This window comes from Scomber japonicus, chromosome 9, assembly GCF_027409825.1.
Source record: "Scomber japonicus isolate fScoJap1 chromosome 9, fScoJap1.pri, whole genome shotgun sequence".
NCBI classification, from domain to species: Eukaryota; Metazoa; Chordata; class Actinopteri; order Scombriformes; family Scombridae; genus Scomber; species Scomber japonicus.
In genome coordinates, this window is record NC_070586.1 from 37961690 (window position 1) to 38022637 (window position 60948).

General features: G+C 40.6%; 1 protein-coding gene and 1 long non-coding RNA gene across 2 annotated transcripts; one reads left to right on the top strand and one right to left on the bottom strand.

Moving 5' to 3' along the window:
- The first annotated feature begins 26911 nt into the window (after nucleotides 1-26911).
- On the top strand, nucleotides 26912-60195 carry pdzd2 (PDZ domain containing 2). Its single transcript, XM_053325616.1, has 27 exons — nucleotides 26912-27031; nucleotides 27421-27899; nucleotides 29135-29237; nucleotides 29283-29654; nucleotides 33024-33169; nucleotides 34330-34462; nucleotides 37997-38149; nucleotides 38930-39029; nucleotides 39447-39595; nucleotides 40202-40321; nucleotides 42408-42522; nucleotides 43803-43876; nucleotides 44320-44539; nucleotides 45950-46067; nucleotides 46161-46293; nucleotides 46900-46987; nucleotides 47433-47536; nucleotides 49014-49176; nucleotides 49755-50650; nucleotides 50765-50909; nucleotides 53272-53901; nucleotides 54511-55897; nucleotides 56551-56668; nucleotides 56774-56875; nucleotides 58661-58928; nucleotides 59172-59309; nucleotides 59769-60195. Exons 1-27 carry the CDS (start codon nucleotides 26912-26914, stop codon nucleotides 59927-59929), a joined length of 6735 nt encoding a protein of 2244 aa, XP_053181591.1. The 3' UTR covers nucleotides 59930-60195.
- Nucleotides 36672-37233, bottom strand: LOC128365327 (uncharacterized). Its single transcript, XR_008321802.1, has 3 exons — nucleotides 37173-37233; nucleotides 36779-36872; nucleotides 36672-36687 (listed from the first exon to the last, which is right to left on the bottom strand). It is a non-coding gene; the product is annotated as an uncharacterized LOC128365327 (long non-coding RNA).
- Nucleotides 60196-60948: the final 753 nt, after the last annotated feature.

Here is a 60948-nt window from a genome sequence, read left to right on the forward strand (position 1 = left end):
TTCATACCACAAATTAGTAAGTAAGTAACTTAAAGTAAGTAAGAAAGTATAATCACAGTTCTTCAAATACACATTTATCTATGATCGCTGTAATAGCTGTTACAGTGGAGGTTTCTTTAGGTAATTGATAAGGGTATAAGTAATTGGTATTGTTTAAACCATGCTTTTCACTAAGATGTTCTTATTTAAGTTCTTAACACTAATTTTCTCACTTTCTTGCTCTGTGTGGTTTCAGGAGACACGGGGGGGGGGGGGGGGGGGGGTCAGGAATGTGTCTTTTAGTTTACGACCGTAGTCTGTGTGACTCTTATCTGGTGGAAGAAGTCTCTCTGATAAATTATGACGTCCGAAGGAGACACCAACGTCTGTCTTTCGTGAATCACAAGCTTCTCATGAGACCCGGAGGGAAGCCAGGGTCTGTCCCTGCTCTGGGTGAAAAGTTTGTTGGGGGTGTAAAAGGGTCATTTTTCACGCCTCGGGTTAAACCTTATGACTGGTAGAGGACAACTGGCCCATTCTTACAAAGTGAATTATTATTTAATTGCCTCCTTGCAATTAGATCAAAGCCTTCCATATGGACTGATTCTGTCCCATGGAATGATAAGGGATCTTTGTTTGTCCAAGAGAAGGACCCTGTTGGTCTCTATATCAAACCTGGTCCAATTTCCTCATCTGAGGATCAAAGGTGACTCTGACCAGAGGATGTTCTGAGCAGTACTGATGTCGTGTTCGCTACACTACTTTTTGAAACTTTATACTTTCACCCCAACTACAATTCAATTGGAAATATTGTACTTCTCATTCCATAATGTTTATTAGATAAGTCATTGTTACTAGTTACTTGGGATTAAGATTACAACCACTGGCATCTCAGCCATTGTATGAGGGTGGGACATGTCTCATTTAGTTTTTAAAATTAGTAGTTTTCAACCAACTAACTTACCTTTTAATCATCTCACAACCCCTCAGACTTATCTTGTAAGATCACCTGTAAAGCAGGAGGACACTGTAGACAATTAGTGTTTATAGATAAGATATGAAAGGATATATCAGGTATTTTACAGTTATGATGACTATCAGAAGGGCCCTTTGAGAATGCACTGCACTACATTACTGTATAATAGTTTTTTGTTTTTTTTTATTGAACGTTGACAGATTTACAGGCCATGACAGTTTCACATGAAGGTACAATGGTTCATCGTGTAATACAAATCAGGAATGTACACACATAAAGTTACACACCAAAGATCTATTCTCCCCAAGTCAACCCATGCAGCCCTCCAGTTATTGTACGCAGACAATCAGGCCCCAAGTAAGTTGTAAAAGGGCCCCAAACTTTATGAAACTGAAACGGTTCCTCTCTCAAATACAGGGGTGGGAATCGAGAACCGGTTCCAATTGGTTCAATCCATCCACATCATTTGCCTTTATGCTTAACGATTCTCTTATCGATGCCTTTCTTTCACGTGCCTTGCAAAATAATAACGTCACGCTCGCGCGAGAGTCAATCAGCAGCGTGAGCGACACCATAGCGGAGAGACAGAAGCGGTCCAAAGTGTGGCTTAATTTAACAAAGAAGGATGCTAACAGCTCTTCAGAGAGAAAGTGGAGGTCCTTCAGGTCACGTGCAGTCGTAGCGTAAAGTACCCCTCCCCCCGCGCACCTCCGGTTGCTGTTACAAGCAGGTAGCTCTGCAGGCTGTATGATGGCTGAAGGAGGCGAGCCCCATGCCCCCCCCCGTCTAAACGGACCAAGTCGGCTGTATGGGAATACTTCGGCTACCGTAAAAAGATAGACGCCCACGGCTTGGAGGAAGAAGGTTGTTTTTTTCCCACTAAAAATAATTTTATTATGTCATTGATTTCTTTAAGCACATCATCCCAAAATTTTTGAATATGGATGCAGTCTAATAGACGTTGAGCATATGAACCTTCCTCGATCTTACATTTGTTGCAGAACTTTGACAGTTCTGGGTTCATTTTGTTCCGCTTCAGTGGTGTGATATGTAGTCTGTGATTAATCCTAAATTGTAGGTCTTTCGCCTTATTAGTGGTGAGACACCCAGATGAATTAAGCCACATATTTTCCCACTCCTCACTTTTGATTTCAGCACCAAGGTCATTTTCCCAGTCTGATTTAATCTTAGTAGTGTTTTCTTTCATTGTCTTACAGAGTGCAGCATAGACTCGCGGAACTATTTTGGTAGGGTCAGTACTGTCAAGAAATATGTCTTCTAAAGGAGAAGTTGTGCATCCATAACGAGACTGTTTAAGGGCAGATGCAGTCTAGCTGCGCAACTGAAAGTACCTTAAAATTGTGTGGCTGGAATTTCATATCTACTTTTCAACTGATCAAAGCTTGACACCAACCCATTCACCACCATGTCTCCTAGAGTCCTAATGCCCCTGCCGCACCACACGCCAAAGTGATCCCGCTCAAGACCAGGAGGGAAGTCTGGATTCAGATATAACAGCGTTAGTGGGGATACAATGTCGTCCAGACCCTCCCACTCTCTTATTAGCCTCCAGACCTTAAGAGTGTTTTGTAAGAGAAAATCTACGGTGGCCCTGAAGGGCAAACGACAACAACAAAAAGGAAAACACAACGACATTAACAAAAACACAACGACAAAAACGAAAACACAACGACATTAACAAAAACACAACGACAAAAAGGAAAACACGACGACATTAACAAAAACACAACGACATTAACAAAAACACAACGACATTAACAAAAACACAACGACAAAAAGGAAAACACAACGACAAAAAGGAAAACACAACAACATTAACAAAAACACAACGACATTAACAAAAACACAACGACAAAAAGGAAAACACAACGACAAGAAGAAAAACACAACGACATTAACTCCTAACGGAAAGGGTTGGTACCTGCTATGACAAGGATAATTGCTGATTGGACAAAAGCACGTCCGTCTTTTTAACAGGTGGGAAAGGCTGCTTTACGCCATACCAGGTAGTTTAGTGAATGCACGTCCATATATATATATATATATATATATCTGATGATCTCCACCTGCTTAATCCAAGCATTCCTCATGTTGTGAAGTACAATTGTGGGATCCGAAATACTGGACACCATATTCTGTATACATGTTCAAATAAAAATAAATAAATAAAAAGTCACCCGACACGGGATTTGAACCAACTGCAAAAAATTCCCAGCCTTATGATTTACCATTAGGCCACGTAGCTATACAACAAGTATTTGTCATAAAGTGATATAATTACTGTTGAATTAAAAATCACGTTTGCATAGCCACGACTGTCAACACACCATGGCCAAATTAACTTGTGACCACTGTTATTGCAATGATAACACTCTAACACCTTACAGGTCCAGCTTGTTGCACCTCTGAAAAACATTTCACGATGATCAAAGATCACGTCTGGTAAAGATGGTCTAGGAAAATCACGCATTTGATGTTTTAGACACGTTTATGTCCATCAGTCCGTGTGTTGTAAATCATGTTGGAGCAACAGTGTGTAAAATAAAACAATTTGAAGTTGAGCGGAGTAACGCGTGGCATATAGGATATCCACACATATTGGCATACTCAGTTATAAAATCATTCATCACATCACTTGTTGATATGAAGAAGTTTAGACTGAATGGATAGTGGGTAGTGGAGCGAGGAAAGCAATATGACCAAATATGAAATTGATTACCTGGTATGGCGTAAAGCAGCCTTTCCCACCTGTTAAAAAGACGGACGTGCTTTTGTCCAATCAGCAATTGTCCTTGTCATAGCAGGTACCTACCCTTTCCGTTAGGAGTTAATGTCGTTGTGTTTTCCTTTTTGTCGTTGTGTTTTCCTTTTTGTCGTTGTGTTTTTCTTCTTGTCATTGTGTTTTCCTTTTTGTCGTTGTGTTTTTGTTAATGTCGTTGTGTTTTTCTTCTTGTCGTTGTGTTTTTCTTCTTGTCGTTGTGTTTTTGTTAATGTCGTTGTGTTTTTCTTCTTGTCGTTGTGTTTTTGTTAATGTCGTTGTGTTTTCCTTTTTGTCGTTGTGTTTTTCTTCTTGTCGTTGTGTTTTTGTTAATGTCGTTGTGTTTTTCTTCTTGTCGTTGTGTTTTTGTTAATGTCGTTGTGTTTTCCTTTTTGTCGTTGTGTTTTTCTTCTTGTCGTTGTGTTTTTGTTAATGTCGTTGTGTTTTTCTTTTTGTCGTTGTGTTTTTCTTCTTGTCGTTGTGTTTTTGTTAATGTCGTTGTGTTTTCCTTTTTGTCGTTGTGTTTTTGTTAATGTCATTGTGTTTTCCTTTTTGTCGTTGTGTTTTTGTTAATGTCGTTGTGTTTTCCTTTTTGTCGTTGTGTTTTTGTTAATGTCGTGTTTTTCTTTTTGTCGTTGTGTTTTTGTTAATGTCGTTGTGTTTTCCTTTTTGTCGTTGTGTTTTTGTTAATGTCGTTGTGTTTTTCTTTTTGTCGTTGTGTTTTTGTTAATGTCGTTGTGTTTTCCTTTTTGTCGTTGTGTTTTTGTTAATGTCGTTGTGTTTTCCTTTTTGTTGGTGTCGTTTGCCCTTCAGGGCCACCGTAAAAATCCCCTTTAACCGCTGAGCTGGCCCACTTCCTGGAAGCATACAACATATTTTTCAAAGGTATAGGGGATAAATGGTCTGATTTGATATCAGGCCAAGTGGACTCTGGATCCTCCTGGAACCAGTCTCGGATATATCTGCAGAGGCATGACAGTTGGTATAATTTAATGTTAGAAACAGCTAGACCTCCCTTCTCAAGTGGAAGTTGTAGGCGGGCTAGTTTCAGTCTTGATCCCCTGTTTCGCCACAAAAACGGCTATGAGAGTATTATTTAGCTCTGACAAGGATGGGTGTGTCAGTAATATAGGAACCATTTGGAAAGGATAAAGTAAGCGCGGTAGAATGTTCATCTTAAATAGGTGTACCCTGCCCAGAAATGACAGTGGGAGACTGGACCAACGGGCGGGATCCTGTTTAATACGGCAAATAAGCGGAGCAAAATTGGCCTTATAGAGACCAGGTAGAGAAGGGGTAATGTGGATGCCTAAATAAGTGAATCCTGAGGGGGACCATCTAAATGGAGATGCATCAGCAGGAACACAGGGATTCTGCCTGGAGAGAGACATTGCCTCATATTTCAGATAATTAATTTTGTAACCAGAGAATGCAGAGAACATGTCTATAAACTCAATAACATGGTGAACAGAAACCGCAGGGCTACTTAAGTACAATAATATATCGTCGGCATAAAGGGATATTTTATGTTGCTTTACCTGTGTTTGTATGCCCTTAATGCAAGAATCTACAATGAATGACCTCTGCTAACGGCTCTATTGCTAACGCAAAGAGAAGGGGTGATAATGGGCAGCCCAGTGGGAAGACAGCAGATCGTTTGCCATTTGTTAATACAGATGCTTTTGGCGCAGCATAGAGTACCTTTATCCATTTAAGGAAATTATCACCTAGCCCAAACTTGTCAAGTATATGGAATAAATATGGCCATTCTATCCAGTCGAAGGCTTTTTCAGTGTCAAGTGACACTACCAAAGCCTTCTCCTTAATCCTGGCATCATATTGTATTATATTTAATAGCCTTCTAACATTATTACATGAGTTGCGTCCCTGGATGAACCCTGTCTGGTCTGCAGATATCAGCTGGGGTGCCACAGCCTCAAGGCGCTTTGCTAATATTTTAACCAATATTTTACTGTCAAGATTTAATAAGGAAATTGGCCAAAAAGATGAGCACTCATCGGCTGGTCTACCCTTTTTGTGAATCAGACAAATACAAGCCTCAGTTGCAGAGCTGGGTAGAGTTCCATCCTCAAAGGACTGGACTAATACAGCAAGCAGTGGCTCCTTCAGGCAGTCCTTAAACTCTTTGAAAAATTCAGCTGTAAGGCCGTCAGGCCCAGGAGCCTCATTATTATTATTTTATTATTTTTATTATTATTATTATAAGTTCACTTATTGCTCTAAGTAACTCCTCCAGGGCAATGGGGCAATTGAGCTTATCCCTCCCCTCTGGAGATAAACAAGGCAACTCAATATTTGACATGAAGCTCAACATATTTTGCTCAGACTTATCATTCATCTCAGATTTGTACAAATCTTCATAAAATGCCTGAAAATGGCATTAATGTCATTATTATGGTGAAGTCTGTTACCAAGTCTGTCCTTAATTGTCAGAATAGCCTGTGATTGGTTTTTTTGACGTAATAGATTTGGTGTTTCAGTGTTTGAGTTTCCCTCTGATGTGTTGTGTATGAGATAATGACCCCTCGTATGAATGCTTTGGCTGTATCCCATAGCAGGTGAGATGTTACTTCAGGAGATTTATTTTCCGTAATAAAGTGTTGAAACTGTTCTCTAAAGTATGGCTTAAATGTTGGGTCTTTAAGCAAGTAATTTTTGAATCTCCATCCTCCATATTGTCTCTCAGCTGAGCAAGAAAGTTCCAGGAACACTGGTGCATGATCAGATATAAGAATGTTGCATTTGAATAAAAGGAGAAATCTTTCTCATTGGGGTGCAATAAATTGTTGTGGGACTTATCAAGACGGTGTAAACAACAGTTAAGGTCCCCACCTACTACTGAGGAGGGAAACAACCAGTTAGAAAAAGTAGCAAAAATAGTTGTTTGCAGTGCTGCTGTGTGATTTGGGGGAGCATAGATGTTCAGAAATTAAGTATATTCACCATATAGGAGGCCTTTGATTATAACATATTGGCCCAGTTTATCTGACTTAACCTCCACTTCAGTCAGTGGCAATGATTTGTGTACTAGGATAGCAACACCTCTGCTCCTGCTATTAAAGGAGGCATAATACACTTGGCCCACCCAATCTCGTTTCAGTTTCAGATGTTCCAAGTCAGTTAAATGCGTTTCCTGCTATAGAGCTATCTGAATACTCTCTTTTTTAAGATAACATAAAATCTTCTTACGCTTGATGGGATTGTGGTTGCCATGTACATTCCATGAACATACTTTAAGGGAGGCTATACTTAAAATCTTTACACATTAAATGATTAGAATTAACCAACTGTGATAACCTCTGTATCTTGTACCTCACAATCTGTCATTATAGTATATGTATGAAACAAAAGGACCTGTTTTCTGACTAAACAAAAATGAACAATGAACACATGAACAAAACCCCATAAAAGAACCCCCGTTCCACCCCCCTTGACACTCCTTCCCTTACCGTTGAAGTGCACATTGTTGTACATTGTGCACCGGAACCAGCGCTCCTTCTTACAAACAATTCAGCTGCAAACATAGCGCACATTAGCTGCTGAACGCAGAATACCAGTTAACTCGTGAACATATATCTTAGGCTACATAACGGCTCAAAATCTGCTGTGTCATACATTCAGGGCCGTTTCAAGGAATTTGGGGGCCCCAAGCAAAATGAACTTGGAGGCCCCCCCACCACCACCGCCCACCGATGCCGACACCCCCTGGACCACAACAAAAAAAACCTACGCCCCGCCCGCCCAAAGCCTACAGGAACCACAGCATAGACACACTGTTGAAATTCAACCACACATTATATCAATAAAATATTTCTTAACAGTGCAAATACTGCTTACAAATGTTGCATATAGGCTACTGCACACATAATATGTTTACTTATTTTATTTGAACATTTGCAATCAACATATAAACAAACTGCAAATTCGGTATTAAATATAAAATCCAACATAGATAAAAAGTACACACACACATATAAGATTAACCGTTAAAAAAAAATGGACCTCATATATGTCTTTATCAGCTTCAAAGTAGGGCTGGGGCGACGCGTCGACGTAATCGATTACGCTGACGCAAAAAATACGTCGACGCAAAAACTGTGCGTCGATGCGTCGTTTGAAAACAAAAAACGAGTAGCGGTAGAGGCAGCAGCAACGCAAGTGAGTCAGTTGACTCTGATCAATGTAAAAAACGAACTCGTAATTCTGTACCTGGCTGCCACATCAATGCTAACATTCCTCCACTCCAATGCATGACTACATCATGTCTTGGATTAAACACACACACTACACACACATAGACACACATTACACACCGTATTCTAGAGTGAAAAGGCAGAGTGTATGTTCCTATGAATGAAGAGCAGTTTATCCTCTTAACGCACGCTGTTCCTCTTACGGGACTGGACGGATGTTAGTAGGTAGCGACACGTTCTTCTGAATGTTTTAAACAGCAACCCTTAAACATATATATTCATGCCGTGCATTGTTAGAAAGCTTAGATTGTCCTGATTCATTCAAGACCACTCACACATTGTATGGTTGCTCACAGCCGTAATAGTATTAGCAATTAGCTCGGCTAGCCACTCAGCTAAAGTAAGAACAGCTATAATGCCTACATACCTTCAAAGTCTTCCCTTTATCCACAACGATTATCTAATGACTCAGGACTTTCTGTACAGCTCGCCAAATATCCATTCTTGTGAAATATGAAATCCGTTTCCATAAAACCGGAATACTTTCCTCAATATGTCAACATGTATTTAGTCCAACACGTAACGTAATAACACAAATAACAAACCATACACGGTCCGTTTATGTCATTTCCTGACCTGCACGTCCATCTCAGAGTACACGTGACTAGATGTTTACAACCGTGAGCCTCTTCTGCTTCTGACGACACCACTCACAAGCCAATCAGTGCTCAGGCAGTACATGCCTCCAAAGCCAATGAGGACATGTGACCGACGACAACGACAACTAGGCTTTGATTGACAGCTGTTCCAGCCTATGGAAATATTCGGTGAAATGAAGTTGATAACCTTTTAGCCAATAGTCTGAGGTTTCCATCGGTGTATGACGTCGTTTAGGCTAAAAACATAAAAAATAGGGGCGTGTATTAAGAGGTTATATTTTGTTGGTTTAAAAAGAACACTGCTGCTGTTTATATTTCAACTACGAACTAGAAACATAGGTCCCGGGGAACATAGGTACAGTGTGGGGGGCCCCCTTGAGGGGGATTCCGATAACAGTGTCGCTGCACTTTCCTGCATTGACCATCACAGCATTAAAGGGACGCGCACACAGTTTGTCGTTGCATTCAATTCAAAACCAGTCGTTGTCTGGGGGGCCCCCGGCCAGCTCGGGGCCCAAGGCAATTGCTTGGTTTGCCTGTCCTGTTGCGACGGGCCTGCATACATTTACAAATTTTACAGCAGGCAATAGTGACACACAGCAACAATAACCCAATCCACTCCATCAAAGAGGAATAGGCTATCAAAAGACACACACAAAAAAAAGTCATCATAACTAGATCCAAGGTTTGTTTTATGGTTAGACCATAGCGACATCCACTGTCCAGATATGAGGTTATTTTAATTTTTTTAAGTCCATTTGCTCACTTCGATGGTGAGTACAGTCATTTACCAATCGACATGTACAAGAGAAAGAAAAAGAGTTTGCCGCATATCAGTAGCATTAATCAATCTATACTGTCATTGCCATGTTCATCCCTCATTTCTGCATCATTTGTTGCGACTTTCAGCTGTGGAGCGATTTTTCGGGCAAAGAAAGTCTCTGCATCCTCAGGCTTATCAAAAACTTTTTGCTTACCTTGAAAAGTCACCTGTAGCTTTGCAGTGGGTAGCAGGCCATGCCGTACACCAAGGAGATCTCTCATCTTTGCTTTGACATCCTTGAAAGCAGCCCTCCGATGAGCAATGTCTGGCGGCCAATCCTGGAAGATGTGCACCCTGCGGTTGCGAAAATGCAGCTCGCCGTTCTCCTGCGACAGACGAAGTATTTTGCGTCTGACATGGTCGTGATGCACCCGCACGATGATTGGCCGAGGGGGTCGACTATGATCCATTGGTTTAGCTACATATTATATTGTAATGCTGCTGTGGGGGGGGGGGGGGCTCCCTGACCATTTATGCTTAGGGCTTTTAAATACAACTAAACACTAGAACGGCAGTAGTGAGAAGTACAAGAGCAAACTACTGGTAACGAATCTAAAATGTCAGTAAAATAATATTCCTGACATCAAGATAGATTGAAAAGAGTGGAATTTAGAGAGAATGAACAGACATCATTCAGTAACAGTCAGTCATCTGTTGCAGGTAGCGTTGGTAGGGGAGGATAGGCTGGTTCGTCTCAGTCAGCAGTTGAATTTACAAGAATGTGACAAAATTTTAAGAAAGGTGGGAAAGACAAAGATATGAACTATATACAGACAGTTTTCATTTTCGTTATTTTAGCTATTAGCTTAACAAGTATGCTGTGGTTGTGTAAAACATGCTGGAAAACTGTGTACAGAGCCAGTGGAAATAAAATGTATAGTAACGGGCGTAGTTGTTGTCAACTCCAGTAAGCTTCAAGTTATCTTCACTGCCACCACAGCCTCTGTGCTGCACTGTTCACTCCTTGTGTGTGTGTGTGTGTGTGTGTGTGTGTGTGTGTGTGTGTGTGTGTGTGTGTGTGTGTGTGTGTGTGTGTGTGTGTGTGTGTGTGTGTCACCGGCTATTTTTGGCGACAAATTTCAGACTAAAGACCAGTTAATTGGGGATGGCTTGTCCAAAGCTACGTCCCCAATTGGGGAAAAAGCAGATTTTTGAATCAGTGGTTAAAGCTCGGGTCAGGGTTAGGGTTAGGGTTAGAGTTAGGTCAAGCAAGTAGTGGTTATGGTTAGGGCATGTCTCCAGGAAACAAATGTAAGCCAATGTAATGTCCAAATATGTGTGTGTGTGTGTGTGTGTGTGTGTGTGTGTGTGTGTGTGTCAACACAAAGAGCAGAGGAGAGCAGACAGAGTAGTATACATACATGACAGCAAAATGCAGTCGGACTCATTTGGCGTAAGCAATGGGAAAAAACACTTAGACACTGTGCCTGAGTTTTATAATGGTCAGGAAAATCTGGATGAACTATTATTGGATAATAGCCACTGATAAGTAAATACAGGTTACAGCTGAAATACTAACACAATTCCTTTCTTGGGCATCAGTAAGATAAATCTGTCTTGCTAAGATAAAGATAAATTCAGGAGGTTTCAGACCTATTTTAGATAACTGGTTCCCCACCATTGACCTGAAAGACATGTATTTTCACACATAGGAAGTTCATGTGTTTCGCCTTTTAGGGGATGGCCTGTGAGTAAAACAGGCTACTGGCTTATGTCTCCTCCTGAAGCTGTTTCTTTGTTTTTTTTGTTTGCCGCTTACAGCGCATACCGAAAGTATTCACACCACTTCACTTTCCCCACATTTTATGTTACAGCCTTATTCCAAAATTGATTAAATTCCTTTTTTTTCCCTCATCAATCTAGACACAATACCCCATAATGACAAAGCCAAAAAGGTTTTTTAGACATTTTTGCAAATGTATTAAAAATAAAAAGCTGAAATATCGCATGTACATAAGTATTCACACCCTTTACTCAGTACTTAGTTGAGGCACTTTTGGCAGCGATTACAGCCTCAAGTCTTCTTGGGTATGAAGCTACAAGCTTGGCACACCTGTATTTGGGGTATTTCTCCCATTCTTCTCTGCAGATCCTCTTAAGCTCTGTCAGGTTAGATGGGGAGTGTCACTGCACAGATATTTTCAGGTCTTTCCAGGCATGTTCAATCAGGTTCAAGTCTGGGCTCTGGCTGGGCCACTCAAGGACACAGATTTGTCCCGTAGCCACTCCTTCATTGTCTTGGCTGTGTGCTTAGGGTCGTTGTGCTGTTGGAAGGTAAATCTTCACCCCTGTCTGAGGTCCTGAGCACTCTGGAGCAGGTTTTCATCAAGGAGCTCTGTACTTTGCTCCGTTCATCTTTCCCTCGATCCTGACCAGTCTCTCAGTTCCTGCCACTGAAAAACATCCCCACAGCATGATGCTGCCACCACCATGCTTCACTGTAGGGATGGTATTAGCTAGATGATGAGAGGTGCCTGGTTTCCCCCAGATGTAACGCTTGGCATTCAGGCCAAAGAGTTCAATCTTGGTTTCATCAGACCAGAGAATCTTGTTTCTCATGGTCTGAGAGTCCTTTAGGTACCTTCTGGCAAACTCCAAGTGGGCAGCCATGTGCCTTTTACTGAGTAGAGGCTTCCGTCTGGCCACTCTACCTGATTGGTGGAGTGCTGCAGAGATGGTTGTCCTTCTGGAAGGTTCTCCCATCTCCACAGAGATGGGATCTCCATGGGAGCTCTGTCAGAGTGACCATTGGGTTCTTGGTCACCTCCCTGACCAAGGTCCTTCTCCCCTGATTGCTCAGTTTGGCTGGGCAGCCAGCTCAAGGAAGAGTCCTGAGGCCTGTACTACGAAGCTGGATTAACCTATCCAGGATCTCTCTCCGTTACCTGGGTTGACTTAACCAGATCCTCGCAGTCCAGGATAAGCGGTACTACGAAGCTGGTTATCAACTCGGTAAATCAACCCAGGGTTTTCCAATCTGGATCACTGCGCGTTCACATAAAGGGGAGGTGTTTGCAGCGTCTGACCAATCACAAACATGCAGAAACCCTGCAGCGCAGCCTACTTTACCATGGAGGAGCAGACAATTATTCTTCAAAAATATGAAGAATTCAAACACATCATCCAGGCCAAAAGCAACACTGTTGCTGCAGCAAAAGCCAGGAAGGAATGCTGGCAGGAAATTGCCGACTCTGTTAATGTGTAAATTCATCAGATCATACAATATTAATTTATCAGACAATATAAACGGACAGCACTCTGATCACACAATGTCACTTTATTATGGTACAGACGTTTGGGGCAGAGCGCTTCCTCAGTGCCCTTCCTCTCATAAGAGACATTAAGTTAGTTTAATATTCAACATTCAAAATACAAACCTATTATGCGCTTCAACCATTTGAGTGAATGATTTCAAACCAACTGTATAACAGACTAATATCCCTCATGTGTCTCAAGGCTTATTTTACAAATATATATTTTCGTCAATTTTTTACAATTACAATAAATAAATACTGTTATTATGCTCCCTGACACTTTGATCTCAGGATGTCAAACCTACAGAATAATATCCCCCACGTGCCTCAATGATTATTTCTTAAATATATATTTTGGCGAATTAAAAAATTGCATCTATCCCTAAAAACTCTTTCTAAGCGCTCCTCTCACGATCCGCGCACCAATGTTGACAGCCAGGATCTTTTAAGAATGGGCAGGTCATTTTCTAAGAGAACTGATTGGTCAGGAGGTGGTGCTTTTGTACTCATTGATCTCTTATCCAGAACATAACCTGCTCCGGAGCAGGTTAGCCGTTCAGCATAAGTTACCATGGTGATTTACCCCGGTAAGAAGTGAACCAGCTTCGTAGTACGGAAAACCCAGGGTTAACCCTGAAGTTATCTCGATAAGAGAAAATCCAGCTTCGTAGTACAGGCCTCAGGTGGTTCCAACTTGGCTTGGTTTCTACTCTGACATGCACTGTCAACAGTGGGACCTTATATAGACAGGTGTGTGCCTTTCCAAATCATGATCAATCAATTGAATTTACTACAGGTGGACTCCAATCAAGTTGTAGAAACATCTCAAGGATGATCAGTGGAAACAATTTTGAGTGTCATAGGAAAGGGAGTGGATACTTATGTACATGCAATATTTCAGTTTTTTATTTTTAATACATTTGCAAGAGTTTCTAAAAAGCTTTTTTCGCTTTTTCATTATGGGGTATTGTGTGTAGATTGATGAGAAAAATGTAATCCATTTTGGAATAAGGCTGTAACATGACGTAGTGTGGGGGAAGTGAAGGGGTGTGAGTACTTTCCGGATGCACTGTATGTCACTGTGTTTTATACTTTATGTAACTGACTTGTCTTTATAATGTTTTAAATTTGTTTCTTGATTTTAAGCTGCCAATTTACACCTGGCCAGGGACAACAGATGAAAACTAGGCTTTGTCTGTGACAAATAAACTAATAAAAAAACATTTATTTAAAAAAATACTTAATATCCTGGCACAGCTAGAGGCATTTTGGCCTCCACTCCATGGGGACATCAGGGAGGCAATACATCTGCAATGCATCTATTGTGCCCATCTTATGTTGAACGCACAGCTCTCTTTCTGTGCACTGAAGGAGAACTAGAGGCTGGTAAAGCCTATGCAGGCAGATAAGGACCCCCTAACTGTGGTCCAAGCACATTCCACATGTGGTGTAGCATGGTGTAATTTTACTGCAACTGGAAGCTGTCCCACAATGTTTCTATGCTCAGCCACTCAAACACATACTCAACCAAAAGTTGTATGTAACTATGGTTCTATGAAACCTGGATGACTGCCAGAAGCGGTGCTTCAGCACAGAATGTCTACATCTCGCCCATGCGCAGGTCGTTGTTTACACCAACAAAGTCAACTGTCACCTCTAATGACACTGGCTGACCTATATCTTCCGGTGACATCAGAGGATCTGTTCCTGCAGAATTTTCTTGCGAAAACCACAAGGATTTTGAGTGATAGAACGCTCTGGCGGTCATCCAAGATTCATAGAACCATAGTTACATACGTAATTTTCGTTCTATTTCATCCTTACTGACCGTCACTGACTGCTTCAGCACTGGATGACCCATAACAATAAAGTCACGAGGAATGTCAATACATACCTCATTGAGAGGAAGCAGTAGAGGTGCGCAACATGCTTCGCTGAAGTGATGGCAAGGAGAAAAGCAGTCTTAGCAGACACCCACTTCAACTCTGCCTGTGCCAGGGCCTCAAAGGGAGGCAGACACAAAGCATCCAGCACCAGGGGCAGATCCCATGCTGGAGCTCTCTGTGCCTGTGTGGGTCGTAACCTCAAGGCTCCCTTTAGAAAAAGGGACACAAGTCTGTGGCACCCGTCCGTGTTATCAACTCGAGCATAATAATAATAACAATAATAATAATAATAATAATAATACATTTAATTTGTATTGCACTTTACATTTCAACAATTTCAAAGTGCTACAGAGCAGAAAATAACATGAAAATAAAAAAAGAAAAAGAAAAGGTTAAAAGAGAATAAAAGACACTTAGCAAAATGCTTTGGTAAAAAGATAAGTTTTTAGGTCTCTTTTAAACACATCTGCAGTCTGTGAGGCCCTCAGGTGGTCAGGGAGGCCCGATCACCCATGGTGCGGAGCTTGGTTCTGGGGGGCTTGGAGGTTGTTTATGTTTTCAGAGCAAAGGGTGCGTGAGGAGGTCTGGGGGGCGAGGAGTTCTTTAAGGTATAGGGGGGCATGTCCGTGAATGCACTGGTGGGTGAGGAGCGAGACCTTGTACTCAATTCTGAGTGGGACAGGGAGCCAGTGAAGGGATTTTAGGATGGGGGTGATATGATCATATTTGCGCACCCTCATCAGGATCCTGGCAGCACTGTTCTGGGTGTACTGCAGTCTCTGGATGCTCTTGCCAGACATACTGATGAGGAGTGCATTACAGTAGTCCAGTCTGGAGGAGACAAAGGCGTGGATGAGCTTCTCTGCATCTGCCATGGTGAGTGTTGGACGGAGTTTGGCCATGTTCCTGAGGTGGTAGAAAGATGTTTTACAGAGGTGTTTGATGTGGGTGTCAAAGGTGAGTTGAGGGTCCATTTTAACACCCACGTATACCCTCAGAGTAGCAAGGGACCGTCTGCCATCCACAGTGATGGGAATAACACTGTTTAAATAAACTGCGTTACTAATGGCGTTACTTTTTTCAGTAACGGGTAATGTAACTAATCACTATTTCCATTGTTACAACGCCGTTACGTTACTTAATTAAATGACGCACGTTACAAACTGAAGCTAATCTACTCAGTGAACCTGTTCTCATCCAACTTTGCTCTCAGCCACAAAAGCTGCAAAGCCGTTTTTTGGGGGGTTTTTTTGGAGAGGGGAACGGGAGAAGGGAGGGGCGGGACAACCGTGATGATGATTGGTTAAGGCAGAGTAAGATTTCATGGTAAGCCAATCAGAGGCAGTGTTTACACATGCACACACACATGCACACAGCAGCCTCACACAAACAAACTAGCAGAAGCTGCAGCAATGGTGAGTTTGGAGGAAAAGGTTGTGTTTTTAAACTGGAAGTACAGACACTACTTTAATCTCCTTGAGGTAAAAGGCAGGAACATACATGTGAAATGTACATTATGTATCAGAGCAAAGTATTTGTCCACGTCCGTTACAAGCAACTCTAACCTAATGAAGCATCTCTCAACAGCACACGCGACTACAAAACTCGTGGCCAAAAACACAGACATATTTATACTTTTTTTTTATTATTATTATTATTATTATTGAAAGTAATGCAATAGTTACTTTCCCTGGTAACTAGTTACTTTTATAATGGAGTAATTCAGTTACTAACTCAGTTACTTTTTGGGAGAAGTAACTGTAACTTTAACTAATTACTTTTTAAAAGTAACGTGCCCAACACTGGCCATCCAAGAGTGACTGTAGGAACTCCAGAAGTTTTGGAAATGTCCTGGGTTCCAGTGGCCATTGGCATTTTAAACAATGGATGATTCTTTGCCTTTTTAAGCCATTTTAAAGAGGCTAAGAAGAGTTGTGGTCACTTTAACTTTTTTTTCGTTTTTACTATTTGTTGTTATTCTCTATTGTACTTTGTTTATTTTTTAAATTGTAACTGTAATTGCTATTGTCATTTCTATTGTTTTGCTGCTGGCTGCACCACAAATTGAACTTGAACCATACAGTGCATGGGGTCCTCACCCCTGTAGGAACACCATACAGAAAACCATACAGATGCAGATACTGCATCCGGGTAGAAGGCGCCCTAGCATTCAGTACAGTATTGCAGTCAGTGTCTGAACACTCTGTCAACAGCGGGTCGGGCCCTGCAGGGCTGGGCCCCGTAACTGAGAGAGGAGATCCGTCCTGTCGGGGAGACGCCACGGTGAGCTGCGGCAGAGCCTGTGCAGCAGAAGAAACCATGTCCTCCCCATCCAGAAGGGGGCTACCAACAGCAGCCTGTGGACCTGCTGGAGGACCTTCTGCAGTATTGGAAGAATCAGAGGGATCGGTGGCCAAACGTGGACGAGAGCATCCTGGCCCAGAGGGCTGGTCTCCTCTGTCAAGGAGAACCAGAGAGGGCAAATGGGTCAACTCCTCTGTGGCAAAGACATAAACCTCTGCCCTGCTGAAGATGTCCCAGATGTTGAGCACCACCACCGGTGGAGGCTTGAAACTGGATAGGAAGTCTGCAGCCTGGCAGAAAGTAAGACGAATAGAACCCCCCGGGTGGTGACAGGGGGTCTGCTGGCTTGATGGCACCCTTGTCTAGGAGGGCGGACAACTCCTGGTTGAGGACATGGGCTTTTGCCGGGTTGCGTATGCTGGTCGCTTTGACCTGGCCAAAGGCTGGGGGCCAGCGTCAGAACTGAAATTTGTGCCCTTGGGTTAAGGTGGAAATCACCCAGGGTCCAGGGTGGAAGCAGCCCAGTAGCTGAGCTGCTGCTGGGAAAAACTGCTGTGTAGTTTTCCCCAGACATACGTTCCTCTTCCACATGAAAACAGCATTTCAATCAAATTATGTCAAATTTTGCGATATTCCACGTTAAAAATAAATTCTGTTTTAAATGGCCAATTCCACGATTCCGTGATCGCGGAAATCATAGGGCCCTAGTGAAGGCCAGAGAGCTGCTGTCGAGTCTGTCTGGCGTGCCTCTAGTGCAGCCGACCCACACATCTCACCAGGTTCCACTGGGACACTGTGGAGGGTTCTCCAGCATGTCAGTGAGATGGGACTGTGCCAGCCACACCTGACAGTGAGCCTGGACAAGAGTGGACATCAATTGCCCCAGTTCTCTGGACATCAAAGCAAAAGCCTGCACAGACGCATCACCAAAACTGTGGTCAGAAGCGCCCAGCATAGCCTCTTGCAGGGATGCTGAAAGAGCAAGCATCAGATGCGACAGAGAATTGCCTATGCGTCCCATGCTTGCCGTTGTGTCATAGGCCTTAGAGAGTAGATCATCTGTAACCCGACACTGAGGGCGAGGACACCTGGCATCTGGCCTTAGAGCCTCATCAGTCGAAACAATGAGAGCCGCTATAGTCGGCTCAACCGCTAGCATGCAGGCCAAGCCAAACTTGGCTGCATCCTGCATGGCTGCCATGGTCCGGCCATCGGATGTTGCGTGAGAGGGCTCTTGCAACTCCCTCTGGTATTCATCCGACGGAGGCACAGTAAAGGTGGCAGGCGCTGGACCACACCTGAAAAAATCACTGGCAGGAGCCTACTGAGCTTGCGGAACTGTCCAACTGCAAAGCTAGAAGATGAAAAAGAACAGATCATCTGATGTTACTGGAAGATATAGGTTAGCCGGTGTCATCAGGGGTCACAGGTGACTTTGTTAGTAAAAACACTCGACCTGCACATGCGCGAGATGGAGACCTTCAGTGCTAAAGCACCACCTCTGGCGGTCAGTAAGGATGAAGTAGAACACTAATGGTGCATTGGGAGAAATGTAGTGTTCACTATCTTGCCCAAGGACACTTTGACATGTGGACTGGAGGAGTCAGGGATTGAACTACCAATCCTCCGATTAATGAACAACCTGCTCAACCTCCTGGGCCACAGCTGCCTTAAGTAAAACATCACTAAGTAAGACATGACAAATTACTCAGTAAGTAAGTATTGTAAAAGGAAGCCTTGTTTGTTTGATGTGGGCATTTTCTATGAAAAAATGGTAGATGGACCAAAAGACTAAATCTGTAAAGGCCTTGATCTATTTAAGATGGTGACTATACATTTTTGTTTTAGTCTGAAGAAGAGCAAGTGGCTCAAAACGTCACTCTTGATATCACATAAACTTAAACTTATTCCTTTTTCCATGTAATAAATATAAACTTTTACCTTGTATGTTCTGTTACTAAGACATGACAATTTGACGTAAACTGAAACGGTACTATAAAAGAAAGCAACGTCTCTCTATACAGGTAGGATACATTGGTGTGTGATTATCTTTCCTTAGTTCATTTAATGGTTTAATTTGCATTGCAGTTGGCTCAGTCATGAGTCAAGCTTTGTATACATTCCGCCACCAGATGGTGCTGTAGAGTCGGTAAGGAACGAGTTGAAAGCATCAAGAGAAGAAAACTCTGTTCAGTGTTGTGGACAGCATGAGAATAGCAGCTAGTTTATTTAGCAGCTGAGGAATATTACTGGTGCACTATGTTTATTGACATAGTAAAGTAGTTTGTCATGGTGCACTTGCCGTATGTAGCTGTAGGCTGGTTGTCCACCGAAAGTCAACACAGGCATTCTGGGAAAATAGTTGGCAGAAGAAGCCAATCACCTTGCAGGTCCAACCCACTGTCTCTGATTGGCAGACAGAGGCTGTGTCCGAAATCACCCCCTAACCATTATATAGTGCACTATATAGTGACCACGCCATTTTGTAGTGGTGTCCGAATGTTTAGTGATTATTAATGTTCACTATATAGTGCACTGAATCTATCCCACAATCCACCGCGGAATGTAGTGAGCATCCGATGGTCACTAACCGGAGCAAGATATCCCATCATGCATTGCTAGACGCCGAGCAACGAGCGGAGTAGTGTCCGAGCGTGTCCGAGACGTTCCGCCGTTGAGTCCACTATATAGTCCACTATATTGAATTCACTATATAGTGAGTAGGGAGTAGTGAATGAGTGAGTGATTTCGGACACAACCCCAGTCATTCTGCTGAAAAACACCATTTTGAAATAAACTACAATGAAATAAACTATGTTATTGTAAAAATGATTAAATTATGATAAGGGCAGCAAAGTATCTTAAAGGTTAAACCTGTAGTTAATGTATTAGGCAATATTATATGACAGTACTGATTTGTTCACTTTATTTTACATTTTACATTTCATTTAAATGGAAGTGTAACTTTTCTTTAATTTCATTACTGTAAAGTATGTAAGGAAGTAGGATAAGGATACCCTGTTATTATCTAAAGTATTATAAGGATAAGAATGCTCCCGTTAGGGGTGGGGGAAATTTCCGGTTCTTAGATGCATTGTGATTCGAATGTGGACAAATCTGAATCGATTCACACACGTCCAAATTTCGATTATTTAAATCTGTTAAATAAAGTAATACAGACGGTTCTAAAATGCGGAACATCTCTGGGACACTTTGGAGAGCGCACCAAGAGCGGACACGTGGCACAGAGAAAACAAACAAGTCCGACCACAGCTACACACCCCATCGTGACATCGGACCAGCTCCTTCTAATTTAAAAGCAGAAGTGTGGAAACACTTCGGCTTCTAAAATGTTGACGGCGGAAGTGAACTGGACAAGAACCACGTTGCTGTGTCGCGCTAAAATAAAATACTGTAGCAACCCTGCAGTAATGTTTTTTTATAATGTTAGATGTTCTGAGTTAATTAAATGTTTGGGATTGAATGAGTAGGTAGCGGCTGGAGTGCGAGTCCTTGTTGAGTCCTAAGTCCTTGTTTTGGTGTGGTTACAGCCAACAGTAACCTGTACTCTTCAGTAATAAACGGTGGTTTGCCAAATAAGTGGTTTGTCCTTTCCACACGTCCTGGCTGGCGGACGCTACAATACTTTGGCAACACAACAAACAAGAGAATACCTGTTACCTTTGGTTCTGTACAACGAAGTTGTAACTTTCCAGTTTGCATGCATTCATCCATTAGTTTAATAAAATATATTGGAAATTAAGTCTTTTTTTCTTATTACAAATGCACGGTTTTTAAAAATTGCAAGTGATGAATGCTCATTCAGTGAGACAAAAATAAATCTGAAAAAGTGCATCAATATACATAAATTAAAGATGCATCAATAATTGTTTTATAATCGAATCATAGCCCCCGAATCGTAATCGAATCGTGAGGTGCCCAAAGTTTCCCACCCCTAGCTCCTGTACAACAGTTTAGAGAACCAACTGGATATAGGCAGTAAACTGCTACCAGACCCTAAAAACTCTCCTGAGTTGTTACAGGTATATAATCTCAGCAGTTATTTCATAATAAACTGAAGCAGTGGTTACATCAGTACAGTGTTAAATTGTATTGTCATGTTTATTTTATGATCCTTACATCACAAACATACTTTTTTTAGTACAATGTAACTGACATGTCAGTAATCACATCCAACTCATCCAGCAATAACAGAAAACAACAGGACAAATCTTTATTGTTTTATCCTCATGTAAATGCTACATTTCAACCACTGCTTTCATTTTGGAGTCTAATTTATCTACCTGATACCTCAGATATGGTGGCAAAGCTAACAGGACTGCACTACCTTCTACAGTAACTGGTACTTTTTGTAGAAACAGGGTCTAGGATACTGGAAATTCTGGACTCATAATAAGTCATGTCAAACTTAATGCAATATACATTTTGATTCATGAAGCTTATTACATGACCTCAAAGAAGCACCTCCTGACAGATTTTCTGAGTGAAATATTCTTTCAGTAACAGAAATGTTTATTTAGTAAATATAAAACGCTTTGTGCACTTAAAGTAGTAGTATCTAAGTCTATTGGCAAATAGCACAAAACAGTGCCATTAGAATTACATTCATCCTGCTGGAGTTGATATTATATATACCTGTGTACATGTTTGTTAAAAAATGTAAATGATGGATTTAAAATGGTTCAAAATATGTTTTGTGAATTACAGTGTCCTGACTACAGTGGGCCACATTAGTATTCTAGCAACATGCCATTTTGGATGTACTGAAAAAGACTTTTTTTAATCTTCAGCCATATGGCCCATAGGAGAACAGCAGGGTGGAGGGTGGAGGGGGAGGGGTGGGGTGGGATATGTAGGTCAGTCTGAAACATGGAACAAAGAGGGGTCAACTAATCCTTGTTGCCAAACTGAACTATCTCGGCAACAAAGCAGTTTGAGTGTGAACACCATGAGAAACACGGATGAGTGTCTGTGCATAATAGTGAATACAAAGAGTTCCATACAAAGTCAGCTCAAAGCTCTGGATGATGGTAATGCTGATGTAATCATCAAGGTAGCATCATATGCCTTCAGAAATGCTTGTTGGACATTTACTCTTTTGTTATTCAAATCTTTATTTTTATTGCTGAAAGCAATTGCACTTGATTTTTCTCACTTTTAATCAGGGCCCAAGCACTGAACAGTGCGAACAGTGTGTCCCCTAATGCCTTTTCCCATTTAGTAGGTACTGACAAATTCCAAAACTCACCAAATTGTGCACATTCATCAAGCATCATGAATATTGTCTTCTGATATAAGGCCACCTTTTAAAGTGGCAAAATGGCTCCACATCGCCCCCTGGAACAGTGAAAGTTGAAGCCCTGCCTCCTACATGCACCTACATGAAAGACATTTGGTATGCATATGTATCGTGACTGGACGCACAAAAAAGCCATTTGGACCCAAGTCCAACAGTTTCAATGTCATTGGGCGTGGGTGTGGCCAGGGGAGTCCATAGCACCCTTAAACACCAGGACCAAAAACTTTCTCTGATCTTCATGAAATTTGGAGTCTCATAGGTCTCATCGGTATACCCAGGAATTAATTTTGTCAAATTTTTCACCCAAACAGGAAGTTGGCCATCTTGCACTTTGTGAGTCCGTACTGACAAACTCACGTCAAATTGTGCACAGTCATCAAGAGTCACAAATATCAACTTCTGATATGGGTCTGGACCTTTTTAAATGATAAATGGTTCCACTGGGCCCCCTGAAAGATTTCAAGGTTGAAGCCCCACCTTCCACATTGATGTAGATAAATGAAATTGATAAGGCATATGTATCATATCTGGATGCACAAAAAAGTATCCAAAGACTCCAACAGGAAATCAGTAATCTTGGAAAAACTGCTCAATGTTGATGTTTTTTTGGCCATTTCCAGGCCTTATATTTGAACAAATTCATTTTCAAGACGACCGTCTCCAAATTCAGTCAGTGTCATCTTAAGACTTTTGTGATGATAAGTTATTCAAATCTAAAGTCTGCATCAAATGCCCTTACCAAACACACACCAAACTCTGATGATTTGCCATGAAGCAGGAAGCTCAGTTGTTGAGCTGCAATCATTATATTTCTGAGTGTGCGTACATGCAACAAGTTTGTTTGATTTACTAGATATCTGTATATCTGTATTAAAATATGTTATTAATAATAATAATTGGTGAGTGATAAAGAGTGTATAACATTAGGAATGTAGTGGAAGTTCTAACCTATAGAAATATTTGAAATATATTTGTGTTTCTAATTGTGACAATGTTTCTGTGTCATCTTTATGAATAGTTTGTCATAACATGTTAAAGTTTCAGAGGGTTGCATTAAGATATTGAGTCAAGTAGTGATCCAGATGCATTTGTGATTTTAGTGTGCCATCTAGTGGAGAAAACATGTATAGATTCAGGAAACCTGATAAGGGAAAGATGCCTCAGTTTTCTGTTTCTAGTTCAAGTTTGACTATATTTTTATTATGTTTTTAGACCACACTCCACCAATGACACATGGAGATTAAAGGTTGCAAATCAAACTAGTGTCTCCTTCATCCTTGATCGGATGGATTCTGCATTAAAGAACTTTGCTGGTGTGCGTTGTGCTCATCATACACATGTCTCATGATTAGTGGATGTGTGTGTTACTTACTGGCTGTTTTCTAGCTTCACATAGTGGACACAGGCAGTTAACCCCATCACACAATGTTCAAATAAAGGCCCAGGTGCCAAGACATCTACATGCACCCTGTGACCACCCTGCGACTTCGACATGCACGTATGGCACGTATCGCGGTCTGCCATTGTCATGTTGCGCTTGGTGTGTTTTACACATACAGTAATATACAGCAGTATGATGTATAATTATTGGGTGTTCTCTAGCACCACATAGTGGACACAGTAAGTGATATTGCACTCCTTGCAACATCCGATTAGAGCCTGGGCGTGAAAAGCATCTACATGCCGACATTAAAGCCCTGAAACTGCACCACACCCCGATGCACACAAAGATTCAAGGGCTCAATCAATGCTGTTAGAAGATTTCGTTCAGTTTATTTTTCTGGAAAAACCATATCAGACAAATTGTACGGTTTTTTATTAACCTAACTGTCTTAAATTAATAAATCCCACCGCACGGGGTGTGCTTGACCGGCGAAACAGTGTCACACTCAGCTCCAACACTCAATCTCTGTCTTTTCCACGTGTTTATTTCTCTTCATTAGCCACTCCACACATGCTTTTATTTTAGCACTTAAAACAGTGATCGTGCTGTCAGCAGCAGGTAATCAACTGAAAAACACAAAATATAAACATCACTATGTTAATGGTACGGACATAGCTATGATATTTAACACAAATTATAATTACTTTGTATACCAACTCACCAGCTCAGCTTCACCAGTCAAACCGAGTCACAGTAAAAATAACCAACGAAGAAGAAATACAAGGTATACTGCTGCTGCTAGAGGGCGCTATAAATGAAACAATATAAACAGCAGGAGGCAAAATAACATGTTTGAAAATAGGAAAACTTCACACACAAACATTATTGTTCTAAGCAGAGTACTTCTTATATGTCTTCCTGGTGGCCTTATGGTTACCGACCATTAAACGCATTGTATCTGATGAGCATCTGGCCAGGAACCTTTGTTTCATGTCATCTTTGCCCTCATCACATCTCTCATCCCTTCAGCTGTCAAATAAAGAAATTTATGGAGAAGAAGGGCCAAAATCTAATCTGACTGTTGGTCCCTAGTATAGGCCAAGCTATAAGAATACTGGATCCTAGATTTCCCATAGTGCATCTCATTAGCACCCCTGCCCAGACATGTATAAAGTACTAGCGATCCAGACTTGAGTAGAAGTAGAAGTACTCTATCAAAAAAGTGACTTGAGTAGAAGTAGAAGTGCTCTTTAAGCACCGTACTTAAGTGGAAGTACTAAAGTATTAAACATGTTTTGTACTTAAGTATTGCAAGTAGTTTATTTTTAAAATTACTACTCAAGTACTGAAAATAAAAGTAAATGTATTGTGTAATGTAGTTATTAAAGAAATCAGTCGAAAGTTTGAAAATCACATTGTTTATATTATTCCAAATGTTTGGCTGTAACAGCAGTACAACGGAATGTACAAGAGCACCTTAAAACATTGAGCGTAACTCTTTTGAACAAAATAATATGTATTGGCAAGTAAAGGGGCAAGTATGTCCCTTCCCCCTTTAAAGCATCTCCCATCACTTCAAACATTACACATTTTCTTTTCATCTTCAGCTCAGAAGTGATTAGAACACCTGAAAACACTGGGCTTAACTCTTTGTGAACAAACAGATTTGCACACATTACGTCATGTAGATCTTGTTCGCGCCACAGTAAAATTGGATGCAACGGTTGTTATAGCAACCATAAACTCTGAACGGGACGGTAGACTAACGAGTAACGATGCAGCACTTAAAAAATTTATCGGAGTAAAAGTACTAAACTCATCGAAAATATGTACTGAAGTAAAAGTGGAAGTAGGAGAAAAAAATAATACTCCAGTAGAGTACAGATACAGCATTTTAGTACTTAAGTAGAGTAGTGAAGTAGTTCTCCTTCGTTACTATACATCTCTGCCCCTGCCTGCTCAAGAAGTTATAACTGATAACAGCATCAGGTTTATTTTCTTAGACGTTACAAATCACCTTGAGTGCTACAGAAGATATACGACTGTTTTCACAGGCCAAGGAGTACTAACCATAGTGGGTAAAATGAGCACCTTGTGTAAAATTGGTGGTTAATGGTTACCCATCAAGAACTGTGCTTGTTTAGCTAAACAGAGAAAAGCTATGATTAATCTTTTGGACATGACTTTTAGTCACCTATTATGGGACTGTAACCACCTTTGTTGTCTCCTGATATCACCGTTTGAAAGCTTCATGCTCTTTAGATTCAACTATACCCTCTCCTATTCAGCTCAGGCCAGATCGGTGCAGGCCCTGATTGCCTTCAGTTGGAGTGTACAGGAATAGTAGAGACAGATGGTACCACAAAGCCCAACAGTTTATTTGAAGTCCAAGCTCTGCATAGTCATTAAAGTGTGGTCTCATGGTAGCCTGCATTTTTGTCTATATCTGCCACAGGTGTGGCTGCACTCAGCTCTCTGTCTGTAGTTAAGCATGTGGATGAATGAACAGCCCAGATTCCTCACTTTACATATGAGCCCTGTATTGTGAATGGAGCCCCAGAAGAACTGTACTGCTGGTGTCAGACCATAAAAAAACAAAACTCATTCTTGTGCAACATCAAACAGACAAAGCATCCATTTAAAACAATGACAAAGCAAAACACATAATCTGAAAACTTAGTTAAATGTACTAAAAGAGTAAAAACACACAAGGAATCTAAGTAAGTCTCACTAACTAAGTGTTGAAAAATGTTAAAAAATGTTAGTTGCATGCAAGGCCTAGTTACTGAATGTAACATGTGAAGCATCAAATGAGTGTTGTGGCATACAGTAAGCTATCTATGAACAGACATCATAACAATAGCATTCAATGAACAATCTTAAATCAAATGAACACATGTACATTGATATGAGTAAATAGTCCTGTGCTTTCGCCCTGTGCTGTTCTAAGCTATGCTCAGTATGTAAATGTACAAAACAAAAAAAACATCTTGTTATTAACCTTTATTATTTCTGTTTAGCTTTTTATCTACTAATACAGTGTGACCTACTATTGTGTTCTCTTTAGGCAATGGCCTGACACCGTAGATATCACAGCTGAGTGATCAGATATCTTCCACCACGGCTCATCTGGAAATCTCTGGTCCATTTCCCCTGAAGCAACCCACCACCACCACATACAAGCACAGCGATGGTGTTTGGTTTGGCTCTGCCACAGACTTTCAGTTCAGAGATGGATTTATCAGCAAACACTAGTACCTGTACTTGTACTGACTGTTAGCATCATTGGAGTGGCTGTTGGCGAGGGACTGCCAACACGCCCAGGATGCCAGGATGCCCATCACTCAGGACAACGCCCTGGGCATCCTCCCACTGCTCGAGGAGTGGCTTGTGGCTCAGACCAGGGGATCTCAGCAAGAGTACAACCTAAATCAGGACAATTCTTGCTTCAAGGTACTCCACCACTCCTGTTTTTTAAGACCATCATATCTGATGACCTAAATAAAAACGCATCTTTAGTGCATAATTCTAATTAAATATGGAATATCTAATGCAGTATATCAAATTTATAAAATGTTCACTTTGTAAGAACTCATATCAGTGCAAAATCAGTGAACAATCTACATAGAGAGGGTCTGTTTTCATTCCAGTTCAAGAATTAATTTTATTGGCCACCATATCAGTGAATTTTTCATTCTAGAATCAGTATCGGTTTCAACATTTCAGAATATTGAAAAAGTACATTTCAGTATTTGTTGTTGAATGCTTTTCATCAAATGTTATTTTCCAGCTTTGTTCATTGGTCACTCTTCTTCTTGTTGTTCTTCTTCTTCTTCCTCCAGCAGGTGGATCAGGACTCCTACCAAAATGGAGAAGGGGATAGTGTGTGCAGTAGCAGCGGTGTTAACAGTCTTAATATCAAGGACATGTCCCTGTGTCTGGCTGCCATTCAGAAACTGGTGGAATACATCAGTTTCAACTTCATGGAGGATGACACAGCTACATCAGCCAGCCCATCCTCCTGCAGGGAGGGGTTAGATGTTGAGGTACATGCTGTTTGCCTCAGTAAAGAGGAAGGGGATGCAGCTGAGTTTGGCCTCAGCTTTGGGAACATTCCTATTTTTGGGGACCCTGATAGAAGAAAGAAGGGAGGCCCGAGGAGGAGGAGGGACCAGAACCCCATTATGGATGTGGGCTGCATTTGGGTGACAGAAGTGAGAAAGAGGAGCCCAGCCTCCCTTTGTGGGAGGATCAAACTGAGAGACGAACTGCTATCACTGAATGGGCAGCTGATGGTCGGAGTAGATGTCAGTGGAGCCAGGTAAGACTACTTTAATGAAACCATGAATCAATCATGCGAAGTGAAAAAAATGATTGCAATGATGAAATGCAATGAAAATAAATAACTGAAACACCTTAAAAATCACTTTACATCATGACATTAAAGAAACAATCCTCTAAAACCAGCATTGAAGCTGCCTTGGCAAACCACAGTTACACAAGCACCCTGCTAGGACTTTTATAATGCAAACTGAGCTACAGAGCTGTCCTGGCTGGTGAATCAAAGTTTATTCCTATTCAGTATCTCATCTTACCACTTAGACTTAGAGAGCCACTACAAGTTCCTAGCTAAGAGTTTCCTCTTAACAGTTCTGTATGTAGAAATCAGAAATTCTTTCTCATTAGCGACACCTGTGGATGTTAAGCTTTTATGCTCATGCACATGCTTGTAGCCTGAGACTATTGCAGGTATCAGGTTCAATAAGCCTTTTTTGTGTGTTTGCAAGTTAATTCCTGGATGTCTATGTGTGCTGTGACAAGTTAACAGTAAATAAAAACTGTATGTTTTTCCAAGTAGTAGCAGTTAAAACCCTTGCTGAGCTGGCCTTAAGTCAGGGTTCAAGTTAAATTGCAGATAAATATTAGTTACTGATAATGTAACTTGGAAAGACTTAGATTCTGACAACACCCCTAAAGGGAGTCCCTTTATTTGGTCAACTCCTGAAATGATACAGAAATTTGTGTTATTTCATATCATTATCAATTGGTACATTCCCTGTCTATGAAGATTGTGTCATTTGTACATTTGTTTGGGGACTGCTAGAAGTGTTTCACCACTTGTTCATGTATCAGTGCTTGTAAACGATTTTTGCATCTTGTAAATTAGTTTTCTGAAATGTAAGTGTGTTTTGTCCTTGGTAAAAGTGTTTTGATCATGTCATTTTGTTGGATGATATGTAAAAATGTTTTCCAACATGTACATTTGTCTCAACCTTTTTAAAGTGTTTCACACTTTTGTAATGTTATTTTGCACTTCCAGGCCACCATGCTTTATTCTGAGAGCACTCAGCATTTCTAGAAACAGTTTAATTACACATTCCTGATTCCTGTGTATCACCCAAGTCCACTTTATACATGTTATTTTTACACATTTTAAAATGTTATTGAGTGTAAAACTTATGCATAATGCATGCATAGAGGAAATGTTGCCCTATGAATATTATGACATATATGTATGTAATGACAGCATTATCCCTCTTATACTTATTTGTACAGTTACCTGGCTGACCAGTGCTGGAATGGAGGCTATATCTACCTGATACTGCTACGGCGAGTCAAGCGAAAGGCTCCTCCCCCTCCCTGTGATGTCGATGGCAGAGTGAGTACCTCTGTTGGCAGTGACAGCTGTGAAAACCAGCAGCAGGACAGAGCTGCGTCTGAACCATCTGACAGCTCAGTGAACTGCAAACGCACACGCAAGTTTGGTGTCATATCACGATCCTTCTTCAACCGAGACAACAGAGACAGGGACAGCACTGACTCAGAAGTCCAGGGCTGTTACAATGGCCACAACTCTTCAATTTCCACTGATGCAGGAGTCAGTCCACCAGGAGATGATTCAGGTTGCATCCTATCCACTCATACACCCACAGAGGAAAGCCCAGACACTGTTTCTCACATGAGAACTTCTCAACAGCCACTCTACATACAAGGTGCTGCCACCCTGCCTGCAATGTGTCACAGTCAGCTGTTGGAATATAAAATGGATTCATTTAGCAGTGAACCTTCAAACCAGGTAAGCCACTCTGCTGACATACAGAGCGTTGATAGAACGGCACAAGTGAGGAGTCGCACTACTTTGCTCTCTCGATTACACCTTTGTACTGAAGAGGGTCAGGGTTAGGGTTAATATATCTCTATTAATACACCCGTGGTATAGAACAGTACATTTTACTTTTATTTAGTCATTAATTCAATGTAAATGTATGAACTACAGACTGGAGTTTCTGTTACAGTAGCAGTGACAACCAGACATTGTCTAACATGAATGGGTCTGACAGGGTTTGAACACATTAGTAGAGCTTGGGCCTGTTTCATAAAGCAGGTTTAGTGTAAACTCTGAGTTAGTTGACTCAGAATTGAAGGAAACTCTCAGCTTAGCTCTGAGTCAGTTACCCTGGCAACATACTCTGTGAACCTAACCTTCTCTCTCTCTCTCTCTCTCTCTCTCTCTCTCTCTCTCTCTCTCTCTCTCTCTCTCTCTCTCTGTCTGTCTGTCTCTCCCCCCCCCCCCCCTTTCCCGTTGGCTCTCTATTTTTGCTTAGACAAACTACTGAAATATATCACATGTTGAATGCAGCTAAACATCATCACACTTGCTTGTAATGAAATTATACCTGACTTGTTTGAGCTAGATTTTATATTTCATCTTCAGTTGCTGCCAAGTAAGCCTACGTTTAGTACCTGTTGGGGTCTGCATGAATATTAAATGCACTACACACACACACACACACACACACACACACACACACACACACACACACACACACACACACACACACACACACACACTTTTTCATTAATACTCACACATTGACTGTCAGTCAGAGTGTCATGTTCTTTTACTGCTGCTAAAAGTATTACTGTATTGCTTTTTTTCTTAAATATATATATTCATCATCTGGATGCACTCATTAATATTTCTAACTCCTTTGGGGAGAAGTAGGAGGACTGAGCCCTTTGTTTCTCCTGTTGTCATGGTGACTTATTTAATCTGTGTTCCATTGATGAGGCTTGGTATCTCCTCATGCAGAAGCTTCACTCAGAGTTACTTTGACTCAGAGTTGATTGAACTAACTGTTATCAGCTGTTCTGAAACCCAAAACTCTGAGTTTGACAGCTCGTCAAGCTCGACAGCTAGTCAACCCAGAGTTCATGTTTATGAGTTTATGAAACGTGCTTCTTGAAACAGTCCCCTTGTCGGGTACGTGACGGATGTAGGAAAAGGGGTATAGTTATGATTCAATACACCAATCCAGACCAGCTGATTAGGAACACTGTGTTAAGGAACTCAAAGCCTGTTTCAGTTCAGCTCTGGAAACCAAATCACTCTTAGTTTTCACCAATGTGCTTAGTGGACATACAGCCATCATACCAGTTTACTACATATTTAAGTTTCCTGGTGCAGGTCCAGCAGCCAGTTGTGCAGTGGTTGACAGATATGTGTATAGATGTCTGAGAGGATAAATAGGATCACCCCTTTGCAACAACTGGATAGTGGTTTGAGTTGTGGGTCAGAGGATTGAGACAGACAGCTGGTGTATCATCCCAGCACATCAGAGGGATTGTAAAGGACGATTAATGGCTGTAGTCAGCACGTTTGTGCTCTAGATGGTGGTGACCTCTATTACGTAAAGCCTTCCAGGTCTGCAAATGTCTGATAAAGCCACGAGCAGTGCAGAGGTTAAACAAGATGAAGTGCACAGCCATGCTAAGTACTCCATGAAGCTGTGTTTTACTCACAATGACAATGCTAACATGCTGATGTTTATCACATGATAATAACTAAATAACTAAATTTATCATTTTAGTTATTGTAGCATGCTTAGATATGTTTGCTAACCAAGTAACCAACAGAGTCCAGTGGCAGCATGCTTTACACCTACACCTCTCCATCCAATGCTTGGCATGGTGCTTGGTGATGTAAGACTTGTATGCAGCTGCTCTACCATGGAAACCCATTCCATGAAGCTCCCACCACACCGTTTTTGTACAGATGTTAATGCTAGAGGAAGATTGGAACGCTGTAGTTACTGAGTCAATGAGCGTTGGAGACTTTTACACACTATGTGCCTCAGCACTGGTTGATCCCACTCTGTGACCTTACGTGGTCTGACACTTTGTGGCTAGGTTGCTGTTATTTCTAATTGCTTCCAGTTTTCAGTAATACCACTTACAGTTGACTGTGGTATATCTAACAGGGAAGACATTTCACAAACTTATTACATGTGGCATCCTATGACAGTACCACACTGGAATTCCTTGAGCTCTTCAGAACTATCTATTCTTTCACTAATGTTTTTAAATGCACACTGCATGGCCAGGTGCTTCATTTTATACACCTGTGTCAAGTGTGAATTCTGAATTCAATGATTAAGAGTTTTGTCCCAATACTTCTTCATACTGTGTGTGTGTGTGTGTGTGTGTGTGTGTGTGTGTGTGTGTGTGTGTGTGTGTGTGTGTGTGTGTGTGTGTGTGTGTGTGTATGTGTGTATGTGTGTGTGTGTGTGCCAAATCTTGATGTGATGTTCAACTCCAGCCTCAATTTTGAAATACATATCAGCAAATGTTTTAAAGAAACTGATTTTAAAGATACAGACTCCATCATACATGCTTTTATTTCCTCACATTTAGATTACGACAGTGGACAATGACAGAAATCATTTCACAGACTATCAAAAACTCATAATAATAATGACAATAGGCTAGGCCTTGTTAAATATTTACTATTGATGACATCTGGGTTAGGGTTAAATAATTGATGTAGTTCTGTATAATATACACACAGAATAACAGGCTTATAGGGTTCATTAGTTTATTATAATCTGCTAAACTAGATGAGGTTGTTTTTCCCTCTAGAATGTGAAGATCCACAATGAAGATTTAATGTGTAAACAACATTAGCAGTGTTTAGCAGCTTGTGTAAAGGGACAATCTGAAGTGTTCTCACCAGAATAGTTGACAGTAAATAAGCAGACGTGCACATATCAAAACCATTAGAAGCCATTGAGAAAAACACTTTGAAAGATAAATCAAAATCCCTGACCTCATTTCAATTTATCTCCATGGAAACACTGGAGGTCTTAAGTCCATCTTAGCACATTTTATCCCCTTGTGGCCCAGCGCCCTTGCAGGCTTGACCTGATGAGGGTAAATATGTCACAGTAGTCCAGGAGGAGGGTGAACATTTGGATTCAGTCTCAGATGTGTGGGTCACAAAACTGCTGTGTAGATGAGCCTTTAAAATACTCACACCTGCATTTATTTAATACTAATTGTTCAAAATGTCTAACCATGTTCATTATTTATTTACTTTTTTCAGCTTTGTGATGTATATTCCCATGTGATATATGTTGGATTTGTGTTTGTTTGTGCTCTCTTTTAGCCTAGAGAAGGCAGTCACATCTGGAAGATGCACCTGGTGAAGGGTCAGGAGGGCCTGGGCATACAAATAACTGGGGGGCGTGGCTCCAAGCGCTCTCCTCATGGCATCATTATAGCTTATATAGAGGAAGGGGGAGCCATCCACAGGTACAGTTAGTCCTCATCAAATCAGAGAAAAGTGCATGTAGCTCATATTCCATTATCTCTATCTGCACTCTTCAGTCAATCTTTAACATACTGATAGATTTATAGTACATAAGAATTCACAGTTTTTAGAGTTTTAAAATTCAAGAAATATCAGCATATAACCATCTGTGCAATAATAATGTGTCTGTTTGAAATGTGAGAACACATATTGCTCAACATAAATGTATTGCTTTGTATTGACACATCTACAGCCTGAAAAACCAGCCCTAACCCCTAACCCTAATTTTTTATGAGGCATGCCAAGGCATTAAACTCTTTTAACAGTCAATTTGTGACACATTTTAAATGACAAAATCAGCTGTTTTCATTTATTTGCCTTACAGCAGTGGTGTCCAGCCCTGCTCCTGGAGGGTTTTCTTTTAGGTTTTTCTTCACTCTAACACACCTGATTCTAATAATGAACTTGTTATCAAGCCCTTTACAAGCTTCAGCTGCTTGATAATGAGTTAATAATTCGAAAAACCTAAAACATGCAGGGCAGTACAGTAGCTCTCCAGGAGCAGGGTTGGAGATCACTGCCTTACAGTATAGCAACTCTTTATTTATCTACATACTGTGTTGAGCCTATTATAAATACAAAAAATAAATCTCAATTCCTATTATTTTAATTTGAATATTCTTCTTCTCATCATTATCATTATTATTATTATTATCATTATCATTATGACGTCTGAAAAAATGTTACAGCTATTAGCTATAAGTGAAGCAGAATTTTTAGAAGGATTTCTGTATCCCATAATTGTCTCTCATTATGTCTTAATGCAAATCCAGATGCAGGTTAAAAGGCATCTTGAAAAAGTAAATAAGTAGTTCAGATTCAGATTCAGATTCAGATTCAGATTCAGCTTTATTTATCCCCGAGGGGCAATTTAGTTTCTACAAGCCCAACCTCACATAAACAAACAGTAATCAACAACATTCGTTCCTGCACAACAATACCAGAGGAGGCAATAAATGACCAGTGGGGAAATAAAATACAATACTACACAAAACTATACTAATACAGCTGAATAAGAAACGTGTGTGCGTGTGTGTGTGTGTGTGTGTGTGTGTGTGTGTGTGTGTGTGTGTGTGTGTGTGTGTGTGTGTGTGTGTTACAGGGATGGTCGTCTCCATGCTGGGGATGAGTTGCTGATGGTTAACGGTCAGTCTCTGGTGGGTCTCACTCATCAAGAGGCCGTTGCTATCCTACGCTCTACTACTGGTCTGGTCCAGCTGGTGGTAGCCAGCAGGGTAAGTGTTCTAACACAAATCACAAAGGAGACGTCATTTCAAAATAAATGTGGCTATTCCAAATATTATTTTATGCAAGCTTGAAACATGGCTGTCTTGCCACGAGAGCAAGGCTGCTATATTCAATGTTTCAAACTGATGGATGTGTGAACATGTTTGTGTGTGCCCTGTGAGGTGCCACTGATGGCCTGCCACACAGGAAAAAGTCATTAAGAATACTCTCCAGGATGGGCAGACATGTGTTCTTGGATTCTGCAGTTCACAAAAACATACAAAAAGAAAGTGGTGGAGCTCTGGGACAAAGCTCTATGATCTGATGAAACAAAATTCAACCTCTATCAGATGAAAGTGTGAGAAAAAAAGTAACAATTCATGTTTGAGTGTGAAACTGGCACACTTAATTGATAATTTCACTGCTGACAGAAGCCAGAGGATGAATGCAGAAATATACAGGAGCATTATGTGCTTTCAGACAAATGCAACAAAATGAATGGGACCATATTTGAAAAAAAGCAGGACAGCCATCCTAAACACGCAGCCAAAGCAACCAAAGAGGTGAATATTACCTGATCTCCATCCTATTGAGCTGCATGCTATCTGCTGCAGACCAGACAGAGAAAAGATGTGAAGGTGAAGGTGTCTGCAGTGAAGGCATGGTGCAAAGTGCCTGCTGATGTCAATGACTGGGGGACTTTCTTCAAAATATGAAATATAATTTTGTCTAACTTCTGGTGTATTAGTAAAAGTCCCAATGCAGGTATTTATTTGGATATCACCAGCCTAAAATAATACATTTTAACCCCATGAACTTTGGGCACTATATTAAAAGGACTATATCTCTCACACAGCGATTTCTATATTTATGTTAACCTCCTCAAATTGAGCTGAGATTTGGACTGTACTTATATAGCACTTTTCTAGTCTTTTTAACCGCTAAAAGCTCTTTTACACTATGTGTCACTGATGGCAGGGGCTACCACGTAGGATCCCAACCTGAACACATTCACACACCCTTCATTTGGGGGTGCGATTTGGGGTTAAGGCTGTGTCTCAATTTGGACCCAACTGCGAGGCTGCATCCTCGAAGGACGCGGCCTTTGCGGCCTTCGAAGGATGCAGCCTTGAGGAACCTCCGAAGGACGCATCAACCGTTGTGAAATGAGACGGTCTAGCCTTCGAGGCATTTCCTGGTTGCGTCACCAGCTGTTCCCGCCCATAAGACGAGAAAGACGCCACGACCGAAAAGACGGTGAAAAAGCTGACAAAATTATAAGAGAGAAGAAAGGAGAAGAATAAAGGAAAGGAGAAGAAAGAAGGAAAACACACAAGAAAGAAAGAAAGAAGGAAAACACACAAGAGAAAGAATAATAAAATAATAATAATCTGTAAATAGTTATTTCTGATGTAATTTTTGTAAATAGTGAAATGTTTCATCACTTGATAATAAAAGAAAATATTTAATCCCTTGTTCTTCCTGAACAGTAGCACTTTATGCAACCCTGTTATAAATTGTACTGAAGTTGTAAATACTAAATGGAATAGACGTGTAACAATGAACAATATTTGTTATTTAATAACAACATAAAACATCAAAATCTTCACAATCAAATAAAAAATAAAGAAAAATCATAAATAAACACAGTTCATAAATAAAATCAAATTAAACACATCTATATAGATGTATATTTATTTTTCTATTACTTTTTCCAGGAGAGAGAAGAGCCTCTCCATCCTGTCTTTCCCCTCCTGCTCCCTCCTCTCCTCTGCCTCATTTTGCCTTCTCATGTCCTCCTTTATGAGGTCAAGGAGGTCATCCTCCCTCCTCCTCTTCCTCCTGGGCCCTGGCTGGTCCTCCTCCTCCTCTTCACCCTCCTGCTCACCCACTGCGGCACTTGACCCTGGTGTGTCCTCACGGATGGAGGCAATGAGGACAGGGGGGGTAATAGATGGCCTCTGCCCCAGTACCTCATCCATGAGGACAAACCACGGCCAAGTGCCAGCAGTGGGCTTGCCACTGGCCCCCTCCCCTGTCCCTGGATATTTGCAATCCTAAGGCAGTGGAAATCAATCATGTCAGCAATTTTCAGCAAAAGTATTTAGTAACAGTAAAACTAATCCAAACCATAGGCTACCTACTTTATTTATTTTTTTTTAAATTGTCCCATTTTTTTTTGACCTGGTAGGGCTGGACCTTCCCCTCCAGCCCAATCTTTTCCAGTATTGCTCTAAACACAGAGGGAAGCAAGAGAAAAGGTAAACACAAGATCACATCAACACAGGGATGCAAAGATGTACAAAAATGGACATCAGCCTTACCTCCATCCCGCCGTGGCGGAGTTTTTGGCCCCCGTGAATAGATGGTCATTTTCCCCTCTTTGTTTAATCAGGAGCTCGGTTTGCTCCTTGCTCCCTAAAACAAAAATAAAACAAAATGTAATGTAAAACATGTTTTTTTTTACTATGTCAACAGACAAAAGGGTTCTAATATAGCAAAAAATTATCATAATAATGATAATAATGAAGTATAACATATAATAGTGATAATCCCAAACGTAGCTCTTCATTAAAATATAAATTTGTTCATCTTAGTCCATTTATATATATATATATAAGATATAAGTCAAGTAATAAAATATAAGTAATTAGTAAAAGTATAAAAGTATAAGTAGTAATAAGTAAAAATAATTAAATAAAACAAACCAATACTTACACTTGAATGAAAAGTCTTCACCTGTTGGTGTCGCCATTGTTGTGTTTTCGCGGCACTGAACAGCGCCGCGCAAAGGATCTTGGGATTTGGGAGGCCGCGAAGGATAGTAGCGATGCATCCTCGAAAAAGAGGGAAAAGAAGGCCGCATTTGAAGGAGTCTTCGAATTGGGACAGCCTTCGCGCGGCGTTGTGACGTAATCGGCCTCGAAATGCACACTTCGAGGATGCAGCCTCGCAATTAGGACCAAATTGGTACACAGCCTAAGTATCCTGCTCAAGAACACAACATGCAGATAGGAGGAGCCAGGAATCGAACAACCAATCTACCGATTGGTGGACGACCTCTCTACCTCCTGAGCCACAGCTACCCTGTCATTGCCATTTCTTTATTTCTATGTTAAAGCACAAAGACAAAAAACAAAAAATGTGTCACAGTCAATACTTTTAGCATCTGAAGAAGAGACAGTATGGCTCGAAACATTATGCTTTATTAAAATTATACCTGCATGGGAGCTCCTATGGTGTGTGGACTTTTCTCTTTTCTCTTACAGTTGTTTTTTGGTCCAGCACCCATCCCCAACTGGGGTAGCGGATGTGCATGTTGTTTTGTTTTTTATTATTTTTTTGTTTTTTACAGTTTAAATACTGGTCTGGAGGGGGGGGGGGGGGGTGACCTGCAGCAAAGGTTTCTTGCTGGAATCGAACCAGGGATGCTGACATTATGTGGCATGCATAGTAACCGCTCGGCTAGCAAGGCTCCCCAGAGCTATGTGTCTAACATACCATGCATCTCTACTTGCATTACTTTCCTACTGTCTCTGCAGGAGGAGTCAGATGTGGGTTTCCAGCACTTCCCATCCACCAGTCTGCCAGACCTGGTCAGCACCTGCAGCTCCTCATCCTCCCTGTCTCAGACTGCTCTGCCTCGCTCACCCCAGACCTCTAAGAGCAGCACCAGTCTGCACAGCCCCTACCTGGTACACACACATATTAAATGTTCATGTGTCGTTTTGTGTGTAGCACTTAAAGACTGTGTAAAGTAGGAATAAATATGTGTTCTGAGTTTGACCCTGCCAAATTTGAAGGCTTTAAAAAAAATCTATGAAAAAATATATGAAATTAGGCTTCAAAATTGTGTAAAACTTGCTGAAACCCCGCCCCCTACCAAGTGTCACCTGTCAATCAAAGTCACCACCTCTACCAGAAACATGGACACTACGTTTGAGAGCTTTCTGCTGCTAACTCAGCTGCTAGCTTGGCGGCTAACTCGGCGACTTGCTCGCGGCTAACTCTGCTAACTGGCTAACTGTAGACCGTAGTAGTAGTGTGTGCTGAATGTATTTATATCTCTACAGCAGCAGGGGCGGGTTTATGCTAATCAGATCCGCCCACTAAATCCTGAACACAGAAATCTTGAAACACAGTTTATGAAGCCTAGCTCCACAATTCAAATCTAAATGGTTGAAATGCTTTTTACACCTTTTTTAGAAATACATTCATGAACTATTTAATGTGTTTAGAAGAAAATCACTTTACACGGTCTTCAACTGAGTTTGATCCTATCTATAGTTGCTGCCTGTCTCACAAAACAGAATGAACCTGGGCCATGTGGAGGGTATTTGGACTAAAGTGGTGGTGGCAAGCAGGCTAAGGAAAGCCACCCAGGCATCTTTCTCTGACACTATTTCACTCAGCAGACTGTCCATAGCTGTACATGGAGAGATGTGCTGAAAATCTCTGTGTTGTTTTCCTTGCAGTTGACTAATCTGGAGAAACTAGAAGAACAAAGTCAGGGAGAGGCACCCAAAGCATCCTGCTCTAGCCCCACACCCATGAAACTCTGCAGTCGATCCCAGGGTTGGTAACTCACAGAAATAGGTTGTGCTTTAACAACAAAGATGTATTTTGTTATGAGTAGAAACAATGCATCTATTCCTGGCACTCAGTATAACCATTTTTAGTGTTTAATCAGTACACCTAAATAATTACATTGGTACATCTGTTCATGCTTAGAGATATATTATAGACAGACTCAATACATGACAAGTGATACAGGAACTTTCAGGGCTTGACTTCCATGTTGGAACTGTGTGCAGTACAGTTATTTTTCTGGCCTTTATCTGCTTTGCCTGCCTTTGCATTAACGCTCATATTATTCCGAGCCTAGCACAATGTGCAATCATTTTATTTGTTTTGAAATGATTTTTAAAATATACATAAAATAAAAAGCTACCTGTATGTAAAGGAGTGAAGTTGTTCCCTGTCATGGCTCAGGGGGCAGCAGTCGCCTGGAGTCAGTGGGTGAGGATGATGAGCTGTTTGTGGAGAATGGTGGGAGCAGCTGTGACGTAGTGGAGAAGCCTCCACCAGGCCGACGTAAACACTCCTTACCTCAACAACTGGATACTGCAGGTGTGAGACAGGTCAGTGAACGCCTCATCTTGTTCTTTATACAACTGAAGGTGTAAATTATACTGTATATCACATCATGATACTGTGCAGTATGGAAGAAAAATTAGTTGGGCCCTTATACTACTTTTGGGTGCTGCTAACAATTTTGGCTGTTAGTTGTTAGCAGTAGCTTCCATCTATTCATAAATGTATGTATTTGTTTTTATTTAGTCTGATTCTCTGCTGTCTCCTGTACTTTCTCTCAGCTTAATTAATTAATTTTAATTAAGTAGGAATTGCAAACTCTTTAAAGGTCTTCTGGCAGAGAATATAGAAGACTGAACTACATGTTTAGCCTACTTCTGTAGTAATTTCACACTAAGCCTTTCACACATAGTGGTCACTACAGTGGACAGTAGTGCATCATCCCATACACTACCACTTCATCTGCAGTAATTTATTTGGTTGTAAATCAGTTGATTTATGTTATTATAATGTAATGTAATGTAATTTGATGAAATTACATTCTCTGTGTGTCACTGTTAATAAACATGTTCTGTACTAATCATAAATAATGTCATTTTTACAGGATGAATTTGTCTCACACTCTCTGCTTTTTATATTAATCCCCTTCTTAGGAATATCAGATCATAAAGAAATCAGCTCGCTCCCTGAGTACCATTCAAGTGGAGTCACCATGGCGACTGGCACAGCCATCCATTATCTCCAGTATAGTGCTGATGAAAGGCCAGGGCAAGGTGAGTGCCCTGCTTTGACATTAAAGCTTGAATAAAGCTCAGAGAATGAATTCTGAGAATGTAAGCTCACAATAAGAAAAGCATGTGTGTGTTGTTTCAACCACAGCCTGGTTATAATGTTTCCTGACATGGTTTACTCTAGACACTTTCCAACAACCAATTTAATTTATTTTATTTATTGTAAAATTCTTTTTTCTGATTCTTATTTGTAGTAAACCCTTAAAAGCATGCCATATTACACTACACATATCATAGAGTGTATAAGAAATCTTTGAAAATGAAGATGATTTTAAACATTTTTAAATTGGTCATTTCACTTTTTGTGGAAAAAAAGACACAACTGATTGTTCCAAACAGAGTATTTTATATGCCTTAAAGGTCCAGTGTGTAGAATTTAGTGGCATCTAGTAGTCAGGGGGGGAAAAGCTGGTATTGCAAATGAAGATATCACCTAAAAGAAGTACATATGTGTTTACATGTGTTCAAGACAAATTATCATCTCAGAAAATTATTTTTGGATCATTGTATCACTGTGTCCTTGAAGCTGGTAAAATGGGACTGCCAAATTCTTTCAAAGGGCCAATGTGTAAGATTTAGTGGCATCTTGCAATTAGGTTGCAGCTGAACCAGCTGAATACCCCCCACTTTCCCCTTTCATCTGTTCAACACCTACCTATGTTGATCACAGAACTCAGAAAAAACTCTGAAGGCCCTCTCTACAGCCACTGTTTAGTTTGTCCGTTGTGGAGAAACTAAATATACTAAAGGACCTTGCAGATGCTGCAGAGTCTGGCAAACAAATGATCACTGTGATCACACATAAAGTTATCAATACCAGCAACCATACTCAAATGTATTTCTGGGACTAGAGCAGATAACACATAATCACATTTTGAAACTGCTAAGCATGTAGGAGAACCTAACGTATCTACTAAACAAAAAACACAAAAGGCCCTCTCCACAGCCAGTGTCTGCAATATGGCAGCCTCTGTGGAAGGGGACCCACTCCCTGTGTAGGTGTAAAGAGCTCTTTCTAGGGTAGCAAAAACATAACAGTTCTTATTTTCATGGAATTATACACTTAGTAAAACATGTTTATGAATATTCTACTCTATTTCTGCCAACTCTTTTCTGTTAAATGTCACTTAATTATACCACTGGACTTATAAAACATGCCTGGAGGGGATCTGTAAGTCATGTTGCAATACTGAGAATGATGCTCTGTGGGATCAAGTTAAACAAGTAATATCACATATTGCTAATTTGTAGTCGACATGCATTAGAAAGTCAGAACGCACCAAGAAGGAGAGGTTAGAAGGAGAGGTTAGAAGGATAGGTCAGAAGGAGAGGTTAGAAGGAGAGGTTAGAAGGAGAGGTTAGAAGGATAGGTCAGAAGGAGAGGTTAGAAGGAGAGGTCAGAAGGAGAGGTTAGAAGGAGAGGTTAGAAGGAGAGGTCAGAAGGATAGGTCAGAAGGAGAGGTTAGAAGGAGAGGTCAGAAGGAGAGGTTAGAAGGAGAGGTTAGAAGGAGAGGTTAGAAGGATAGGTCAGAAGGAGAGGTTAGAAGGAGAGGTCAGAAGGAGAGGTTAGAAGGAGAGGTTAGAAGGAGAGGTCAGAAGGAGAGGTTAGAAGGAGAGGTCAGAAGGAGAGGTCAGAAGGAGAGGTTAGAAGGAGAGGTCAGAAGGAGAGGTTAGAAGGAGAGGTTAGAAGGAGAGGTTAGAAGGAGAGGTTAGAAGGAGAGGTCAGAAGGAGAGGTTAGAAGGAGAGGTCAGAAGGAGAGGTTAGAAGGAGAGGTTAGAAGGAGAGGTTAGAAGGAGAGGTTAGAAGGAGAGGTTAGAAGGAGAGGTTAGAAGGAGAGGTCAGAAGGAGAGGTTAGAAGGAGAGGTCAGAAGGAGAGGTTAGAAGGAGAGGTTAGAAGGGGAACAACAGAAAGGGGATCAGCATGGAATGTGAGTTTATCGGCCATGACCTGTTATTTGTTATCCCTTCTCTCTTGTGTCACCACCATCAACAATCAAATAAAATACACACAACAACTGTGCACAGACTACTTTGTATCTGATATTCATAGAGATTGAACTTTTGCAGGGCCTAGGCTTCAGTATTGTCGGTGGGCAGGACTCAGCACGTGGTCAGATGGGGATTTTTGTCAAGACTATTTTCCCTCATGGAGCTGCAGCAGCTGATGGACGACTGAAAGAGGGTAACCATTCCTTTTCATTCCATGCTATTGAGTTGAGTAGATATATAATAGGGGTGTAATGTAAAGCTGCTGTCTGTATGTAATAATATTGTCATATCATTTGGATTAATACCAGGAGTGGAAGTGGTTTATACTGGAAATTGTTAGAAATTGCCTAGTCTGCTTCATTTTCTGCATTCAGTTGTTTTCTGTTGCTATTTATACATGATTTGTATTTGAACCCCACCTTTTAAAAACACAGTATAAACTGAGTTTAAATACAACCGGTGTAACTGTTAGTGGTTCAGCTGAAAATCAATAGTGAAATCATAATGAGAGGTTAGTGTATAGGTCCATATCACATAGTTTTCTTGAAAAACTGTGGGTTGTGTATATAATGGCAGGAGGCCCAAATTAGTGTAATGTTGGTCTGAAGTATTTCTTCTTTCAGATCACACACAGTGCAAGTTTCAATATTGCATCCTAATGTAAAACCTGTGGATTATTAGTCAAATCTTTTCCAGAACAGCACAATTAATATGGTGAAAACTGATGAAAAGTTATTGAGGGTGAGAATCTGCATTATGAAAAGTTATGCTATTTTAGCCAGTGGTGGAAAGTAACCAAACGTGCTTTACTCAAGTACTGCACTTAAGTACAATTTTAAGCTACTGTACTTGTACTTTACTTGAGTATTTCTATTTGATGCTTCCACCACATGTCAGAGGGAAATATTGTACTTTCTACTCCACTACATTTATTTAACAGCTTTAGTTACTTTTCAGATGAAGATTTGACACAATGGATAATATAACAAGCTTTTAAAATAAAAAACGGGCTCACATTTCAGATGTCTTTGAGTTGTTAACAGCTCCACCAAATAGTGATTTTTCCCTCTAAACTTCTCACATGCTTTCATTTCAATAAATGTTCAAATGATCCAATATTTCAGCAAAAATCAAAGATTAGAGAAAAAGTCCAAAAACTGAAAACATATTTGTGTATATCCTGTTTTTCTCTCCCATCAATTATCTCACAATCTCTGATTTAACAATCAGAGTAACTAAACAAGTATTTTTACCTCAATACTTAAACTTTATTTTGCTAATACTTATGTATGTTTACTTAGTAGGTTTTTTTCATGGACAACTGTTACTTGTAATGGAGTATCTTTACATTGCTGTACTGGTAATTTTACTTGAGTCAAGGATCTGAATGCTTGTTCCACCACTGGCTTTGCCTATACATTTATGTTTCTGTTGAACATCCATCTCAGTCTCACTGTGAGTTTGTGTGTGCAGGTGATGAGATTCTGGAAGTGAACGGCGAGTCTCTCCAAGGACTCACCCATCAACAGGCCATCCAGACCTTCAAGGTAGACTGCATGTTTCCTATGGATTCTGTCTATCAGAGTTGTTTAAAACCATTAGGACAGATATGAAAGCTAGAGAAATGTTATCCAGCAACACCTTTTCTATTTCCTGTAAAAGGCAGAAGAAAGTCCACACACTGTAACTCTCAATGCAGATATAGTTTAATGATATCAAGAGTGATGTTTTGAGCGCACTGCTTGATATCGCAACCTTCTGTATTTCTAAAAAGTGCTTTGTTTTTGTTTTTTAAATTTTTGTCAGACAAAATAATGTGTTTAATGAATTTATATAGATGTATTTTTATCCTCACATTGTAGGCAGGTAGGACTTCATGTTTTTGTGAAGAGAGGACCAAGGACTTGTTTTAGGAACAATGGCAATGTTTGAAGCTCCAATTATTTTCATCTTCACTGCCACAACATTTAACCTCCTGTTCTTCCCACAGCAACTGAAGAAGGGTGTGGTGACACTGACCATTCGAACTCGTCTACGCAGTCCCAGTCTGACACCTTGTCCAACCCCCACCCCCCTTAGCCGCTCTAGCTCACCCAACTCCAATACCAGCGGGGGAACACCAGTCCCCTCTGGGTTTGAAGAAGCTGATAGCCGCAGGCCTGGTCCTGGTCCAAAAGACTGCATCATCATGGAGGTCACACTTAGTAAAGGTCAGCTGACTTAGCTTACAAATGTTTGCTTCTGTTTTGTTATTCATAATTGTTTAGATGATAGCAGCAGCAAGGAAACAGAAACAGTTGTGTGAATGAGTGAGCCGGCAGTAGCAATAAATTTATATAATATGTATTGTATATATATTTAGGTCATGTTTATTATATTTGACATTTACAGGTGAGAGAGAGAGAGAGAGAGAGAGAGAGAGAGAGTAGAGAGAGAGAGTGTCTGGGAACTTATCCATGGCTTGTTTGTGGGTATCACATGCACACTACAAAACACTGAAGTGGTCACATTTGCATGAATACAGTTAAATCAAAACAAAAGTGTAGTGCAGTTGTGAATGACACAGTATGAGGCTGCTTTACTCCCTCTGCACACAGCTCACATAAACCGCTGACAGCAGCTCACCACGGCCTGAAACAATAAATATCCTTAATCCCTGGCATATTCCAGTGCTCCTGTCCAGCCTCAAAGCCCTGACTCACTTTCACCCTCAAACCATGTCCTGTTACCAGTGCTACAATGTTACAAGTCATTGTAACAGTCACTAATGCAAACAGTTCAAAGCGGTCACAGGTGTAAAGTACACACTTATGGCCAGAAGTATGTGAACATCCACACAAAGTATGTAATCGCCCAAACATTCCAGCCATATGTGTTATTGTACCAGTACAAGTGATTGCAATGCCATGTGCATTCATCTGCTGCTGTAACAGAAAAACTCCTCCACATTGTGAAACCTGGTTGCAGGAATTTGTTCCCATTCAGACACAAGAGCACTGATAACTTATATATACATTTCATTCATTATCCTATATTTATCCAGGCTGCATATACTGTACATAACCACATACTCTATGTATATAAAGTAACATCAGTGTTTATTCCAGCACTCTTCACACTTAGCACTCTTTGTATCCTGTTCCCAGAAACAGTTTCACCTATACATGACTAAACCAGGATCAAATTCCTTGTATACTTAAACATACTTGGCCATTAAAGCTGATTCTGACATTGATTGATAAGGTCTGGCTCACATTCAGTGTTGCAGTTCATGTTCATGTCAACAAAAATGTTGGAAGTGGTAGATCAGGGCTCTGTGCAGGCCTGTCAAGTTCCCGTATAAGAAACTGGGAAAATATTATTTTAATGAGCTGGCTTTGTGTACAGGTGTACTCATGTTGAAACTGGAAAGGGCCTAACACAAAGTTGGAAGAACACTGTTGTCTAAAATATTGTATGCTAAAATGTTTGATGGTTTCCCTTCAGTGGAACCAATGGGCCCAACCTGGGATAGAATTCTGTATGTGTACCAGCTGTCCATAAAGAAGATCTTAGTTTGGTAGTGATGCATAACTTTTTTGAGAGCACCTTTTTTTCATAGTGGATGTTGAATATTTTAGAGCCTGGTGTTGGTCTGGGGATTGTTGTTTGTTGTCTGACCCTGGAGAACTCTGCTCCTGGCATCTACATCCATAGTCTGGCTCTGGGATCTGTGGCCAAGATGGATGGCAGGCTCAGGTAACACTTTAAATTGCAAACTGCTGGATAAAGTTGTGTCCACATATTAATCTCAAATGAACAACATAATGATGCTGATACTTCTCTCTGCAGTCGTGGAGATCAGATACTTGAGGTTGACTCTGTGAGTCTTCGTCATGCTGCTCTCAGTGAGGCCTACGCTATCCTCAGTGAATGTGGCCCTGGTCCAGTCAGTCTCATTATAAGCAGGCACCCCAACCCCAAAGTAAGTGTTCATCTGTGTGTATACACTGATCCATTCTCAGTATGAGTCTGAACTGAATGTTTTCAGATAAATGTAAAAGCACAAATATAAAGATGTGTATCTTGTATCAGATTTTAACATTGTACATTTAATATGCAATTTTGATCTCTTATGCATAACAAAAGTAATACCACTATGAAATTCTGTGAGAGGGCAAATTCTAAATTGTTGAGGAGATTCTTCTCATATCAGATCAGAACACTACAAAAACGATTTTCCTCCCCCTCTCTCTCTCTCTCTCTCTCTCTCTCTCTCTCTCTCTCTCTCTCTCTCTCTCTCTCTCTCTCTCTCTCTCTCTCTCTCTCTCTCTCTCTCTCTCTCTCACACTCACTCATTCACTCACTCACTCACTCACACTCTCTCACTCACTCACTCACTCACTCACTCAAACACACTCTCTCTCTCTCTCTCTCTCTCTCTCTCTCTCTCTCTCTCTCTCTCTCTCTCTCTCTCTCATTGCCAGTGTAGTGTTGTTCTAGATTTTCATTGACCAGTTATACTCAGTGGTTATTCTGAACCTTTGAAACAGTTGTGATAAAACTCCTGCATCTGATTGTTTTTTCTCAGGTCTCAGAACAGGAGATGGATCATATTATAGCTCGATCCACACACCGGGACAAAATGAACAAGAACAGACATTCATCTCACTCCCAAGGTTTGATATGTTAATCTATATTTATATTGGACTTTCCTCTTCTTTTATTTATCATACATGAATCATTTTACAGGTTAATGTTCATATTTTAAAGGTGTCCATGTTACAGTTGCAGTTAGTGCTGATCTTTGTGAAATAGACTGTTCTTATAACTACACTTACTTGCACAGAAAGGGGCCAATTATGCATCAAATGTATGTAATGTACCTAATTTACATACAGGTAAGTGGAGCAGGTGCATGATGCTATTTACTTGGCAGCACAGTTTGCACCTGTATTTCACCCTTATCAGCTGCTTTGTGAATTACACACTATCCTTTTATCTCATTTGCACTGGTGTAGCAGCTGCAAAATGATGCACAATCCTTTGTGGATTTGGCTCCTAATCTTGTAATCTGAGTGTCTGAGACCATCCAGGATTACATACCTCAGTTTCAATCTACAGGCCTGTCCTGTAAGAGCCCCTCCCCAACAATGAAGGACAGGCAGGAAGAAGGTTCCCCTGCTCTCAGCTGGACCATGAAGAGATTCCTTGAGCCTGCCAGTAGAGTGAGTATTCATTATTCACTATTCAAGTGTTATTTCTTAGATAAAACAGAGACCTGGTCAGACTCTGTTTCATTCTTTGTAACTGGTACATTAGTATCAAAGTTGGATGTGGATGAATTGTGTTGTTTTTCTCTCAGTTGGGTTGATGTAGTGCTAAGAATGTGGATACCTTCTGTTCAGTTCATATCTTTTTTTGTATTAAAGAAAACTAAAAATTCTAAATGATTGATCTATGAGTGAGTGATTTATGTAAAGTAACTGTATTCATATTGTACCTGTTTCTTATTTTTTAAAGTATTAAAACAGATTTAAAGGAACTGAATTATTTTTATAGTGCAATCGAAAATCAGCATTCAATACCTGAAAAAAGGTTTTCGGTAGACAGAATGGAACATTTCAGTGAAGCATTAATATGAACAAAGACATATTTAAATTAAGTGAAATTCACAAAAACACACTTTTGGCCAGTGAGTGAGTGTGTGCTGTTAACAACAACTACGAGAACCCAACGGCATGTGGAAATGTGTGCTGCTCTTCATTTAGACTTTTTTTTTTTACCACATTGCTATTTGCATAGGAAGGTGCCAATTTTGTGCAGATTGTATGCATATTGCCAAATTGACATATATTTATGTAAAACAGGTGCACGATGATGTATTTTGCTTGGTATTACAGTTTGACGTGGTTCATCATTTATGGTTGCTTGAAATTTGCACCAGTTAAGCAACCGCAAAAGCTGTGCAATCTTGGCCTTTTGTGTATTCTTTGGGACTAACATGTTTGAATACAGGCAAAAATGTCAAAAAAGTTCAACCTTTTTTTTTTGTCAAACCTTGTTTCTTTTTATGTAAAGTTGCCCCACTAGTCTGAGTTTAAGACGTCTTACCTGCTCATATGACTGGATTAACCCATGAGTGATATGCTGAGGCAAAAACTAACTGTGACTGACCCCCTTTTTGGTTATTTGCCGCACACTTGTTCATTTAGGAATGTATACAACATACATTTTGCAACGTATAGTCCAGGTGCAGGCTGGATTTAGTGGTGCACTTTTCCAAACACATTTGCAATGAATTACATGACCACAGACCAACTAGCAAACATGGATCTGGAGCCCCGAGGGTCTGCTCATGCCTGTTGTCTGCTTTGCCCGGATAATTATCCTAACTTTTCCTCTGGATCTTCTTTTTCCTAATGTTTCATGACATATAGTAAGGCCCTCTGCAGATGGCAGGAATGTGTTTTGCATCATCCTTATACTTTAATATAACACATGTCATTATGTGTGTGCTAGTAGAGCAGACAAACACATAACTGCTATTGAAAACATTGTAATACTCCACTACTGGTTAAATAATTACAGTTAGCTAACAACTCTACTATGTATATAAATGTTATTTGTTTGGCTTACTGTTATTGTGTTTTGTTTAGCTTTCTCCTGATTTTATCTTTTTTCATTTTCAAAAATCGGTAGCAGGAGTCCCTGAACTCAGAGGTAGAGTTATCTCAATACTTCTCCCAGGACATTTCCAGCCACTCATATCTGTCTGAAAACATGCTAATGGGCTCCAACAGTGATGAGGCACTCCACCAGCAGAGCTGCAGTACTTCCATAGATGACAACTCAACACAGCCACATGGTAACATTTACCACTGACCCATGTAAATACTGAGCAAAAGTTTTATGACCGCTTCCCTGGACAGGGCTTAAGCAACTGAAATGATGATCATCATACCTTTATCTACCATCAGGTATACTAGAGGAATTTATGAAGACCACATTGGTTAATTTGCAGATGTGGCTCATAGCAGCAATTGCATTTTGAAATGTTGGTCACACATTTCTGACACTGGCAGACTCAGAATCAGGGTTAGTCAGTGGGTGTGTCTTACCCTGCAACCGAGGGCCACTCTTTTTAGATTAATTCTGTTTTTGATTCATTATGGTCTCTCATGATTGTTAACTTCTGTTTGGGGCTGTCCCAATTGTTAATCCTGCCATAATTGTTTAATTTATACCATCTGTGAAACAGGTCCATAATGTAGACTTTGAATGAATTGAACGACTGTGTCAGATGTTATACCCCAACCTGGCAATCAAAACTATTGCTTTGTTTTGTGACTATAATTGGAACAGACTATAGATGGATCAATTACCATATTTCATCATGTTTTTCATCTTACACATCCTCAGCATGCACTCCCTGTTTACCTGAAGTGGAAAGTGGTCCTGCATTACAAGACAAGACCCCTGTCCCTCCTAATCATCATGTGGAAGCAGTTTACCCACACGTTGCTGCTTGTAGCCCCTCAGTGCGGAGTCCACTTCTACGTCAGCGACGGGTGATGTGCTTTGAGAATGAGCTCAGTGATGATGAGGACTCTGACAACGCTGGAAACACTGCACTCTACCACAGGCCAACAAAGTGTGATTCTGTTGACTTCAGTGATGCCCAAGCATCCCAAATTTCCAAAACTGAAACATCATTGTTAGATATTGATGGGGACAGTGAAGGTTGTGGGGAATTGCAGAGATGTGGAAGCAATGATGTGACAACACAACTTTATAGTAGTTTGTCAGAGGAAGGAGAGAGTTTTACCATCAAGTCTGAGTCACCTGTTTCTGAGTCACCCTTCTTACCTATTCACTGTCCCTTTGATCACAATGTAGGGGTGACAGGCAATATGGGCTCGGGGTCCAGTAATCTGACCATCAGCAGTGAGGACAATACAAATCAAGATGATGGACAGTTGGAGTCAAAGCGCTCCCCCAAGCTTGAGCACAAAGCAGTAACACGGGTCAAAACTATGATGAGCAATGAAGCACCAAATCTGTCCCAGCAACAAAAACCCAAAGTTGATGAGCCATCTTCTTTCATGGCCCCATCCCAGCCCAATCCCCCTGCCACACAGTGTGGAAGAAACCCCAGGACTGTTCGTCCCCATCAGCACTGTAAGAAGGGAGATGCCAGTGATCTTGTGGGTGTTTGCACCATTGACACTGTGACCTTGAGGAGAAGTAAGAGCGAGTCATTTGGGCTTGATCTGGAGATTCTGTCGTCCCCTCTGAAAGTTGTCATCACTGGGTTAAAGCCTGGAGGTGCAGCTGAAAGGGTATGTCTAATTAGAATATTAGTAAAATGATAACTGAAAACAAACCTCTTTTTTAAGGAACAAAACATTTGTTTACATGCTTGACTTTATCTCTTTGTTTAACCTTACTTCCAGGAATCTATGGGAAAGCTTTCTCCTGGAGATGAGATTGTAACAATTGGTGAAAAACTAGTGTGCTCCTCTAGCTACCAGGAAATCTGTGAGCTCATGCACAGCCTACCTATGACACTGTCCTTGGAAGTTAAGAGACCAGTTTCAGGTAAGCCCCTGATTTTAGAGCCTTTATTCTGAAATAATTATTTTTTACCTATATATGTGTATATATGTATATATATATAAAACACTATATTTGAATATATTTGAACTGAGATGTGGTCCTTTTGTATGGTTATTTTTGCAGTCCTGGCATCTTCGTCAGTGCTTCGTAATTGATGTACGCTCAAGGTCCTTGTTAAATTAAAAAATAGCACAAAACATAGCCGCCTCTGACAGTCACATTGCACTGGCATAGAAGGGGTCATCCACAGTGGACAAAAAATCTGAATCTGGCTAAAGCTTTGCCTACCATAGGCCTTATTCTAGTATAATTCTGCTGTTTCGAACTGATAAAAAAACCTGATATATGTTATTTTCCCCTTGGTGTAAATGCTGTATTGTATCCAAAGGAATTGTTATTAGGTCCCAAGCACCTCACTGTACCAAGGCCCTATTGAAACTGAAGGAATTATTGGGGCCCCAAGCACCTAGTGGTACAAAGGCCATACGTAATTATTATTAACGCCCAAGGACAGAACAGAGCAAAAGCCCTTTTGTATCCAAAGGATACAAAGGGCCCAAGCACCTAGCGGTGTGAAGAAGGCCCTATTGGATCTGAAGGAATTGTTAGGGCTCAAGTACCAAGCAGTGTGTAGGCCCTATTGAAAATGAAGTAATTATTAAATTATGAAAGGAGTCAGCTTCATATGACAAACATGATTAGATTGATATGAAACAGTGTTTCCACACAATATACAAAAACATGACATATAATTACTGGGTGTTATCTAGCTCCACATAGTGGACACAGGAAGTGATGTTTAACTACTTGCAATGTCCAATAAGAACCTGGGTCTGAAGACATCTACATGTCCACAATTAAAGCCCTTTGACTGTGCCAGAGTAACTATGCCCACCCATCCTATTTCAACCTATTTCATGGCGCAAACAATGCACCTGATCTGATGGATTTTAGCCCCAACAACTCACAATCTACAGGCAGTAAACAGAAACCTGCATGTTCATACTGTGGTACCAGAGACCACAAGGGTATGTCCTGAATTCTGCCAGCTGATCCCTGAATATATGAAAAAAACGGCATTGTGCTTATGATCACCAAGCAATGCAGCCTCAAGAAACCCTGTCCCAAATGTAAGGGAATGCTCATTTACAGCTTGACACCTACACCGTCCTTGATGACAGTTCCCAAAAGACTATGCTACTGTCCACTGCTGCTTATTACCTTGAGTTGGATGGGACAGCAGAGTCCCTTGTCCTTAGAATAATCTGTCAAGGCACTGATATTCATCTTGAAACTTTGTACTGCCTAGATTCTGACAGTTTCCTTATGGGACTCTGAGTATCATGTGCAACCAAGGATGCCCTTATGAACTGATCTCAGACTGTGGTACAAACCCAACTTGGCCCAACCCTGCAAGATCACCTAACCAGATAAAGTCTGCTTTGTCCACAACCACAATGTGTCATCAACCACCATCTGTCCTCTGACATCTCTGATCCTGATCCAGTCACCCATCCTTCTCTCCTTATCATGGGCTGGCTGGATGCATCTCATCTACAACCCATCTCCAGAAACACAGAAACACAGAACTCATGTCCAACCTAAAAAGTGGAGACCACATCTGGACTTAGTTGCTAAATACTACCTACTCTTCAGCCATGGCAGAAATGGTTCAAAGACACCCCAAACATTGCAGTATCCACTGTTGTCATGGTAAATGATCCACAGCTGCCATGATAGGTGTGTTTGGGTGGCAGAGGTAAAAAAATAAGTGGGCCATGTCCTCACAGAAGTAAAATATGAAAATCACATTTGAGGGGCGGCTGTTGTGAAGAGCAGGTCTAGAGGGGGAGCTATCAGAGGAGGAGCAGGCATTAGGATCAGAGCTGACATACAGGATCTAGTTCAGGTGTGAGTCCTTCCCATCTACCTGCAGCAGAAGCTTGGACTTTCCACTGACAACGATAGTGTGGGTGAAACAATATAAAACAGCACTGGTGGTTGGCAGTTACCACCTGTCTGTACAAACACATGTCATACCACTTGCCATACCACCTGCAACAAAGAAGTATAATAAATGACAATTGGATTGGATTTTTCTGGTGTTTCATTATCCGTGACCACACACCCATTGTGTTCATTACATTACCTGGAAATCAGCATACCCTTGTTACAATCTCCAATATTTTATGGTTTATTTTAGCAATGAAATTAAATGGAAAAAAACGCATATAAGCACGATCTCCATCTGCCTTGCAAATTATTAAATCAATGCTTATATCTATCATTCAGATATGTCCAACACTTTCTGACTAATCTGCTTGCTTTTCATTTCTGATCCTAGCTGTAGATCGACTGTCCAGTTTGATAATGTCATCAGAAAGCAGTGATGGAGCCACGAGGCTGAAACCAGCCACATCTGTTCAGCGGGTATCTGATGAAGGACAAGTAATAACTGCAGATTCAGGGAATCCCAACCACACATCCCAAACAGACCATAACTTTCAAATACCTATCACCAATATAGATGATATATTATGCGATATGAGCCACTGCAGTGATATAATTAAGTATACCAAATCCCCCTGCAAGTCATGCCCTGAATTAAACCCGTATGAGAAACATTGTGTTGAGGTTACAATGCAGTTCAGTCCTCAAGAATGTTCCAACTTTGACACAGGAAGTGAAAAAGGTGCCATCCTCCCTGTCGGGACATTTTTAAACAGCTCATCCACACATGTGACACAACAAAAGGACAACAGATCTGCAGTGCTCAACAGATCGTGTTCAGAAAGTCCTGATGCTGGGTATAGATGTAAGTACTCCATAGGAGATGACACCAATTCAAACAGTGACTCTATCACTGACAGCAGTCTAAAGTTCAGTAAAATGGCCAGTAGTGGTGGTAGTTCTCATGAGCACTCATCAGATGAGGAGGAAGTGGACTTTTGTTTGTTTGATGCCCAGCAGCCTGGTGATGGTGGACATTCTCATTTAAGTCAGCCAGAAAACAAGTCTTCACCTTTCCAGTGTGAACAACTGGATCAGACTTTTAATGTGTTGCAGAGCCCCTCTGATGTATGCTTGTTAAACAGAGAAAACTCCTTTAGAACACCCCAAAGCCTGCAGTCATTACGAGTCTCATCTAATGAGGAACCATGCAAGTCATCCAAAAGTACAATAACTGTATCTTCTATAGAGTGCCACATTGATAGTATTAATGAACCATTTGACAAACTTGAAGCATGTTTGACATCCAATGCCAGAAGCCTAGGCATTTGCAGCACCCCTTCATCACCAGATACTCACAGTGTCAGTTGTGGTAAAACTGCAAAGTTGCATACAGATACCTCACTGACCTCAGATTTATTGAAGCTTTTAAAAACACAAACAGCCAATTTAGCTTCATTGAAGTCAGAGAACTCAGGTTCAAGCATACACGGATCAGATACAACAGTTTTAGCATCAATGATAATGAAAGAAAAAGTCTTAGAGTGTACAACTAATTTAAACCCACATGCTAACCCATTACTTAAGACCTCTGACCTAAACCTCCTTGATAAGTCAGACTGTCCTGTGGCAGAAAGTAACTTTAAACTTCAAGATGAGACTCAAATCAGACCAAACACTAGTGCTCCCAAACTGAGGGGCAAGAGTTTTCAGAGGGAGAACAAAGTACAGGAGCAGGTTCCCCAAAAACCTACCAGGAGTAAAAGTCCAGTTTCTTCAAAAACCATAGTTTACTTGAACCAGCCAACAAATGTACCATCAACAGCAACCATGTCCAGCTTTTTGAAGACCAGCAATGAGCCCAAAGTAAGTGAAAGAAAGAAAGATTCAACTGAGCACTGGCCTTCAGGTGACACATTACAAACTGTACAACTGGCGAAGGAGAAGAACATCCATTTAGGCTCCAAAACATTACCTAAATCACAAGGCCAATCTCACCCTCCCGCCATGCAGAGAACATTTATAGAAGTTCGACTGTTCTCCTTACCTGGTTCATCTTCTCCAGTTAATGCTTGCAATGGGACAGTGAATTCAAAAGACTCTAAATGCATTCAAAGAAGCACAGATGCAAGATTGACACCTCTGCTTTCTCCTGCCAACTCAACAGTAGAAAAAACAAGTGGCATTTTCAATAAAACAGTATTTAATTCATTGTGTCCTACCAAAGAAACTAAAATAACCACAAGTAATAGCTCAAAAGCCAATACTATTGTGGAGACAAGTGGGACCCTGACATCCAGCACATCTAGACTGTACATGAAGACAATGGAGAGACAAAGCTTTTCCACAGATACTGCCTTGTCTGTGGACTACAATACCTTTTCTGTCCGACACAAGATCAAGTCCTTTGAAAACCTGGCTAACTTTGATAAGCCTGTGGCTAAAAACAGTGACAGCCAGTTGTATACTCTGGCGTATAGAGCCTCTATTAACCATAGGATTTCTGGTTATATGGGCTTGGTTAATACTACCGACTGGACACAGCGAAGGAGTGTGGAGAATCTAATCCCTACCACACCCTGCTCACCTCCTCTTAGTAAATCTCCATCTAGTATTACACTGATAAACCTTGAGCTTCCAAATGCAAGCTGTAACACAGCTGTCCTGACTCTGGACAATGGTGAGACTGACATCAAAAAAGCTTCAGATGGGTTTGCATCACAGACCCCTCCGGTGCTGCGGAGGAAACATGCCAGACTTCACAACAGCAGGTTGCGGCAGCTCAGGGCTCTCAGTATGCCTGAATTGGAAAAACTATGCACAGAGGACTTTTCCAAACATGATAATGCCATAGATGAAACTGAGCCTGACATCACATCTACAACTACAGTGACTGGGATTGTTCCACCTTCTACAACCCTGGATATAAATAGGATGAGCCCAGGTGATTCTGGATCCACTGAAGATACTCTTCAGGGAACCCCAGAGACCCATAGACAGCAGCCTGGCTTTTCCATCAGGTGGGTAGTTCAATAACATATTTCATACTGGACATATACATATTATAGCTATTACATGTTTTAAAAATACTAAATTCCAACAGATGGTGTATGTTTAAGAAAACTTCTTGTCACCTAAATTGTGTTTTCTGACAATATATAATATATATAATTATTGTGTTGTCAATTAATGTATCCGATGAATTGCAAACATTGGATTGGACATTGAAGTAAAATGCTCAATGACATTGCATGCCATTTTGCCATCTAATCTTGAAATAGGCTACTGTTATAGTGACTACAGCATTATTAAACTATTGTAGCATTGTTTAGACTCAGTGTTTGCCTAAGGTTATAAGAAGGTTGTGGTCTTTTTTAATACTGAAAAAGTCAGTACTGCCTTGAAACAATTCATTCACATTTAACTGAAACCACAATCTTGTGTTGCCATGTACTGCTGCATTCATTAGAAAAAACATCAAACTGACTACCATGATACTTTACTCATCGTTAATTGTGTTGTAAGAATATATGCAATATTGTGTATTTTTAAGGTAATACTCAAGATCGGGCATCTATAAGGTGTTCATGATAACCAATAAGTGAGTCTTGGTAATGATAATTATGACAAAAGATGAAGTAAATGTTTTCCACTTCACTTTTTCTGTCTACAGTTTAAAGGAACTGGTTGCTTCTCCTATGAGTCAGTGTAAACTGCAAACAACTCTGTCTTCCCTGACAACTAAATCATATGTGTCAGCCCTCATCCAGGAAGCTCCAGCCCTGTCAGAGGTAACACCATACTGCTGAAGACCTATTTCATATTTAATGTATTACTGTATTATTTCTTTGTGAATTTTGTCACATTGTCTCTATCTATGTCTAAATTTTCTTCAGGTTAACGATAATACTCACCTTGTTGTTCTGAGTAAAGAGGAAGGCTCAGGGCTGGGTTTTAGTATTGCTGGTGGAGTCGATCTTGAGCAGAAGGCAATAACTGTGAGTATTTAGAACTGTGAGTAAAGTATTTAGAGGTTCAGGAATCTACAGCAACAAAATCAGTCATTGTTTTATGCAGAAATGTGTTTGCGTTCATTAAATGACCTGATGTCACCATGCTGCTACCACACACACACCTCTACACACATCAGAGGTATATAACTAGATATTCATCAGAGCCTCTTTTCCAACTTTCGTTCTCACAAGAGTAGCATCTCATGTTTTGTCCTTGAAACAAATTGCAATGTAAACACTGTTGTGTATCATTAAATACTAACCCATGTGACCATGTACAAGGTGAGATACAATAGAATTATTGCTGAAATAGTGTTGGTCCAATGTAATCATATAAACAGCTTCGCCAAATCAATTTCTTTATTATTTATTTTGCTTTTTGTAGCATTGAAAACGTGGAATGGAGTTTCATTGATATGGGTATTCTTTCAATAAGCAGGCGGAATAGGTTTGACGATGAAGCACTGACACAGGGCTCTGAAAACAGCACTGAGTGGATAGACTGCTGCACTGATTATTGGCATAGTAAAACTGGGAGGTGTCGAAAGTGATCATTTTAAAAAGCTCCTCATATAATGGCTGTGTTTGACGCCCATGCCGTGAGATACATATGCAAGTGGAATTTCTGTTTTTCAGAGAGCTTATGTTAAGAGTATAATGGAGATCTTTCTTGTGCAGCAAACTACAGGAATTATATGATACCATTACTGTTTTCATGCTAACATTACTTGCATGAGGTGAGCGTCTGTCTTTTAAACAACCCCTGAAAATCCAATGTTAACCTCTCAATGTGGTGTTTTTCATATGCCAAGGACCAAGGACAGTCACAGTGATGGAATAGCTGGACTGATCATGTAAGCTTTTAGCTTATATAACAAGCTGGCTAAGCTAAAGGCTTGCAATACACTTTATATATACTTTATTTGTCACACATACAGTTATACAGTGAAATTCAGTCTCTGCATTTAACCCATCTTAAGTATTAGGAGCAGTGTGCAGCCACTGTGCAGCAGCCAGGGACTAACTCCAGTTCTATGTCAGTACCTTGACCATGGGTGCTGAGGAGAATTAACTTAACATACATGTTTTTGACAATGTGAGGAAACTGGAGGACCAAGAGGAATCCCATGCAAGCATGTAAATAGCTTCTGAAAGAGCCTGCTAGAGGACAGCATGGAATCTGGGCTGTAAGATTGATTAAGAGAAATCTAAAGAACCTTTGGTGAATGAAATGTCACAGATATGTTTAAAATAAACATTTACACTCAGGCTGTTCAAAGTTATGCAGCTACAACCTTCATTCATTTGGTTCTTGCACTTTGTGCCAACTGAGAGAAGACATCAATAATGGACTGGCATACGGTATGTCAAAAGCTTGGTCAGTTATCCTCCTGTAATAAATGACTAATGTTCATGTTGTAACCAAAGTGATTATGGTCAATGTTTGTGTTTAATGTTCCATTGCTAGATGCAATGCAAATTATTCATTCTCCTCCCAGTCGATTCTACCTCCATGTGTGGGATTTTTTCAGTGTGTCAGTAAGAATCTCAACAAGTCACTCCCTCACTGCTGGCTGTCAGTGCAATGATGAAGGACACTTACAACTTCTACTTAATTGATTGGCACACGTTTTTATACAGACGTGTGTTTCCCAGATGATGTATTATAATGACTTTGTTGTAAATGTGTCTGATTTTCACAGTCAAAATTGTAGCTGGTGTTTACAAACAGCAAATATAAGTGACTGTAAAATGCTCTGTTGTGTCCAGGTTCATCGGGTCTTCATCAAAGGTGCAGCTAGCCTGGAAGGCACAATCCAGAGAGGTGACAGCATTTTATCCATAAATGGCATAAGTCTGGATGGTAAAACCCATGGAGAGGCCGTGTCTTGCCTTCATCAAGCCAGACCTTCTATTCAGGCCTTAGTAGTCATTTGGAGAGACAATGACAGTGAACTGAGTCCCTCTGACAGACAGTCAGCTAGTCAGCAAAGAAGGACGTGTCTCTCCAGCAAGACGTCTTTGGAGGCAGCAGCAGGTAAAGCCTAAGTTTACATCTTTGATAATATAGGCTGTTTAACCCTAACCCATGTTATATTTTAAGCTAACTAATCTTTGCTTTATTGTTTTTGTTAACATTAACCTGTTTAGTAATGTTGTATTTCTATAATTGATGTCATCTATGACCCTTACAGCTGTTATCAGCTAGCAGCATGTAAACAATGGCAACTTCTCATTAATGACCTGTGGTTATATTTCACTTCTGTTGAACATTTCTCAGGGGTGGATGTGGGTCCAGATGGTGCTTTAACAGTGGAGCTTCACAAGACATCTGCTGGCCTGGGCTTCAGTCTAGAGGGGGGGAAGTCCTCAAGTCCCCAAGGAGACAGACCTCTCATTGTCAAACGCATCTTTAAAGGTGAACTTTTCCCTTTAAGTCTCTCAGAAAGTACATGTTTGAGTAAATACTCATCTAGAATTCACAGAGGAATTAAGAATAGCTTGGATCCTCCTATGATTTGTAATGCAAAGCTTATCTATGTAAACTTGTGCAAATCTGCTATGTCCTTAATCTGTAAACACATTTGATAGTAGTCCAATGTAAGTAGCCATTTCAGTGTTTTGGTTTTAGTAAAGATTCATTGGTTCTTTGCACTGTGGGTTGAGAGCTGTTGAAGCTGCTGTAGAATAATTTCTTCTTCATGTTTCATCTGAAACACATTCAAGGTTTCACTTCTTTGTTACTCACTCTCAAAGCTGTGTGTGGTTTTTGGTTAGTTTGGAAATATCAGTAGAGAGCTGAGAGGAAATTTGGGGAAAATGGAACAAGGAAGTGTATGTTAAAGTAAGTCTGATTTACTGTGTCCCTCAACAACAGGAGGTGCTGCAGAGCTGTCTGGGCTCATTGAAGTTGGCGACGAGGTTCTGTCTATCAACGGCTTCTCTCTGGAGGGCCTCATGCACCATGATGCCTGGAAAATCATCAAAGCCACTAATGAAGGGCCTAATGACCTCCTCATCCGCAAGCCCAGTACATGACTGTAATTAACTGAAGGAAATGGGAACTTCCTGAGAAATGCCAGTGTGAAACTTGCTCTTTAAAGCAAGCAGTAGAAATAAGGACAAACATTAAACCACTTTTGTACATTTTTTTGATGGACTTTATTTGAGATTGTGTATGAATTGTCTTGTTACATGTGTTTGAAATGTGGTTGTGCTCAAATTGGATGGCGTACAGTGCTGAATTATGATGTACAATGCTAAATTATGATTTATTTCAAATGGGAAGAGTTTGTTTACAATGAATTTACTTTGGGACATGTAAGACAATAATATAGTTTTCAGCTGTTTCTTTTTAAAATAAAGTCAGTTTGTGAAAAGATCCAAGACTGGTTGTGTTTGTAGCATGCATGCTAACATGCTAACTCATAATTGTTAATGATTTCTAATAGGGAAAACAGTACCTCAACAATGTATTAGATTCAACATCCGTGCACTCCAGAAACTGTTTTACAACCAGTTCAGAGTCCTTACCAACATTTCAAGCATTTTACTCTATTTTGATGTCATCTATGTTAGTCATAGTTCACAAATTATTTTATTAGCTAAACTGTGAAACACAATTATTCTGGCAAGTTCTAAACTCCAATCAGCACTGAAGAACCACACTTAAATTTAGCTAGCTTCTGTGTACAATTCTTGTAAGTCCAATTTTTCACAAAGAATTTTTTACTTTAAGATTTACAGTATTTATATATACTCATTTATCCTAAGGTTGTTAGTTAGCGATGAAGACATTTCATCCAATGCAGACTAATTATAATATTCTTTCTTATATCCTGCTGCTACTGATCAATTGTAAATCAAGTTTGCCTGGCAACATTCTCCTACCCCTTCCTTGATTCATCATTTCTAGACTTCATAATTTCCTTTGTCATCGTATGCCAGACCCTAGTGTAGAGACATCCATTGGCTACAACAGCATTGGCATACTTTCTGAACACTGCTACTCTGTGATTGTTCTTGATTGGCCTTATTTCTCAGACTCACCCTGTAAG

What these genes read in the sequence shown, in the direction of transcription:
- pdzd2 (XM_053325616.1), top strand. Translation starts at nt 26,912, where the DNA reads ATGCCCATCACTCAGGACAACGCCCTGGGCATCCTCCCACTGCTCGAG. An exon ending in AGGCCATCCAGACCTTCAAG is followed by an intron (nt 43,877 to 44,319) that starts GTAGACTGCATG and finishes TTCTTCCCACAG; the next exon opens with CAACTGAAGAAGGGTGTGGT. An exon ending in GTTTGATGCCCAGCAGCCTG is followed by an intron (nt 53,902 to 54,510) that starts GTGATGGTGGAC and finishes GTCCTGTGGCAG; the next exon opens with AAAGTAACTTTAAACTTCAA.